The sequence below is a fragment of the Solanum verrucosum genome, unplaced genomic scaffold (genome assembly GCF_900185275.1).
Source record: "Solanum verrucosum unplaced genomic scaffold, falcon-dt-bn FXZP01000196.1, whole genome shotgun sequence".
NCBI lineage: Eukaryota > Viridiplantae > Streptophyta > Magnoliopsida > Solanales > Solanaceae > Solanum > Solanum verrucosum.
In genome coordinates, this window is record NW_026020420.1 from 187,833 (window position 1) to 247,607 (window position 59,775).

General features: G+C 34.2%; 10 protein-coding genes across 11 annotated transcripts; 4 read left to right on the top strand and 6 right to left on the bottom strand.

Annotated features, from left to right (window-relative positions):
- Positions 1–5,438: 5,438 nt before the first annotated feature.
- On the top strand, positions 5,439–7,666 carry LOC125807011 (BTB/POZ domain and ankyrin repeat-containing protein COCH-like). Its single transcript, XM_049486763.1, has 2 exons — positions 5,439–5,924; positions 6,647–7,666. Exons 1-2 carry the CDS (start codon positions 5,439–5,441, stop codon positions 7,640–7,642), a joined length of 1,482 nt encoding a protein of 493 aa, XP_049342720.1. The 3' UTR covers positions 7,643–7,666.
- A 3,807-nt stretch (positions 7,667–11,473) lies between these two features.
- LOC125841043 (L-galactono-1,4-lactone dehydrogenase, mitochondrial) lies at positions 11,474–19,380 on the bottom strand. The gene is made up of 6 exons (XM_049520039.1): positions 18,206–19,380; positions 16,419–16,669; positions 14,574–14,759; positions 13,514–13,928; positions 12,681–12,821; positions 11,474–11,876 (listed from the first exon to the last, which is right to left on the bottom strand). The coding sequence occupies exons 1-6, from the start codon at positions 18,830–18,832 to the stop codon at positions 11,718–11,720; spliced, it is 1,779 nt and encodes a 592-aa protein (XP_049375996.1). The 5' UTR covers positions 18,833–19,380; the 3' UTR covers positions 11,474–11,717.
- Positions 19,381–19,552: 172 nt separating this feature from the next.
- On the top strand, positions 19,553–21,276 carry LOC125806802 (lycopene beta cyclase, chloroplastic). Its single transcript, XM_049486553.1, has one exon. The coding sequence runs from the start codon at positions 19,740–19,742 to the stop codon at positions 21,240–21,242; it is 1,503 nt and encodes a 500-aa protein (XP_049342510.1). The 5' UTR covers positions 19,553–19,739; the 3' UTR covers positions 21,243–21,276.
- Positions 21,277–22,242: 966 nt separating this feature from the next.
- On the bottom strand, positions 22,243–25,395 carry LOC125806872 (beta-glucuronosyltransferase GlcAT14A). The gene is made up of 4 exons (XM_049486630.1): positions 24,820–25,395; positions 24,394–24,469; positions 23,971–24,086; positions 22,243–22,881 (listed from the first exon to the last, which is right to left on the bottom strand). Exons 1-4 carry the CDS (start codon positions 25,310–25,312, stop codon positions 22,367–22,369), a joined length of 1,200 nt encoding a protein of 399 aa, XP_049342587.1. The 5' UTR covers positions 25,313–25,395; the 3' UTR covers positions 22,243–22,366.
- Positions 25,396–27,705: 2,310 nt separating this feature from the next.
- On the top strand, positions 27,706–30,724 carry LOC125841091 (inosine-5'-monophosphate dehydrogenase 2-like). Its single transcript, XM_049520100.1, has 4 exons — positions 27,706–28,808; positions 29,067–29,246; positions 30,024–30,281; positions 30,397–30,724. The coding sequence occupies exons 1-4, from the start codon at positions 27,825–27,827 to the stop codon at positions 30,466–30,468; spliced, it is 1,494 nt and encodes a 497-aa protein (XP_049376057.1). The 5' UTR covers positions 27,706–27,824; the 3' UTR covers positions 30,469–30,724.
- Positions 30,725–31,187: 463 nt separating this feature from the next.
- LOC125806878 (uncharacterized) lies at positions 31,188–46,329 on the bottom strand. The gene is made up of 28 exons (XM_049486636.1): positions 45,939–46,329; positions 45,608–45,686; positions 44,921–44,996; positions 44,094–44,158; positions 43,969–44,013; positions 43,785–43,885; positions 43,563–43,704; positions 42,946–43,007; positions 42,754–42,827; positions 42,605–42,675; positions 41,590–41,677; positions 41,209–41,281; positions 41,024–41,119; positions 40,235–40,343; positions 39,792–39,885; positions 39,619–39,702; positions 39,379–39,535; positions 38,087–38,280; positions 37,538–37,582; positions 37,299–37,327; positions 37,098–37,219; positions 35,945–35,992; positions 33,870–33,994; positions 33,397–33,725; positions 32,353–33,298; positions 32,179–32,232; positions 31,437–31,550; positions 31,188–31,266 (listed from the first exon to the last, which is right to left on the bottom strand). Exons 1-28 carry the CDS (start codon positions 46,318–46,320, stop codon positions 31,222–31,224), a joined length of 3,849 nt encoding a protein of 1,282 aa, XP_049342593.1. The 5' UTR covers positions 46,321–46,329; the 3' UTR covers positions 31,188–31,221.
- A 328-nt stretch (positions 46,330–46,657) lies between these two features.
- Positions 46,658–47,674, bottom strand: LOC125806889 (serine/threonine-protein kinase WNK8-like). The gene has a single exon (XM_049486646.1). It carries the CDS (start codon positions 47,672–47,674, stop codon positions 46,658–46,660), a length of 1,017 nt encoding a protein of 338 aa, XP_049342603.1.
- A 1,884-nt stretch (positions 47,675–49,558) lies between these two features.
- On the top strand, positions 49,559–51,174 carry LOC125806789 (putative UPF0481 protein At3g02645). Its single transcript, XM_049486539.1, has one exon. It carries the CDS (start codon positions 49,568–49,570, stop codon positions 51,143–51,145), a length of 1,578 nt encoding a protein of 525 aa, XP_049342496.1. The 5' UTR covers positions 49,559–49,567; the 3' UTR covers positions 51,146–51,174.
- Positions 51,175–52,203: 1,029 nt separating this feature from the next.
- On the bottom strand, positions 52,204–54,746 carry LOC125806844 (probable O-methyltransferase 3). The gene is made up of 2 exons (XM_049486594.1): positions 53,968–54,746; positions 52,204–52,497 (listed from the first exon to the last, which is right to left on the bottom strand). The coding sequence occupies exons 1-2, from the start codon at positions 54,739–54,741 to the stop codon at positions 52,204–52,206; spliced, it is 1,068 nt and encodes a 355-aa protein (XP_049342551.1). The 5' UTR covers positions 54,742–54,746.
- Positions 54,747–55,239: 493 nt separating this feature from the next.
- On the bottom strand, positions 55,240–58,253 carry LOC125841088 (mitochondrial fission 1 protein A-like). 2 transcript variants are annotated; one of them, XM_049520096.1, is made up of 5 exons: positions 58,056–58,253; positions 56,635–56,773; positions 55,854–55,975; positions 55,627–55,690; positions 55,240–55,540 (listed from the first exon to the last, which is right to left on the bottom strand). In XM_049520096.1, exons 1-5 carry the CDS (start codon positions 58,146–58,148, stop codon positions 55,455–55,457), a joined length of 504 nt encoding a protein of 167 aa, XP_049376053.1. In that variant the 5' UTR covers positions 58,149–58,253; the 3' UTR covers positions 55,240–55,454. The 2 variants fall into 2 exon arrangements, with proteins under 2 accessions (XP_049376053.1, XP_049376054.1); XM_049520097.1 differs by lacking the exon at positions 58,056–58,253 and adding an exon at positions 57,488–57,515 and having other exon boundaries at positions 55,401–55,540.
- Positions 58,254–59,775: the final 1,522 nt, after the last annotated feature.

A 59,775-nucleotide genomic window follows, 5' to 3' on the forward strand; every position in this document is an offset into this window, starting at 1 on the left:
GGTGATAATATTATAAGGAGGTCCCAAAAAAAATAATTGACAATGTGATGATAAAAAGCTTAACACCTCTTTTTTAATCTCCTCAACAATTAAGTTGTGTGTAGTTGTTAATGATTATTATGATTTTCACGCACTTTACTTTATATTAATTTGGAATATATTCTCATCCTTTTTCCAATAACTTGGCCAACATCAAATCAATGGAGTTTTTTTCTTTTTTAAAAAAAAGACCTCCAACTAAATTATGTGGAATTCAATGGCTTATAACATAACAATCTCAAATTTAATTTGACTATTTTTTTTAGTGTGGGGGGCCCTTTTGATTGAGTTGCATTAAACAGCTTTAAAAGGAAAAATAGATAATTTCCCTTTATGTATATTAAATTATAAATGACTTTTCAAGATTGGTAATTAACTTGTTAGGTATGCAATCTCTTGAAAAATGATAATAATGGGGACTTATCTGAAGCAGACAATTTCAGTCTATATTAAGAGAACTTTTAGGTTGGTTGACTCTAATAATTGTTATCATAGTTAATAATGATTCAACGAGATGAATATGAAAATAACAAAATGACGTGAAGTTTGGTCAATAACTACCTCTAGCATGCCAAAGATAATTTGTAGACATACAACACAAGTAGTAGCTAATTTAGGCTTTAGTGACCATAAACGTTAATTATGTAAGTGATATCTAATGAATGTCAATATATATATATATATATATATATATATTTCACTTTGAATTAGTTATCTTTTACCCATTTCACCTCTGAGTATCTTTTTGGAAAGAGAGAAACAAGAGATAAAGGAAAAAGTAAATGAAAGCCTAAATTCCGGGGAAAAAAGTATGTAATATGAGACCATAAATCAAATGGATAGAGAAAGGAAGTTCTAACAACAATAACAACTTATTATTCGACGAGTCGAGTCTGAAGAAAATATTATATATGCAATTATATTCATATATTATACACGTAAAAGATTATTTTCGATGAACTTTCACGTGATAAGGGTAAGAAACTTCATGCACATTAATTTTGTACATACAAATTACAAATATACGTGATGTTAATACAAGAAGAAGTAATTTTGTTGTGTATTATGAAAAGACAAGTCAAACGTCAAATCGAAGGATTTCAAATCATAAGACAGTCAATGATGTGTTGTCAATCACTGCACCTTAATTTCTTTCTATTTTCTTTAAAAGTGATCAACCTAACCCCTCATTCACATGATTTCAATTTTCAAATTTATTGCATATTACAATATTAAATTTCATTAATATTTATGTGACGATTCAAAATTTAATCTTGATAGGTTCGTGTAGTATTTTAAGATGTCTCATAATCAAAGTGAATAGTGGTTAATATCAAACGTATTATCGTCGTCAAATGTTAGTTATTACCATCAACTTCTCCGGTCATCATAGTTATTATTGATAACCATCATTGATGTCAACTATGCATATTGTTAGTTGTTACCGCACCTATCATGATCTCCACCTCAACCATTATAATTATATATTCATTATCGATGTCAACTCCACCATCCGTATCAATTATTATCATCATTGCAGTTAATCCATACTACTAACTGCCTCCAGCATCACAATTAGGATTTATCATCAATTTCCATCAACACTTCGTCAATCACCACATATTCTTCGATCACCACCACCGACACATTGTCAACCATCACCATCAACACCGTCAACTACTAACATCAATCAACTTCTCAATTACTACCAACCGCCACAACACCAACTAGACCTTCACTATTACAACTATCACCACCATCACTATTACAAACCATCTCTATCACGTCTAATTAACACAACATTTCCGTTTTGTTTTCATCAAATAACGATTTCATTTTATTATTTCAATGTCTATAAACAAAAGAATCTTAATCATTCACTAATCAGATCTATAAACAACATCTTACTTATTTGAATATATACTTAAATTCAAACATCTTAATTTTAACAAAAACAAACTATATATTTAAGATTGGACAATAAATTGATGGTGATGATATAAACAGTATACAAGTTAACAACTAGTAACAGCTTTTTAGTGTATTTATTGAAGAGTAGTAGTCACATGTCAGGGTAAAGGAGGTCACGCACGCTAAGCTGCAAGACAGAGAGGTCAGTCAAAAAAAAAAAAAAAAAACCCTAAATAAACTCTAAGTTATAAGCCGTTTAATTATGAATCCCATTTAACCGGCCGACACACTTCCCTATGTCTCTGCCCACCTCATTTTGCCCCTAACACTCTATCTCTCTCCCTACTTCTCATATCACTGATACTCGTATTGAAATTCTGATTAATTTAATTTAATTTGAATTAAGCCATTAATGTATATATAAAGATAGAATTTAAAATTTAAATTTTGTGAATTTAACTTTTAAAATTTTTAATATTGAATTTAGGTTTCAAATACTGAATAAGATGAATTTAACGTACATCCGCTTGTCAAGGCACATATTATTATGATCAAAATAATTTGGTGTCATGCAAAAGTTAGCAAAGCAAATCTCGATAGATCATGAGTAAGAAGACAAACAAAAAATATATACCAAAAGATACAAAGATTTAACGTGGTTTTGTCAATCGATCGATCTACATCTACAAGTGGAGATGAGTAATTCACTACATAAATATAAGAGTACTAAATATAGAGAGGAATAACCGAAAATAATTCACTCGGAATACAAAGATGTTCACATGTACAAGTGTTAACGTAACACTTGTGTGTAACTGTTTTTCCTCCTACACAAAACTCTCTAGCCCTTAGGATTACATTGTGAATGCTTCTAAGAGGCACGAGTCTCTATTTATAGAGTTTTAAACATTTTCCTACAAAAAAAGACTAGTCAAATATGAAGACCTTATATTTTCCTTTAAAAACAAAACTCATTTATGGTAAGAAACTCATGGCAAATATCCAACACACATATTCTTTTCGAATGACAAATAGCCAATGATTTTGTGACATGTTAAGGGCCAGGTGAATCAGATGCGGCTTAAAAAAATCGGTGGCCTAAAGCTCTTCTTAGTAGTAGGCGAGGCAAAAAAGACCGCTAATGCCCCTTGCATTTTCAAGCCAACTTTAACATGAGACCTTATTTTTTCTACTCAATTTTTATAATTTTTTTACAGATAAAAATTGGGTGTTCATCCCTCCTTAACTAAAGGTCTTGAATTTGAGTTTTAGAATGAAAGTATTTCTACTAGAGAATACATTCATTCCTCTTTAATAGATTTTGTGTGTCTCAAAATCGAATTAAGCAAATAATTCAATATAAATATCAGATAACGAATGAAAAGGATTTGAAGTCTTAAAAGGCTTGGCTTTAGTGGCTAATGTGGAGTTAGGTATTAATCTTAATCTTGATAAGAATAAAGCCTCTAATTTACAACATTGGTGTTTTATGCTGCTTACTTTACCTCAAAAATAATCTTTATCAGTAATTAATTACGATAATAGTTTGATAGTCGCTAGGTGTATATTAGTGGTAATTACTAATGATAATTTCATTTCAGCACTCTTGTGAATTTGCGGATTTATTATCACTTAAAGCTGTTTTGTTGTAGTTTTAATGTTATTTGACCATTGACATGTCATTGGGTTAAAAATCTTGTACTTTACGATCCAAAAAATCTTTAATTATGAAATTATTATTGATTGTCAGAAAATCACACCTCAAAGATAAAACGCCAACCTCATTTAAATTCAGACATACTACATTTTAGTTATTCGGAGAACCCAAACACTCTCTTTCAAATTTAGAAAACAACTTTCAAATTAGATATTTGAAAGTTATTATTCTCCTCTATAATTTGGTAAACATTAATTTATTCAAAAAATACTCTAATATATGCCAAGCCAATAATAGTTTCATATACCCAATACAACCTCTAATTACACTACACTTTCCAATGGCCATTAACTTAGAGGGGAATACTGAAACATGTATGTACCTAACTTCGAGTAATACTATCTGTCCCATTTTATCCCTATTAAATATGAAATAAATGAATTAAAAACTTAAAATTTTAAAAAAATTTACCTTTTTCAAAATAATTAATTGAGGATATAATAGATAAAAAATTATCCTTTCTTAATTTGTCAAAATGAACAAACAATTAGGAATAACTAAAAATAAAATTATACAAATAATAAGGGACAGAGGAAGTAGTACTTTTTCTGTTTCTCTAATCTTTTACTTGCACACTATCTCCAAGAAATTTCAACATGCTTTATTAGGCAGCTAATAAATCATGAATGACACTGACCATACCAGAAAATCCAGCTAACCATACAATGAATGTAAGTTTCATATACTCTAATCTCGTACTTTGAACTTTATACGCCTCTTAAAAAACGATAATTGATAATTTGAGTATTTTACACTGTTGATATATAAAATAAAATAAAATAACTTATATATTAGGGGGTTGTATGATTGATGAGTTACACTACATGAGAATTAATTGGTAACACAAAGGTTTTGTATTTCATATCAAATGTTGTATAAATATACGAATTCTTGTGCAAGAATTGTTTTTGTTTATACTTGTAATTATGTGATTGAGCGTTTGGAGATAAAAATTATGAAATTTGGAAAAAGTTGAAAATGGTATTTGGAAAATAGAGCTGTGTTTTTGGATATAAATACAAATTAGAACTATTTTATTTTATTTTATTTTGTGAGTAATCTGAAGTGAAAACAATTTTTTAGAATTTTTCAAAAATCTTGAAAAATTATAAGTAAACAATATTATGTCAAAACAATTTTCCAGGATAAAATATTAGGGAAAAAGTGGACATGACCATCAATGCATATAACTTAAACCCTATATACCTTATTTGGTTAGAGAACATGTCATTAAAAATTAATTATTCCGAAGTAGAATTAATTATCCACGATTGTTATTCCACTTCTAATGCTGGATAAACATAACACTACAATACAATCCTGAGATAAATTATCTCTCGATTTTATCACAAACAAACATGAAATAAGTCATCTTGAGATTAACTCCATAATTAATTAATTATCCCTTATCTCTCCTACCAAACGAGCTATGTTAGTATTATCTCTTCATTTCCTTTCTTTTTTATTTATATATAAATTTAAATACCCCAATGGCCCAAGAATAGCCAACCATATTGCACCCCCACCCCCACCCACCCACCCACCCCCACTCTCACTAAAATATCTAATTACACAACACAACAGAAGAAACACCATAGGTAGAGAATCTCACAACAAATAACATGTACTGTTGATCAGTACTACTCCTACTTAGCTAGAAAGAAAGAAGAAAAAAAAAAACAATACAAATATATCCATCAAATGAAGTAACTTAAAGCCACTAACCTTTCTCCTATTACACCTTCAAACTATCTTTTTTTTTCCTCTCAATATGACTCCTGAAGATTCCTTAAGAACTCTCTCTTTAGATTATCTAAATCTCCTCATCAATGGTCAAGCTTTTAGTGATGTTACTTTTAGTGTTGAAGGTCGTTTAGTACATGCTCATAGATGCATCTTAGCTGCTAGAAGTCTCTTCTTTCGCAAATTCTTCTGCGGGCCGGAGTCATCTTCTGTCTCCGGCCCGCGGTTGGGCCCGTTCGGCGCTGGCGCTGGACTAGCGTCGTCGCCGAGGGGCACAACAAGTTGTTCACAAGTAATACCTGTGAACACTGTAGGGTATGAGGTGTTTTTGTTGATGTTGCAATTTTTGTATAGTGGACAAGTTTCAATTGTGCCACAAAAACATGAACCAAGGCCTAATTGTGGTGAAAGAAGCTGTTGGCATACACATTGCACTGCAGCCGTTGATCTTGCACTTGATACACTTACAGCCGCTAGATCTTTTGGAGTTGAACAACTTGCTTTGCTTACTCAGGTTTAATTTATTTTTATTTTTTTACTAGCAATTTATGTTATTGTTTGGTTTTTAATCAAGTGGATCAAGGATCTTATGTTTACAAAAAAAAAATTGGTATTTTTTCATTGAAGTTTGTAAATTTGATCTAAGAGAAATTTAGTACTAGTAATAGTACTTGCTTCACTTTTTTTTTTCTAGGTTTGTTTAACAAAATAATTGGATCCATTTTTTTTTCCTTTTTCATCTTAATTGGAGTACTATATTTTTATGTATAGTGGAATCTTGATCATAGATGTCTTGTCTAATAAGAGTTTTTTTTTTCTTGATTTTATGTAAGATTTTTAAACTTGTTTGGATTTGTACTATTGTATGTGTTTGTGCTAGCTAGGTACTAACTCAAAGGTTTCTAAATTTGGTTATTGATTTCATTGGTCTTGTCTTTCCACAATGGTGATATCAAATCTTTTCCCAAATAGTTGTGTTTACTTTTCCTCTTTTGGTTCCAATACAACAACAAAAGTTTGGAATTAATAACTATATTATATATAAATGCTGAATCAAATACCTACCCTACCTAATCACAAAAGAAATTCACACATTCAAATCCTTCCTTTCTATTTATTTTTTCGACTTTGATATGAATTGAGATTAAATGAAGAAGTGGAGATTCGTGTATCTGATCTTAACTTGTTTGAGACTGATGTGTAAGTAACGTAACTTGTTATTGACATTATTTGTAGAAGCATTTGATAAGCATGGTGGAGAAAGCTTCAATTGAGGATGTGATGAAAGTTTTAATAGCTTCAAGAAAACAAGACATGCATCAACTTTGGACTACTTGTTCTCATTTGGTTGCAAAATCAGGCCTCCCACCTGAAATCCTAACCAAACACCTCCCTATTGATGTTGTTGCTAAAATCGAAGATCTCCGTCTCAAATCCTCTATATCGCGAAGATCTTTAATCCCTCATCATCATCACCATCATCACCAGCAACATCAAATGTCCTCGAACATTGAGCTGGAGGACCAGAAGATCCGACGAATGAGACGAGCGCTCGATTCGTCAGACGTTGAACTAGTCAAACTTATGGTAATGGGAGAAGGGTTAAATCTTGACGAGTCACTCGCCTTACATTACGCGGTTGAAAATTGTAGCCGCGAAGTTGTAAAGGCTTTACTAGAGCTCGGCGCAGCCGATGTTAATTATCAGGCCGGGCCGAGCTGTAAAAGCTCGTTACACTTAGCGGCCGAAATGGTCTCACCAGATATGGTTGCGGTTCTTCTAGATCATCATGCTGACCCGAATATCCAAACGGTGGATGGGATCACTCCACTCGATATTCTACGAACCCTAACATCCGATTTTTTATTCAAAGGTGCGATCCCGGGTCTAACTCATATCGAACCAAATAAACTACGTCTATGTCTTGAGTTAGTTCAATCCGCGGCTATGGTAATTTCGCGAGAGGAGGGTGAAGCGAATAATAATCAATCTTCGGAGAACATGTATACACATGTTCGCGAAGATCATAGTTCGAGTACGAGCAGTGGAAACAACAACTTGAATTTAGATTCAAGAATGGTGTATTTGAATCTTGGTGCAAATGTAGCAACGACTCATCATCAAATGGCATGCAAAATGAATAATAATGAAGGTGATCATGATTGCAGCAGAAGCCACAATAATCAGAATCCATCAACAATGTACCATCATCATCATTCTCATGAGTATTAGTTTGTTTAATTTATTAAATTAATTAGACATTTTTATGTTTCAGAACAAAAAATAATAATACTTAGCTTGTTTTTTTTTCTTTTTTTGCCTCTACCCCTTTTTGATGATCTCTTCTTCTTTAGAAAGAGATAAGTTGTCTATAATTTCATGGATTTGGGAAACACAAAAACAAAAAGGTTGATTATCAGGAAATTTAATCAATATTACTCTTTGTTTCTTCCTTTTTTATATATACTCGTACTTGTTGACGTGTGTGATTAGTATTTTATTTGAAAGTTTAAGTTATGTTGTCATCACATGTTGCTTGGTTTTTCGTTAATGAGTCAATATGTGGAAATTTTCTTTGATAATGGAGTGATGAGACTTGAATTCAGGACCTCGACTAGATAAAATATTTTTTTATTTACTTATTGTGTATGTATTGTATTGTTTTCATGTGTTGTTTCTAGGGCATTTCAGGATGATAATGCAATGTACATTTAACGGTGGATTTGGAATTTATTCAATCAATATGATGGGACAAGAAAATTGAGATATTCTAAGTTTTTTTTTTTTTTGATGGAGAGAAGGGACACAGGTCAATCTTTTCAATCTCTGGCCTGTCAACTCCTATAGCTACCTTCTTCTATTTTTTCTTTTTATGAAAGCTTGGTTATATGATATGTTTTCGAGTTTAAGTTATATATATAGTTAATATATGAAATGTTTATACTATTTAGATTACATTTATCTATTGAAGTATGTCATTTAAAGTTGAAGGTCTTTCGGAAACAACCTCTTTATTTTAGAGAAATAGTAATAAGGTATACATACAATGTATCCTCCTCGAATCTCGTTTTAATATAACATTTGACACTTTAAGGATGCTTATACGTAGATATCATTTTTTATGTCATGGACAATAGGAAACCAATAATTTTCCCATATATATATATATATATATATATATATTGAGTACTACGTACCCTTTATTTTAATCACACATTAATTATATATTTTTTTAGAGTGGGATGTTTTTAGTTTCTTGTGATGGTGGGATTACTTATGTTTCTTACCATTTTTAGCTCTTTTTATTATAATTATAATGAGGGGAATGAGCTGTCTCTCAAACTTTATCAATTTTTATTTATTTTTTTGCTTATGTATATGAAATTTGATAGGCTATATAAGGTTATCTTCTTTTTAGAATTTTTTTTTTGTAGTATTTTATGTGAAGGATATGATTTAGCTTTAGAAAATGTGGTTGGTTGTCTTGCATGAATGCAAAAAAAGTGAGTGTGACTATATATTATATTTTTCTAGTTATATTATTAAAGTTCTTCACTTATCAATATATATATATATATATATATATATATATATATATATATATATATATCTTTGATCTCTTTTTTGTCTTTTGCTCCCCTTTAGTAGGCACACAAAAAAATAAGTTGGAATTCTGACACTTTTAGAGTGGTATCTCACTAATGGCTCGGATAAGATTGAATAATTAAATGGAAAATGAAAACGAAAACTTTTGAGATGAAACCCTAGCTAGTTAAGAGAATTACATAGGTTTTATTATCGAAGGGATCAATTTTTAAGTAATTGTAAAGTTATTTTCGTGTAATCTATAGATTACAAATATTAGACGTGAAATCACTCACAAACTGCCTACATGATACCTCCTTTTCCAAACCTTGCATGGACGTGAAATGCTTCGAGCATCAAATGTAGATACGCGTGGATTCTTGGACTCTATATATATATGTTTATATATACGTGTTCTTTTAGATTAATCATTAAACTGGCTAAGTTTACTCAAATTAGTACGTACTTGTGTAGTCTCTATTTATTTAGCGATGTTTGACTGAATAAAGTTTAAGAAAAATCATATTTTCACAAGATTTCTGTAATTAATATATAAGATTCTCCAACTATCTAAATAGTAGCCAAGACAAACGTGATTATATTTTTATTGAAGCTAAAATTGAAATGGTTGGAACCCATTTTTTTTTTTAAAAAAATACTTCTTGTTCTTCTACTGCTGCTAGTGCCATCAACATCTCTACACTTTTTGTCTAAAGTTAAAGAATAGAATAGAAGATAAAAAAAAGTGAAAGCTTAGCCTGCAAATTGGAGTCATTTCTTTTTATAGAAAACAAATTGTGGGGTCGACGTTTAGTAAAAAAAGATTATTTTAGATATGATTTATATACTTGTAGTTACGTGACATATTATAGTTTAAATTAACATGCAATTTAAGAAAGAAATGAATTTTCTTGAAACATATGTTTTTATCTATTCATAACAATTGTGTGACTATATAAACACTTATTTATTATAAATAAAATAAAAAGACTAAAATGAAGTGTGTAAAGTTAATTTTTATTTTATTTTTTAAATAGATTAATAAGAAAGTGAGTATTTTTTATTATTATTTTTGAATTTTCGTTTGTGGTTTTTCCTTTACTTTCTCTTTTAGGATCTGTCCTAATAAATCATGACATAACTAGTGGACGGACATGTCTGAAATGACCGGACAATGAAAATTAAAGTTTCTCTATTATTAATTGGTTCTCTTTTTAAAAAATATAAAAAAGTAAAAATCCCAAATTATCCGCTACTACAATCTATGTCACAACCTCTACTCTTTGGGTGAATATTCTGTGGTGAGCATCGAGTAAACTCATCAGCCTGCAAACCACATCGAAAATGTAAACCGTACTAGGCAAGCCTTACTCCCTCCGTCCCTTTTTAGTTGTCCACTTTAGAAATGGCACACAGATTAAGGCAACAATGATTAGCACAGTGAAGTTACAATTTTACCCTTATGACAACTTTTCACTTCAAAATTACAACCACTTATTTGAATTCAAGTGAAATAAATTAGAGGGAAACAACATACACTTTTACAATTTTCAAGAAGTGTAAATAAGGGTATAATAGGAAAAAATTTGTTGTCCTTTCTTGATTTGTCAAAATGGACAACTAAATAGGGACAACTAAAAAAGGAAATATGGACAAGTAAATAGGGACGGAGGGAGTATATGATAGGCTCGACTCAAAAGACATTGAGAGGGTCATGAATCTCAGATCATCCATGTGAATGATCATCCTTCAAACCAGCTGCGAAAAAATGACTGTTTATGTAAGAATATATACACTGAATTTTCTTTATTCCAAGTGATAGTAACAAGATGCTATAAATTATCAAGAATAGGGCTTACCAAGTGCGTTTATTATCTTTGTAACGAAGCCTATCGAATAAATTATAAACTATATAAAGTATTTACATTGTGATGAAATGATTAAAACAGCTTTTATCAGCTTCTTGAATTTTGTCAGTCAAACGTGTTAAACTTTTCATGAATAATCCAATCCTAAGAGCTGGTAGCTCTGTCAAGTGTTTATAGGAATTATTTCCATAGAACTAATGATCCAGCCATTTTCTTTTTCAGTATTTTAATAAAATACAAAGAATCTGTTGCATTGTCATTCATATTACCAGCTTTCTTACACACACAAGTTTCAGTTTCTTCAGAAACCAAAACAACTTTGAAGTGAATTGTCAATAATGAGTAGGTGAGAAATAGAGAACTCCAAATTATACAAATTATAACTCACTTGTACCAAGAAGAAGCAAAAGTGATAAAAAAAAACAAAAAAACATAGATATATGTTCACCTAAGCATACACTTATGTTTTTTTTCTTCTAAGCATAAGGTTTGGTGAATTATTAATTCAGTCCCATCTTATTCAACATAAATATCAGATTCGAAGGAAGAGTTGTTGTTTCTGATAGACCCTCAACTCAAGTATGAAAAGGAAATACAGTAGTGAAAAGTTTAAATGTATAACAAGTGGTTTATCGCGTAACGATTCTTTTATCAGTACTTAAACACTGGCCTCAAGCATATACAGTGCATGGTAAGCATTATTATAAGTTTATAACAATTCCTTCAACTTAACATTCTGAACAACAATTTACAAGACAAAAATTTCCTTGCAAAATATCTGCTTTGAAACAGGCATGAAGATGATCACTATCGTAAAAATAAATTGATAAGGAGTTGACGTAAACCAACCAAGATTACACAGCCTCAGAGGAAGGGAAGAGCTTCTCAAGCATGTTATTAGATAGGATGCGGTTTGGGTCCAGCTCCTTTCGCGCTTGATTGTATGCATCCACAGGGAATTTCTTCTTTAGCCTTGCCTGCAGAGCTGCAAGCTCTTCCTTGTCCTTGGGAACCTGGAAGCAACATAACCCTCCATGCTGAGTACCCACTTGTCAACTTTACTTAGAGATTCGGCTATCTAGTACTTTTTTATATTTTAAAAGTGAGTGTCTATGAACAAAGTTATATGACCGATATTTTTCATGACATGTAGACCTCATGTCGGAAGATGCATTGCGCTCGGAAATAATTAACTATAAAGAAGCTCACTGCGGTGCTTTGGGAAAATGATTTAAGAGAACAGGTGTAAACACCAATTGGGTGTCTTCCTATTTGCCCCACTATCTACATTGTTACCAGAACAAAGAACTAACTATGTTTGGTAACATATCAGTTGCTAGATAGTGTCAAAATCCAGAAAGTAAATTTAAAAAGGCTCCAAAGGCCAGAATGTAGACTTTGGCAATTTAGAATGAAAATGAAGTAACGATCCCCTAGGATGAGCTTATGCTAGATAATAGGCACTACAATTTTAGAAGCTTGCTTCTCGAAGACACCTCTTCTAACAATCAGTTTGATGAATTGAATCAGCTCTAGATTATAAAAAAGTTAAAGAAACTAAAGAGTAAAGGCAAAGTGCATTGAACAGGTGCAAGAGGATAGTTCGATCTTCCCGTCAATTTCCTAGTTCTTTAGAATTGCAAAATAACAATTAAAGGAGCTATAGCTGCAAAGTAGTGGAAGAAGTAGGAGAAATCTGATCTCTGTTATCTTGCAGAGAGTTTCCTCAACAAAAATGAAGAACCAATATTCTGATAACTTATCTTTTAGATATTCTCTTTTCACCACATATTTCAATAGTGAGAAATAACTCATACCTCAATCTTTGCCCAATGTTCAAAAGCAGAATAATGATCCCACAACTGTGCTTGCGTCATATGCCTGTAGTGGAAGAACTCCTCCGTGATTTGCCTTCTCTGCCGAGCATCCATGGTTGGAAGATACATGATAATTCCAACCTAGCAACATATTGGAAGAGATATAAGTAAATAAGTAATAAAGCTATGCATCAAAATTATCAGGTCTAAAAAATAATCACAGATTTGGGTGTAAACAGAAAGAGGACTTCACTTTCTGAATAGAAGGTTATCTAGTATTTAACCAAAACTAAATACAAAGTAAACAAATTAAATTGTGTTTAGATAAACTTTATGAAACCCATCCACCCTGTTTAAGATCTATTCTCCACCTGATACTGTCAGCATTGATTAGCTCATCTAATTATCACAACCCATGGACTCAAAATCTCTTCTTTTTTACTTTCTAAAGAAGATGCAGTTGGACCATGGACTTAAATTAGTTAACAGCTCACTATGAACAAATATTTGCATGCATTATGTGCTGAGCTCCTTTTGTCAACCTTAAAAAGAAGACCTCAACCCCAATGACAGAGTACATGACAGCCCAATCAAAAGCAAATTCAAAGAATACACTGGTGAGAATATCCAACTCTTAACAAAAGATCGGTCATGGTTTTTAATTTATCTAAAAGCAGATAAAGATATAGATCTATCATGGTTTTATATTTCATTCATGATTTAGTAGTTACTTGAATTTGTGCAACAACATTTATGGTGATTAATTCGGCTCCAGAATGAAGGACACTTTTCATAAAAGCAAATCATAGATTCACATGCTAAAAAAAGATTACCCATGAGAATATATCATCATCCGCTGAGCTATAAGCTGGACTCATTCGACTTTTACTGCAAGCAGTCCATCTCTGCTCTATAGGTGCAGGGGCAGGTACACTTTCTTTCTCAATGAGCTGCATCAACTCCTCTATGTACTCCAGGTCTTTCATGCTAGGCTTTGACAGTGTTCCTGCAGGGAAACATGTCTCTGATACCCACTGGTGGCCACCACAGTCAAACCCTAAAATTTCATCACTCCAGCCAACTCGATACCCTTCTGATTTCCTCCAGTATTCTGCCTCAGCTTTGTTGACTTTAATTACATGCTCCTTGTTGAGAGGATCCATCGCAAGTAGTTTATCTCTCAGTTCAGTGAATGATAGTTCAACTATTTCAGGTTCATCTGGAGAACCAGAATCAGTAACTTGACCTCTGTAAAAAGTGGTAAGAAATTTATTTACCAAGTAATTAAACATTATTCGAAAAATTGAAACATCGAATTTTCGGCATTTCTCCGATAGTTTATAGCCAACATCTCTTTTTATGTGGAAAAATTAGACTACGCGTTTAGTTTAAAATATTTATTTATTTTGTCAATTATACAAGTCATACTGAATTATTTGTAATCTTTTGCTTACCAAACAAATTTTAAAACTAATTTAGAGTCGTTTTCCTCTGTTACTTGTATTCATCTGCTAATGATGAATAAGTATGATACAAGATCACAATTTTAAGGCAGGGATTGAAATGTTAGTCCGTTAAGCACAACCTTACAAGTGAGGCTAAAAAAGAATAGCTAAATAAATTCAAATTCTTGAAAATTTATGAATATTTTTCAGAACATATCATCACTGCAAGTGTCTTAATCTTTACAATTGCCTTAAATTAGTCCATCAAAGTATATTATTTCGCTAATCCCACTTCAGGAAAAGGTCAACCGCATAAAGGGGCTTCTCAGTATATGAAAATAGCTCATACTACATGAGCAAGTTCGTCCAACAACTGAACATCATGCAGAAATGCCAGGAAAAAGATGTTCTGAAATATGTTTTACAGGCTAGTTCAATGCCACCATACCTGTATTTAGTCAACGACTCCAAATAGAGATCTCGGACATGCTGCAAGGCTTCTTCTGTAGTATATTTAGGTTTATTCTTTGGTGGACCTTTCCTCTTAGACATAGGATTGCATGTCACGACCACAACTGCATCAGTATATGGAATATACAAGTATTTGACATGCTTGTTCTCAGATAGGAATTTCCTGAAGTAATGACATGTTAGTGGCATTATTTCACAAGCAAAGGACATTAAGTGAATGTATGTGCTTCACCATGCTATGCATGTGAAGCATGCATCATCATTAACAACAAACTGCTATAATAACATATTTATATAGGTGCAACAAATCATCAGCATTCACATTTAGAAAGTGCAAAAACTTCAACTACATTCCAGGGTAGGCTAAAAAGTACACTTAAAGTTGCTAAAACCAAGAAGGCAAGATAAACTCCATTGGAGCAACTACTGGTTAGCTTCCATTCAAGTCCAGGAAACACTAGACGAGATTAAACTGAGATACCTAGATTTTCTCAATACAGCAGTTTGAACGGGTACATGGGTTATCGACAATTACTAGCAAGTTGTTTTACTTTTACAAGTCATTTCTAGAAGTTGTTTTGTACGGGATTTTGTCTACAACAAAGATGCACCAGTCAGTGCGCAATATGAGATAAATAATTGTTCACCTATAAGGGACTACAACTCTCACACTATAGTCTCATCATTACTTTCAGCAACTACCCTACCACTTATATTTATCTCTCTTTCATCTCTTCTCTTCTCCAACATTTTATTTCTTTCTCATTATTTATCTTCTGTCCTCTCTCAAATGTTCTAGCCCACAAATACAGAAGATACTAATGAGATAGAGTAGCAACAACATACCCGGTGTAATCCCACAACTGAGATAGAGTAGCATTATTATTATTATTTCGAATAATTGCCGTGTCGTGGCCAGCCTTCCCGCACCTCACCTAATTTTATAAGGTATCTGCTACCTCCCGCCAACACGGTTCTAGGTAACTCTGTCTACCGAGTTCAAGACTGATGAGAAGAAATCCCCTAGTATTTTGCTTCTGTAGGGATTTGAACCTAAGATCTCATTGTTTTTTTTTTTTGAAATTAAGAACCTAAGATCTCATTGTTCTCAACCCACTTCATTGACCACTAGGTCACACCCTTGGATGCAACAGAGATGTATATTATATTTATTGTGCATCTTCTGAGTGCATATCTATATAATTTACTTCATCATCAAAGAAAAAAATTAGAGCTTATAGCTCTAGTTATAAGTGTGGACTGAGCAGCAAGACAATCAAAAGAATAGAGAAATGGATGTTGATGGGTGATGGCTGATGTCATTAGCCCTAACTTCTTTATCAACTTGAAAAGTTGATGGGTGGTCAAGCTATTATACGTATCAATTAAAAAAAAAAAATGGAAGTTGAAATTCACATCTGACGAGGAGTTTGAGAAGAATCTATTGAAAGGAGTTGAAGGAATAGGAGTTTATCATGGTCAGTGAGATTTGTGGATCTAAGATCGAGCAAGCTCGAATTGACGTAGAATATGGGAAGTTTAAAGTCAAATATTTCAAAATATGAGCAATCCTTGTTTCACTAATCACAAATACACAAGCATATGTCTCTCACAATAATACCAACAAAGCTTAAATTCTTTTCCATGAGATCCCTTGTGCTGGGTTTTGGGATGCTTGCAAGTCGCTAGCTTGGATACATTAATATTAACAGGTAACAAGCTCTTTATCAAAGAAACCCTCCAAGAAGGTCCAATGTAACAACTATGAGAGCTTCCCAAAAGGGAAAAGAATTCACTAAAAAAAAAAAAAGCAAATATTTACTTGTGATTTTTCTTGATATCTTTCATGTTAGACAGGAATGTATGTTCTACAAGCTCCTGCCTCTCAACACACTGAAGAGTGACTTCTGCAACCACACCAAGTCCCCCAAGTCCACATCGAGCTAGATAAAAGAGTTCTGGATCTTTCTCTTTTGAAATTTCTATTGTGCCCTTGGCAGGGGTAACCAATTTCATGCTTATGACTTGTTCATCAATTGGAGGCAACCTGGCACCAGTGCCATGGGCACCAACCTAACAATTTGAATTCAAAGGAACAAAAGCTTTAGAATTTCCCCAATCAATCCTCAAAAGAAAAACATCCATCTGACTAATCAATATATCAAGTAACTGCAAGTTGGAATAATGTAGAAACTTCAAACAAGTAGCAAAGAGCAGATGCTGTCCTTTTTTTTTTTTGGATGACAAGTGAAACCCGCAGCCGCTACCCTTTGGGTGAGCACAGGGTAAAACACCCGCTCCTATGCAATAGCTCGCAAACCACATAGGATGAAGTCCTTGAAACACAACATGGAATGAATCGGAACCAGCCTGAACATTTTTCCTTTGATTGATCATGCAAAAGTAAGGTTTTTATTTACATAGGTAGATGTACATCAAGAAAGTACAAGTGTACAGAGTACATGCATAAGCTTACCAAAACACTCATCATGTCACCAAAACTAGAGACAACTTTCTGGCCACCACAAAACAGTTAGTATACAGCAAAGTTATAATCTATACACAGGGAGAACTTCTCCCTCAAAAGCATCCAGTATTTCTTTTTTGGTAAAGTCAAAAGCATCCAGTATTTCTCCAAGCCAAAGTATTGCCAGTATGCAAATGTAGTATACTGTATACCAGGCCTCAAACGGTCTTTGGAACTCTACTTGAATTGTAAACCTAGAGAAGGCATAATTATACATATATAGGCCATAACTAAAGCTTCAGCACTAGCACAAATAAGGCAAAACATAATAAAACATATACCCCAGCCTCAAAAATTCTCACTCCCTCAGTCAATTATCCTAGTTTAATTGGGGATGAAAGAATTAAGACAAATGTAGCAGCTTGAAATAATTCAAATTAAGAGTGAATTGAATACCAAGGACGCACCCACTACGTAGTCTTCTCTAAGAACTAAAAAAAATAGTTTAGAAGTATAAAAGAGGCAAAAATAACCAGCCAACCACAAGTCAATCAGGCTATATGAATTCTCATTGTCCATTTCACTCCATTTGAACCCATTTCATAACAATATTCAATCATTCATGTTCCCTAACAATACATTTCTGCTCCATTTCATTTTTAAAAAAGGCTTATACATTCTTTACTGACACAAAAATTTCTAGCAAGATTAAAATGACTCCTACCAATCATTGGACCTAATCACCTCATGTAAGCCTGTCAACATGAACCTTAATCCCAATTAGATAATATCACATATATGGGAGAAATTTTGGAATGGAAACACTATGTATTTTAGTTAGCCCTCTAATTATCTATCACTTCACTTTTATCTATTAAATAAACTATTCCCTCCAGTTCAATTTGTTCATCCGGTTTTGACTTGGACACAGAGGGTAGGAAAGAACAAAACTTTTGAATCTTGTGTTCCTAAACTAAAGATATGTAGAATGTACCATGGTCTTAAACTTATCAGGTGAAAAGTTGAAATTCGAAGAATTAAGATGCATTCTTTAAGACAAACAAATTGAACCGGAGGAGTAATCCACAAGAAATCAACATAATAAGTTGTATAAAACATCCAGGAACAAATCAATCAATCACCTGAACAATGCCACCAATCTGCTGTTCTCTTATGGAAGCAAAGTTTTGAAGAGTAATCCCAAACTCCTTAATCTCATCCACAAGCTGCTGAACCCGAATCCCAGCTTGAACAGTAACCCTTTTCTTCTCCTTATCCACACTCAAAACCTTATCCATTAACGCCAAATTCACCATCCCAGCTCGTGTTAACCCAATCCCATTCGGCGACAAACCCGATCCAACCGGCCGGATCTTATGCTTCCTCACATTCGCTTCTTTCACTATCCCTTCAAGCTCTTCAATTGACTCGGGTTGCAAAAAAGTCCGAGTTCGAACCTCATGGGTCCCACTCCAATTAGACACAGTATGAAGATCATCCGGCAACGGAGCATACCGAAATAGCTGAGCTTTTTTGTCTCTCGCGTTTTCCGAGAATGGAAAGGAATAATATGTGGCGGCAGCAGAACCTAAGACGAGAAGTGTGTATCCGATGTATTTCCGGAGCTCGGCGTCGGAAGACGGAGGTCCCGGAGTAGATGAAAAGAGACGGGGATTGAAGATTGGGAATTGGGGATTCTGACGGCAGCGGCGGTGGTGGTGGTGGAGAAGGGATTGGAGAGAGCGTTTGGAAGTGAAGGAACGGAGCATTTGAACGGTGTCGTTTTGATGGGGTTTAGAGGGGGTTTAGTGGTAACTGTGGACTGAGAAATGAAGAAGAAGATGAAAGGTGGAAGTATTAATTCTTCAAGATTTTTTATGGCTTAGGGAAAAAATGGGACCATAGTCCTTGATGGTTAGTTGACTAGGAAAGCCTCATGAAACGAGCTCGATCAAGAAAGTACACGTAGAGATTCGATTCTCGTGATCAATCAATTCAACCATTTATATGATTAAGGTGACTCTGTGCGTTAATCAACTTGATTACTCTCATGAGTAAGATGACTCTCACGTTTAACCAATTCGATCATCCTTATGATTAAGATAGATATTGACTCTCTTAAAACCTTTTTTTTATGATCAAATTTATTGTATTTATGGGATTGTACATATGCCAATATGTACCCTTTTTCCCAATGATGGAAGGTCAATCAATTTTCACACTCAAATACAATTTTAATTTTAACTTATACTTCAAAATATTACTCCTTATTTTACAAATATAATTCATATCCAAAAATTCAATTAAAAAAAAAGGTCCTCCCCTCCCCCCCCCCCCCCCACACACACACAACACCAAAATAATTGAAAAAGATAACAATTTTATTGTATTTTTCAAAAGGCCATACTCATGTTCACCACAAGCATATCCTTCACCAGCACCAGATTTTTGCTGTAAATTTTTACTCTTCATGGTGAGCACTTACTCCAGTATTAGCTTCTGTCAATTGTAATTCTTTTTTATATGGCAAATCTTGAGAAATTTCTAAAGACCTTTTTCATTTTACAGATTATTAGATAAACTATTGGTTCTAGTTTGATGTTTAGAATTGAAAAGTAGGGAATTCTTGAAATCCTGTTTGTAAGTTCAAGAACCTTTGAACCCTTGTTTGAAAATATGGATATATTGTTGAAAACCCCAAATAAGCTTGAGTTTCTGCAACCCTTTCATGGATTTTCAGTTAAAGGTAGCTCCTTTAGCTCTGTAAAGCCTCTGAAGCTTGGTTTTAGGAAATTTTGTGAGAATTGGAGAAGAGGGGTTTGTGTTAAAGCTAGGAGTAGTACTCTTTTGGAGCTTGTACCTGAGATAAAGAAGGAAAATCTTGATTTTGAGCTTCCTATGTATGACCCTTCAAAGGGGCTTGTTGTAGATCTAGCTGTGGTTGGTGGTGGACCTGCTGGGCTTGCTGTTGCACAGCAGGTTTCGGAGGCTGGATTATCGGTTTGCTCAATTGACCCGTCCCCTAAATTGATATGGCCTAATAATTATGGTGTTTGGGTGGATGAATTCGAGGCCATGGATTTGTTGGATTGCCTTGATGAGACCTGGTCAGGTGCTGTTGTGTATGTTGATGATGATAGAACTAAGAATCTTGATAGACCTTATGGAAGGGTTAATAGGAAACAGCTGAAGTCGAAAATGATGCAGAAATGCATACTAAATGGTGTTAAATTCCACCAAGCAAAAGTTATAAAAGTAATTCATGAGGAAGCTAAATCTATGCTGATTTGCAGTGATGGTGTGACTATTCAGGCAACAGTGGTTCTTGATGCAACGGGATTCTCTAGATGTCTTGTTCAGTATGATAAGCCATATAATCCTGGGTATCAAGTAGCTTATGGAATATTGGCGGAAGTAGAGGAACATCCCTTCGATACAAGTAAGATGCTTTTCATGGATTGGCGAGATTCCCATCTTAATAATAATATGGAGCTGAAGGAGAGGAACAGAAAAGTTCCAACTTTTCTCTATGCCATGCCATTTTCATCGAACAGAATATTTCTTGAAGAAACCTCCCTTGTAGCTCGTCCTGGATTACGTATGGATGATATTCAAGAACGAATGGTGGCTCGTTTGAGTCACTTGGGTATAAAAGTCAAGAGCATTGAAGAAGATGAGCATTGTGTGATTCCAATGGGAGGCCCCCTTCCAGTAATACCTCAGAGGGTAGTTGGAATCGGTGGTACTGCTGGTATGGTTCATCCTTCAACGGGCTATATGGTAGCAAGGACCTTAGCTGCAGCTCCTGTCGTTGCTAATGCAATAATTCAGTACCTTGGTTCTGATAAGGACCATCTAGGTAATGAGTTATCGGCATCTGTTTGGAAAGATTTGTGGCCCATAGAAAGGAGACGTCAAAGAGAATTCTTTTGCTTTGGTATGGATATTCTTCTGAAGCTTGATTTATCCGCTACAAGAAGGTTTTTCGATGCCTTTTTTGATCTAGAACCTCGTTATTGGCATGGTTTCTTGTCATCTCGGCTGTTACTTCCTGAACTTATGTTTTTCGGGCTGTCCCTTTTCTCTCATGCTTCAAATACTTCTAGATTAGAGATAATGACCAAGGGAACTGTTCCTTTGGTAACTATGATTAACAACTTGTTAAAGGATACAGAATGACTTATCAAGGATCTTGTTCAATGGTACATCACATGTGTTAATATATTGCTCATTTTTGTTTCAAATAATTGTCATAGTAACATTGTGTTTGCCATTTTACTTTTTATTCTTTTTACTTCCCTTTTCGCCGAGCTTGTAGCGACTAACCAAGGGGGACACGAACACTGGTTTAGTTGGAGCAACAATGATCGCAATGTAAGAGTTCCTGCAGGCAGAATGTTTAGTGGTCTCTAAAATTACAAGAGAAATGGAATGATGTGATGAGAAACTTCTCCCTTTCGTTATGTCGTTGTATGAAGACAAACTTGTATGTTCATGTTTATATATACACAAGTAAAACTGCAAGTTTGTGAAAGTATAATTGCAGTTCTAGCATGAGTTGAATGTACTGAAATCCAGGACTTAAACTTGATGGTTTCGACTTTTAAAGGTCTTAGAAGTGAACTCACATTACTTTTGAAATTATGGATTCAGACTCTAATATTGTGTACATTTTGTGATTCTTCACATATATCTACCCCCATGTGAAAAACATTGAGTTAAGTTAAACCTCTAGCTCTAACGATATACAGGTTGAGTTGTGATAATAAACCAAAACTCTTGCTCAAAATCTTTAGTGCTTAAGTGATGGTAAGTATAATTGAAATATATGATACATAAAATTGGAAACCCCCCACCCAAACATTACAATCCAAGAATCAACATGCAATATGTTGTGTTGAGGGACAATTATTGCCATGTAGTCACTCTCATCATAATTCTTTCCCCTTAAGCAATGAGCAGAAAACAACAGATCACAGAAATAATACCAGCAATGATCATACAGCACCTCTAATCTTCAATCATATAGCATGAATTATGATTCATACTGTGTGAAGAAAGAAGACCAATAAAACTGGACTTCAGACCTACACACAACAACATACACAGTATAATCCCACAAGTGGGGTCTAGGGAACGTAGGATGGATGTACACACACCTAAAATAATATTCCTGAGTTATATTTTTCTTTCTCATACAAACTAATGAACTGTGACAATTATCAAGAATTGACTTAGGATGATTACATCCTCTTCCACAATTTATTTTATATATTTCCAACAAAAGTATTTTCATTTCCAACTTATCTACACTGCCTCTTAGCAAAATGTGGTGCAGATACCAATTTCTTCAATAAAGTTCTCAACCTTCTTGCACCCGTTCCAGGCTTTAAAACGCCATATTTCTCAACTTGTAGGTTCAAACAACCTCGAGCATCGTCATTGGAGCACCATCCTCCAGCTGAGAAGTACTGTCCATTTCGTCTTTTAAGAAGATCGCGATCAATTTTATTAAGGACAGGGTTGTTGTTCTTGAACTTCCGAGCAAATGGCCTGTTGCTTAAGACCATTCTCCTGTAATCCTTTGGACCGAGGGATCTTGGATGTTGTTTCGGGGGAATGTCCCATGTAATGTAGTGAAGATCATGGTTCACTGTGGTGTTCTTGTATTCCTCAGAGTTACATATGACTGTTTGGAAATAACCCTCTGGAGATGACACAAAATTTGTGTAGTAAAGAAGTAGAGTTCTTGGAAGATTTTCCCAGCCTATTATGCAGTATTCAGCAAAGGATCTAGACAATATTGTCCAAGCTGAACCTGCAAATAGATTTTGTGTTCGTAGTTGTTAACAAATTTCAACATGACCCTCGACTCAAGTAAAACAAATCAAAAATACAGTCATAAAGAAGTCATATTGAAAACAACGGAAGACACAAGAAGCCATATTGAAAGCAAATCTTGAGTCTTACACACAAATTCAAAAATTAGCAGAATCAAGATGCCATCAAAATAATGTAGAAATTCTCACTTGAACTAAATGTCCCTTAAACCAAGTGCAAAGCATGTGTTAACGGCATTAACATGTGCATTTTCTTGATAATGTAGCTCAAACTATTTTTTTTAATTATTTTTTAATACTATCACTCATCCTGTAAAGAACCGATGTAAGACTCTTGATCCCCTTCCACCCTAGGCTGGATATATGGAGCATGACCAATTTGATAGGGGGGCTCAACATCGGAAATGATAATTAGGATGAGTCTTACACTGATACCATGCCAAGATATAGACACTGAGCCTAATTCAACTCTAAAAACTACTGTAGTTGTCAAGGGGAGGATTTGCCAAATCTATATAAGCAAACCAGTAACCACTAGTCCATTCTCCAACTACTTACCCTTTTGTGTTAATTAGCTTTTCCCTAATGAGGTGCGTGTCGGATCCTTCAAAAACTATGCATTTTTGGAGGATCTGATACAAGTTTGTGTTGCAACAATTTCGAGGGTCCGAGCAACATAACTTATTTTATGATTATCTTGGGTGTGACCCTTCATTTTTGGAGGATTCGACACAGGTGGATGCAACAATATTTTTGGAGGGAACCAAATGTATGCATTTTTTAAAGATTCAACGCGTGGGAGTGCAACAATATTTTTGAAGGATCCGAGCAACGTAATAGATAGTCTTAGGAGAAAAAGTTGCTCCTCATCTAGGTGATATAGGTAGTTAAATCAAAGTAAAAGTACTTTAGTCCCTCTTTTTGTGGTCTTTTGCTCTCTTCAAGAGTTCACATCTCACATGTACTGTCTTTCACTTTTTGTACTTTATATTATAAAGATCTCTTAGAATTTTTAAAGCCACAAATAATGAATAAAAAATTAAAAGAAGATAAAGATAAATAATAACCTGTATAAAGCTTGAAAGCAGTTGGAAGACTTCTTTGCTTGATAACCCACCAAATCTCTGATTTGTTTAGAGTATGAAGACCAGGATCTATAATAATTGGCTTTCCTCTCTTATTCCTAAATAAATTAAGAATTTTTTTTAATTGATATGTACTATGGAATTTCATAAATAAACAATTTAAAATAAGTTAATGATTAAAAACACAACTTCTTAACGAATCATTTCACACCCTAACTATCAGTTGTTCCATGCTTCTACCTGAACTATCACCATCTATGTATTAAAACACACCTCGAAGCTGATAAAGTGTTCTCTTTTCCTACACTATCACTATAAAACAACCGACAGTTGATGCGTGAAACTCGTGAAAAAATGATAGTTATTTGTGTCATTTAAAATTTAGAAAAAAAAAAAAGGACTTACAGTTTCCACCCCATGTGGCTAGTGTGTTGTACAAAATTAAGATCCCTTGGTAAGTCAGAGAAGGCATGGATCAGATCTGAGATCATGAAACAAAAAAAGTTAAAAAATACATTATGACAAAAAAAAAAATGTTTGAAAGAATTCATAGATTTTATTGTAGTATATAATAAACAAAACTTAACTATTTTTCTTCACCACATTTTCAGAAACATTCTTTTAACCATTTTAATTTTAAAAAAAATGTGAAAAAAAAAAGATTAATCACTTGAATCTATCTCTCAAACACAAATCAAGAATCATAAAAAACAGTTTTTTTCTCAGAAATTTCAAAACCCCACATGAAAAAAATGTTTTTTTTTTACAAATATATTGATAAAAATGCAATCTTTAAGTCAAAAATCACAAAAAAAAAGTCACTCACCATACCATCTTGAGTAACTAAAGGATAATCAGAGGCACTTAGATTAATAAACCAATCCCATTTAGCAATCTTCAAAAGCATAGCCATTGCATGAAGTGTTGTAGCTAACATAGTTGGTCCTCTATATGTCACTAAATTTGGCTTTCCAACAACCCAAACATTATTAATTTCTCCAAAAACAGAGTTGTCATTCACAAATCTTGAAATTTCTTGGTGTTCATTTTCTGGTGCATCTAAATCTAAGTGAATCAAGTAAAAATTACCAGGATGGTAAAGTGAAAAAAGAAGTCTTTTTAGCTTTGGTACATCTCCTTTAGAAGCAGAGATCAAGTAAGCAAATTTTACAGGGTAAGGGTTAGTTGTGGTATTTGAGATTATGAAGGGTTTTTTTGGCTTGAAAATGGTGATGGGTGAGTGGGAAAATTGGGTAGGTATGTAGATAAGAATGAGGAAAAGTGAGGTTAGAATGAATGAAAACATGAAAAATTTGATATCCATTTCAAGATTTGAGGTGAAAGATCAAAGAAAGTTGGGAACTTTGTGTGTAGTGAAGGTAGGTTCTTGTTCTTTGTGCTAGAAATGGAGGACAAAGAAATGAGTGCCTCTAATATTGGGTAATTTGGAGGTGGGATGGGGGTGGGAGTGGGGTAGTTAATGGCTGTTGGTGTCAAGGGCAGAGGTGGGCTTTTAAGTACCGGTTGGACAGAATCTAATAACTTTAGCTCAAGTTAATAATCAAGAATACATCTGAATTATTACCTTTTTGCGAGTTCTATGTTCCCTTTTCCTAGTTGAATTATCTTTATTTATGTATTAAAACATATCTCGACATTGATTAAGTCTAATATCAGCTGTTCTATTTTTTAATACGAACTATCACTATCTACTCAATTATGTGTCTTTTAATACATAGATGGTCATAATTCATATGAAAGGAAAAAAGGAACAAAATAGCAATGATTGACCTGTAAAACTCGCAAAAAATGATAATTTAAATATGTTTTGATTGTTAACTCATTTAATCATACGTAAAACATTGTACATAACTAATGGTGGTTGGTGCCAGTAATATGCCATATGAATTCAGTGAAATTTGATAGCTTTAATTCGAACTATGTATATATATATATATATATATATATATTAAGAAATTTATTAGGTGTATTAAAATATTAAATACCTTACTCAATTATTAGTATCTGAGATTGTTATCGCGAATTTCAAAACTCATAAAGTTAAAAGATTTTAAATTTGCTTCTGATAAGAGAATAATAGCAAAAGGCAAAGGAAGAGTGTAGATGAGTTTTTTGGTTTGTTCCTTTCTTAGAAGTAAAGTGTGGAGAAAATGAAGTGAAGAGAACATTTGTCAAAAATATTCAAAGTGAGTTGGGTATTAAGTCACTTTTTTGTTGATGTTTATTTAAGGGTCAATTGACCAAATTTCCCACCTAATGTTGATTTAAAATCAATCACTTTCTCCTCCTTCTACTTCATCCTATATATTTTATTGTTAAGATGTTGCATTGCAAGATTATGATTATGTCATTCTAGATGTTTCATTTATTTATTTTCATACAATTTATCTATCTAGTTTATTTTAAACATAAAATATATTTGGAAATATTAATTTTATTCTTTATTGTCTTTAATTACATATTTGATGCTTGTTATAACATATTTAAAAATATTTAACATATGTCAACAATGAAAGTTACAGGCCCAAAATCATCGACCCTTCTTTTTAAATGGGGTACTTGAGGCACCTCTTCTTCTCATTTCATCGTTACTCATATTGTTTTCAGTGGGGCGGACCTTATTCCTATCTTGGAGACAAAGATGTTGTTTCTGATAGACTCTCAATTCAAGAAAAAAAAACACAAAACAATATGAAAAAGAAAATAACAACAATGAATAAGTTATGATAAAATACTATAGAAAATATGACAAATCATTCTGATAATTACAACAAAATATTACACAATTAAAGTACAAGAAACAACAAAACTTTACATTAATCAAAGCACAAAAAACTACGAGAGTAATTTGATAACTACCAATATGGAAGGAAAAAATGAGACATCGATATACTATCTACTAACTTTCTATCTGATATGTATCATCCACAACCTCATATGTCCTCATTAAGTTAAAACTGTATCATATCATAGGTACTCACCTCTTCTCACTACTTCATCGGCCTAGTTTTACCCCTTGTGAAATCATTCAAACAAACATCTCATACCTTTACATTAACACATTCATACATCTCCTTTTTACATATCTTAACCATCTCAATCTCATTTTCATTTCTTTGTCCTTCACCAGAATCATTTCCACCTTATCACAAATTTCTTTCATCTTCATTACTATAAATGACCTAGTTATAAATTACAAAACTTCAAAAAGTTTGTTCTTTATCTTCATTAAGTCAAACACTATCATACATAAATTGAAAGGAACATATTATTTTCTTCTTTTTTTATAATACATCCAATGTACTATTATAAGATCATAAAATAGATTTATATTTTTGTTAATAGTGGATTATAAATGAGTCATGAGTCCATTTCCTTCTGTGAATAAGACCACCACATATGACAAATCCCACTAATTAATGAGTAGGAATTTTTTATATATATAAAATGGACTTTCTTTTAAAGTGTAAAATTAGTACTATTTTTCTTCACTCAATTATTGAATTTTTTGTTTGGAGTATATTTATTTTTCAACTAATTAAAATTTAAATAATTTACTAGAATTATTAATTGTTATATTATTAACTGGCTATATATTATGCTAAACTTGTATTATGACTAAATAAGTAAATATACCTAATAATTCATGATTTTTTTTTAAAAAAATTCTAAAAAAATAGAATTAAATATTTCACTCTTCCAATAATAATACCTCCCTTCTATCACTTACTATTTGATTTCACCTTGAAATTCTATTGACCAGCAAAACCCTAAAAAGCCTTTACCGCCGCCATTGCCGCCGCATCGCCGCCGGCATGAACGACGACGGATTTTCAGCAGATAAGTTGTTCAACCAAGGCTACTCCTACACCTACGATGATGTCATCTTCCTCCCTGGCTTCATCGACTTCCCTACCGATGCCGTCAACCTCTCTACTAAGCTCAGCCGCAACATTTCCCTTTCCATCCCTTGCGTAGCTTCTCCGATGGACACCGTCACTGAGACCTCCATGGCCATTGGAATGGCGGCGCTTGGCGGTATAGGTATCGTTCACTACAACAACACCATTTCGCAACAAGCTTCTATAGTCCGTGCTGCTAAGTCTCATCAAATCCCTTTCTCATCGGATTTGATCTTTGCTTCGCCTTCCGATTCCATCCATTCTGCTGATGAATTTGGTAACTCTCCTTGTATCTTCGTTACCGAGTCAGGAACTAAGGAATCCAAAGTTTTAGGTGTTGTGTGTAAGTCTACTTGGAAGGGTTTGAGTGATAAGGAAGCTAGAATTTCTGATTACATGAACGTTTCTCCGGTTACTCTGCCTTCAAGCTATACTTTTGAGGATGTAGCAGGCTACATTGCATCTAAAAAGCTGGACTTTGTACCATTAGTGAATGACAAGGACGGGGAAGTGGTCAATTTGGTGACAGCTACTGACTTGGAGAGAATGAATTCGCTTCCCAAATTGGGTTTGCCGTCTTTAGGGACAGACGGGAAGTTCTTGGTGGGGGCAGCAATAGGGACGAGGGATTCAGATAAAGAGAGGCTGGAGCATTTGGTGAAAGCTGGGATTAACGCTCTCGTGATAGATAGCTCGCAAGGGAACTCGGAATATCAGATTAATATGATCAAGTATGTGAAACATACTTACCCTCACTTGGATGTGATTGGTGGAAATATAGTCACCAAGTACCAAGCAGAGAACTTGATTAAGCAGGATGTAGATGGATTGAGAGTCGGGATGGGATCCGGGTCCATCTGTACCACTCAAGAAGTTTGTGCTGTGGGCCGTGGACAGGTGAGTTATTGGATGGAGCTGGTTTTTGTTTTGTTGATTGTTTTTCTTATAAGTTCATTGTAGTTGATTTATTTTGTTAATTTTCCCTCTGTATAACTGAATACGAAGATAGTCACTATGAATATAGACATGAGCATAAGTAAAACGATTGGGAAGGAACGAAGTCTGAAAGCATACAGGGAACTCGCTGGCTGACAACTGAATTTAAACTTGCTTTCTCTCTTTCTGCGGAACTTATTTCTCTGTCAATTTCTGTAGGCGACTGCTGTTTACAAGGTGTCATCAATTGCTGAGCAGCATGGTGTCCCTGTTATCGCTGATGGTGGGATTTCTAATTCTGGCCATATCGTGAAGGCATTGTCGCTTGGAGCATCAACTGTCATGATGGGGAGCTTCTTGGCTGGAAGCAATGAAGCTCCTGGCACTTATGAAAATAAGGTACTACAGGATTCTCAATCCTTTTATACTCTGTCTGCAAAAGTTCCTTCCAGGATACACCTAAAGAGTGCTTTAGCTGTATCTGGAGAACCTGCAGGCTTAGCATATTGTTGCCTATCCAACTTCCCTTGATTGAAAATTCTCCGTTGGAGGTATGAGAACTCGGGGCATTATCACTTAAATTATGTATTGAAAAGTTAAATCAAGAATGCATAGCAAGACTGAAAAACAAAAAACTAGAAGACTAAGAATTATTCTTTGTTGTTTACCATCACATTTCTCCAAAAAAGAATCATTGTTTGTACTCAAAATTGAAACCAGTCTTTGGAAAACAGTTGGATGTTGAAGATAGAATGAGAAGCTAAGAAATGGTTTTTGATGGTTCTTAAGATCGTACTTTCTCCATCTTAAGAAATCATTGTTTGTACTCATTCCTTTTTTCTCTTCCCAAAAATAATTAACTATGAATGTCAGATGATGTGTGGTGTTTCACTTGATTGTGTTTAAGGCCAAACACATAGCCCCTCAAAGTTGGCACGAAATGTCAGTTGGTCAGAAGCAAGAATTTAATGCCTAACTTGAGGGGCAATCGTTGTATATCTGGCTTTCTGTGTCAAGAGTTTTGATTATCTCATCAACAAAGCAGTTTGATTGTAAGTTTTGTATTGCGAGGCTAAATGTACCTTGGTCATTCTGTGTTCATATTTGCAAGTGTATTCTACTCAAATGTTCCCTTAGTGCTATTATTAACTTTGGTCAACTTTTTGGCAAGGATAGAATGGTCTCCGTGTGAAAAAGTATCGAGGTATGGGATCCTTGGAAGCAATGACAAAAGGGAGCGATGCAAGATACTTGGGTGATACTGCTAAACTAAAGATTGCTCAGGGTGTCGTTGGTTCAGTTGCCGATAAGGGCTCTGCTCTGAAGTTCGTTCCTTATACAATGCAAGCTGTAAAACAAGGATTCCAGGATCTAGGTGCTTCCTCACTGCAGTCTGCTCATCATCTCTTAAGATCAGGCGCATTGAGGCTAGAGGTTTGTATCTTCGTCCTCGGTCATTATTATATTGTAACGAATTGAAAGAGCATAATCATCTTAGCTCCCATAGTTCATTGGGATCCAACTTTTAACTCTCTTTCTGGTTCTTCAGGTCCGAACAGGAGCAGCACAAGTTGAAGGAGGGGTTCATGGTCTCGTCGGTTATGAGAAAAAATACTTCTGATTTAGCTGTTGTTGTAGAATAATGTAAACGGTTATTACTTGATCCAAGTATCTTCTTGTTAAACATTAAACCATAAATTTCAGCAATGGATGGCCTAACTCATTAGATGAATTTAAACCATAAATGTCAGCAATGGATGACCGACTCATAAGATGAATTTGAAAAAGCTTCTTCCTTTTGATTGTTCTAATATTTAAATCACAAGGTCAAATAATCTCTAATGTTTAATCAATATATCTTTTATAATGTGTTTTTTCACATAGTCAAGTTTACATTACATTTTCAAGTGGGATATCAATATTGATACAAGAGTCAAGGTCTTGACAAACCAATTGAAAGGAACATATACAAGGAATATCATCTATTACAAAATCCAATCTTTACTTCAATGAACAAGTCACAATAAGACGATCAATATTGATCATCCACAAAAACTTGTTTTAGTTGGTGATTCGCCTTCAACATGATATCTCATCTTTGCACAACTTGAATAAATTATATAGGACACAATTTTCTGTATCTGATCAATATGTACACTCTATTTCCTGTCAAAATAAATGGAGAAAAACTGGAATCTAATTATTTGCCTAACACAAAAGTGATCACTGACTGTTAATAGCATCTTGTATCGAACTGCATAAACAGTTCATATTGTAGGCAACTTGTGATCTGTCCTAGAAATTGAGTCTTTATAATGTGGAAGCATTTTCAGTAAGAATCATCTATTTGGTGAACTCCAAAAATCGTTCTGCATCACCTATGTGCACTAGATGAGATGCTCCTCTTTGGTAATCGCATCTGCATGATTAGTTTATTTAATGAATATAGATATTAGGCTAACAATAACATATCAAATGTAGTCTCACAAAGTGGGGTCTGTACGTAGACTTTACCCCTACCTCAAAGTAGAGAGGTTGTTTCCAATAGACCATTAGGTTAACAATGTTAAACTATATACATGTCCTAACCTTGGATTTTGTAGTTCTCCATCCTCCAAGGTTCTGCTGTTCAGGAGTAAATGTGAAACTCTCAATGGAATTAAGACCTCTGTCAGAGCTTGAATTGTTGGATGGAGATAATTCCTAAATTGAGCCCATAAAGGCAACATCAGTAAGAGAGAAGGAAAAAAAGGCACAAATTTAACAGGATAAATAATCTAGTGATCCACTGAAACTTTTGCTGTTTGTTTCATTTGTTAGAAAGCACCAAAAAGTAGCATATCAACACATCAGCCTAGTTCCAAAGTAACTAGATGGAGATTAGTATCTCTGGTGCAGGGATTTTAGGCAGCAAATAATCAAGCATTCTTCTACCTAGAGTTTATATCCAGCCTCAAACAGTAGGTTTACTGGCAGTTGAGGAATTAAGTTTCATGCGTATGCAGAAACAGGATGAATCCAGTAAAGACTGGGTCAAATAATGTATATGCTACGCAATATCTTCATGGACGTCAAAGAAATAGATCCATAACAGAATTGAGATAAACGGAAACTTGGATGGTCTATTTACAGGTTTAGAGGTGAATGATTCAGAACTACATTAGTTCACAGGCAACATCATGTATTAGCCCTTGATCTGCATGATCACTATCTAAGTCATGATGCATTGACCTATCAATAGACAGATTATATGATACTCAACTCTGCTTAATTATTTCCCACACACATTCTAGGTCACTTGTTCCAAGGAATGAGCAAAGGACTCACTGACCTTTCTTGATGCTTCAGGCTCCTTTATCACCAAGCAATCACAATAAAGCAGCACCTTCACAGAAAACAAATGGTGAAAACAGAAAATATCAAAAGAAAATGTTCAAGTTTTAGGATAGAAACTGAACCAGTTAAAACCCTGCAACCAGTACTGTAGTGGTGGAAAGATAAATACCTTATTTAGTAACTGGACATTAGACGCATCAGAAGCCATGACCTGTACACCAAGACAATGTCTGGAATTTACACAGAAGGGACAGAAAATAGTTTTGAAAACACAGCCATCTTCTTTGCACCAAATCCCCTGAACAGATAAATTGTCACTGGTTGTTTCATAGATGTGTTGATCAACAGACGAAAAGTTAGCTATGAGAATAGGTATACTATGTCTGCTCGGATCAGGGGTTTCTGGTTGACCTTTCCAAAGAGATTTTAAGTGAGTTTTTGTGGACAAAGTTCGTGAGCACATAACAAATAAATTATTCTGAGGAAGCCCTAGTGGATTGTTGCAAAGTGAGCAAAATATCTGTAGTCTTTCGTACATAGCAAGATTAGACTGCACGACTGATGTCTCACAGTTATTCAGGACTGATGACCAAGGAGATTTGGACTTCTCCAGTTCCCTGTCTAACTGACTAATTCTGGAACTAGAATCAATCATCTGGTTTGCATCTTTAATCTTCCTTGATCTACATGTAGAACTATCATGCATAGGAATCTTGGTCATCTGAGTATCAAATTCTTCTGCATCAAGATGAACTATGGATGACAAATCCAGACGTTTTATCCTTTTCCCGACATGAGAATTGACGCTCGAGCTAATTGGCGATTCAACATCAAATGATATCATGTTTGCTTTTGTATAGACATCTTTTTGAGGAGTAATCGTCAAACAGGGAGAATTACAACCCAACTCAGTTTTTTGTTGAGTTGTAGGATGATTTGCCAAGTGGTCTGAAAGGTCACTAGATGCTTGAATGATGGTGGAGGAAGAATATTCATCCTTGGAGAAGGATTGAGGACTAGAAATGTGAATAATGTCATCAGTAGCAGGAGTTTCTTTTACAATAGTTAATTGAGGGTCAGCAGCGTGTGAAACTATCAATGGATCTCCGGAGAACCTGCAAATAGGAATTCAGTAGTGAGCTCGCAGAATTTTTTGAACTGAATGAAAGGAATGAAATTAGCAGACACAACGCACTAAAGATTCATGTTTCACCTAGATGAAAATGCTGAATCACATTCCAAATCAATGTAACCTCTGCGACCATCAGAATCATCATCATCACTTAACATCAAATGAGGGGCATCAATTCTCATTTTAGTGGAGGATGTATTATACATGGTATCAATACATGAAGATTGACATAGGAGCGGAGCTTTTTGACAAATCAATGCACCATTTTCTTCCTCCTTAAGCCCTTTCACATCAGAAGTGCTGAACTCCTGGTATTTCTGCCTGATTCTTATACTCTTGGTAACAAAAGCATTTTCTTCAACATCAACAACAGAACTTTGTATGGAACTGGCTGCCTTGCCAACACGCTCCTGTTTAAAGATTTTAGAAAAGGTTTGAATTAATAACTAAAAAGAATCAAAAAGAGAAAAAATATTGGGAAAACTTCAACAAATACAATGCACTGATGCAGAGAACAATAGCTGTCATGATTTTTAAAGGTTGTCAATGAGTACTTTGACATCTCTGAAAAAGGATTTCAGCTCTTCCATTGACTTGTCAAAGCTGCTGTGGTGTCTTATTGAATTCCGCAACCACTTTGAAATATAAGCTCTATTCCTTGCCTCACAGAAACGTTCATCTACATGCAAGAAGAAGAAATATATTGGATATAGAGATAACACAACTAATAAGCAAGGAAAGAGAAAATCATCAAATTATTCAAAACTATCAAAGACAGTAATGTATTCTTTCTCAAAACATTGCAACAAATTGTAACCAATTAGAAGTACTCAAAAAAGTGGAAAAGGAGGGTGGAGAGAGAGAGAGTTCTAGTCGAGATTACTGAAAAAAAGATCGTGTGATGAATGATTGAAATGCTCAGTCTGAGGAAAAAACAAGCCATAAAATAGTCTATCACTCTATCTCAAGAAAATGTAATATTTCTTGTTTCATATATGGCATGCCATGAAAACTTTGTTGAGTCATTCAGATATACTTGAAAAGTTGAAGTTTGGAAAAGTCATATAAAGATTTGCAATAGTCAAAATTGTGACACACATCACTTCTAACTCAATGTTCTATGAGAAGGTCAAGAATATCAAAATTATTGTCACTAGGTTAGAAAGTAGACTGCTAATTAGTCTCCACTAAATCTTGTTACTTCAAAAGGTTAGTTGGTGAATATGTGCACTAAAGCACTCAAGGACCAAATTCCAATTATTATTATTTTTGACAAATTTGGGTCACATGATCTATATGCTCCAAGAAGAGACTTACAATTGGGTGCTTAGAGACGTAGAGATTTTGGGTATTGTAGATGCATAAAGGTTGCAAAGGTTAAGGGGGTTATTTGTAAGATAAGAAGTGGAAGAGAGACTCGGCCAGAGGAGAACCCCGTGGATTTTTGAAAGAAAGCAGGCGAGGCAGGTATGGAGTGGCTGACTGGGTTGTTCAATGTCATATTTAGGACAGATAAAATGCCAGAGGAAAGGATGTGGAGTAGAATGGTTATGCTGTACAAGAACAAGGGTGAGATCCAAAACTAGAATAACTATAGCAGTATCAAGCTACTATAGCACACTATGAAAGTCTGAAAGGGGGTGGTCGAGATGAAGATGAGGAAGAGTATGTCTATCTCTGCGAACCAATTTGGATTCATACCGCGGTAATCAACTACATAAACAATCCATTTTGTAAGGAGATTGTTGGAGCAGTATACGGGCAAGAAGAGAGAATTGAGCTTGGTTAGACCAATATTGTTGTACAGGGTAGAGTGTTGGTCAATCAAGATCACTCACGCTCAGAAATATAAAGGTAGCGGAGATGAGGATGTTTAGATGAATGTGCATACTCAGAGAGATGATTAGGAACGAAGTTATACAGAGTAAAGTGGAAGTGGCATCAGTGACAAGATGAGGGAAGAGAGACTGAGATGGTTCATGCATGTGAAAAGGAGGTGTGAAGCGTCGGTAAAGAGAGGTTAGTTGCAGCAAGAAATTAGAGAGGTAAATATAGGCTGAAGAAGAATTAAAGCATGGTGATTAAATAGGACAAGTCGCAACTTCAGCTAATTGAGGACATGACCTGAGGTAGGAAGTTATTGAGGTCGAGGATTAGGATAGAAAGTTAGCAGGTAACCGAATGTTGCATAGTTTTTTTTTTTGATAAATATACAAACCGATGTTGCATAGTTATCACATAGTTTCTTATTCATCAATGTGTATTATCATTCATTGCTGCATTTGTTTGGTGTCTTGCTACTTTGTTGTCTCCTTTCTTACAAGGACGTGTAGGATACTTCCCTTTTGAGCCAAGAATCCATCTGGAACAACCTCTCTACCTTTGTGAGGTACGATAAAGTCTACATTGTACCCTCCCCAAATCCCACATGTGGGATTTCAGCAGTATGTTGTTGATCTATATGCTCCAAGTTGAATATGAGTGTTAGAATGTGTCCTCTAAGTACAAAATATGAGCACTTAGAAGTTTTTATACAGCAATAAGAAATACATTTCACTCACCAACTTGGCAAAGAAAAAATCTCTCTTCTTTTTCTTTTACGCAATCAAATAAGGAATAATATAAGTACCTAAAAAGATCACAGCTCCATAGTCAAATCTGTGGCGAATGCAACGACCTACAAAGCATAAAAACAATTATATCATAACCAATATGTTAACATCATTAAGAGAATTTGGTGGATTACAAACTAATCATACAACAAAGATAAACTTTATTGGGAAGTCTTTGATAACTAAGACATATATGGCTATTGGAGGCTTGGAAATGGATGGAAGGAAAATAGGCATGATTGAACACAAAATTTCTCTCAATTTCAGTTAGTGATAATTAAGTGAAATCTTTTTGTAAAAACTTTGGAATGTGATACTCCGAACTTTTTAATGTCCATTCACTTTATTTTGATCCATACTTACATATCCCATATGTAGTGTTATAACATTTTTGAAATAAATTGCACACATTAGTTGCCTCTTGAAGCTATATGCATGATCTTATATGACATCACTCTTCACTTAAACTACTATTTCAAGTTATCTGTTTGTTACAAAAATATATCATTAAAGAGACTTTTGTAGCTTTTCATTGTACTTGAATCCAAAGAAGTGAGGCAGGCATCCCTATATGGAGCAATTCATTGCAAAATATTTTACTTGTATAGATAGCATCCTAAACATATAACATTCAACAGGAAAATACAAACTCGTAGAGATAGACACGTGACCAAGCCACAAGAGTACATGTACAGAAAGGGCAAACTCTCACACAAAGAAATAAGTCCCGGATCAAGAGGATTTTTCAGGGAAAATGAGTGCAGAACAAGGAATGATCAAACTGAGTTTGTGTAAAAATTAACAATCAGATTATGGTAACTCTTTTCCTTTTAAATAACTATGTGAATCTGAGTTGTTTTGTGATAGCAAAAATGACTCAAAATTAGCCTAGCAGATACTCAAGTGGGGTCTGGATTTTGCTGAATCTGATGAGAGACATTATATTCACCAAGCCGTATGATGATGGAAATGAAAGCAAAAAGAAACAGATTGTATGAGTATCCATGATATGATGGTCCATGACAAACACCAAGTTGATGAATCTGTGATATATGTGATAACAATGTTGTTTAAGTCAAAGAATATTCTCTTGCTAATTGCAATATATGTGATTAAAAAAAGAACTCTCAACACGGAAATGTTTAGAAAGTTAACAGAGGCATTGTCTACCTGTAGCCTGGTTAAGAGCTCTGAAGGCTTGATTACAATACCACTCACTCCCACTCAGAAGATTTTTGGATGACTTATAAGTATTGTTGAACTTCTTCTTAAGATCGACTTTCATATCATTTCTGATGGACAATGAGCTCCATATTAGTCACCGAAACATAAATGAATCAATAGAAATTCATATGAAGAGAGTTTCCTTACATGTTTGGAAAGGGAATCCCAACAATTATCTAATTTAGTTAAGAAAATAATAACAACAACCGAACACTATGGAGCTAAAATCCCATGCAAATATACTTGCAATATAAAAAAGAATTGCCACCAATAAGATTTCGCATAGAAATATAAGGATTTGCTTCCAGAATTTCAGCCGTCCTCTATCAGATTCCAGGAGTGAGGAGACAAATAGTAACATAATTCAAAGACAGAAAAAAGGATACAACTACACGAGCCTTCTCGTCAGAAAAGTCTATGCCTTCAGAAACCTGCAGAACCCACTTGCATATTCAGATGTGCAATCTTTTCAAGCTTCAATAGTCTTACAAAAAAAGTGAGTGGCCAAATTTCATTTTCTTTGCTTCCAGTGTGGAGAAAGAGATACACAAAGTGCCTAAAAGCTTATTCATAGATAAAAATCCTTTCTTGTTAGTCCTAGCTCTTTTCTTAGTCTCTTGCGAAGTGTTATTTAACTTTTTAAAACAGTTGTATTCAAGTCATACTGGAATTTTGCAAGTCATGTCAAATGCAAGAGACTAATCTCCCTTAATATTGTAAGTTGATCATTGTAAATAAGGCAATTACATATTGCAACGACTTGGAGCATAGAAGAGCAGGATGGGTTGTGATCAGATCAATGTTGCCAACTGGCCATGTGGGCAGTTGGACAAAGACAGTGTAATGGGACTGAACTTCCACAAGATAGCCATTTGTGATGATTCAAATAGTAGAAAAATCTTACAACTTGACAGGTGGAAGTAACCCTGATGTACCTTTCCTCGACAAACAGCAAGAAAAGCAGCTCCCTCTTTCTTGTTTTCATTTGAAACTTCAAGTGGAGTACCGTCACTAAGAGCTGACCCTTTTGCCTTTTTCTTTCTTCCCATCACTAGTTTCTCCCTTTGGTTAATAGAACTGTAGTAACCCTTCAAAACTGATTCAAATTCTTCTTGACCTCCTCTTGGCTCTAAACAAAAACAAAGCCATTAAAAAAAAATTAATTGCACCAGCAAAGATCAACAATTGACAAACATGATCAATTTCTAATGCATCAATGAAAAAGCATGCAATCAATAGTCTGGATAATCTTTACACTCTTGCTGCCTGTTTATAGGCAAATATCCTACTGATGTCCAAAGAATGGACTTAGGGGTCGTTTGGTAGGCCGCATTAAAATAAATAATCCATGTATTATGTATGGTATTATTTAGTATTATGTTTGGTAGGAATTTGGGCATATGTATAACTAATCCATGGATAAGTTATACCTCCTACATGGTATTATAGGGTGTATTACTAATACCTTCCATTTGGAGGTATTAGTAATACATTGAATATAATACCATGGATAAGTCTATGTAAAGACAAAAATATCCCTCAAATCATTTTATTTATTTTCTTGATTTCATGTTTTATATTTGTACAAGTAAATTTATTTAATAAAATTAGCTTACAAATTATTTAGAGAAAGTTGTTTGTTACTACATAAATCCAATACAAATTAATACAATATTTGAAATGTGGTTGCTTAACATTAACTAATTAAAAGGGCAATATTTGTGTGGTTTCTAATTATTTGTATTTGAACAATTTATAAAATTGCATACATATTAAAACTACAACTTGCAATTTTTATGTGTAAATGTAGATGATTTATTCAGTTTTACTGTTGTTTACATCTTTTCAATTTTAAAAGTTGATAGTTTATCTTTTTTTTAAATTGAAAATTGACATTTTGTAAGAAATCAATTTACTAATTAAGATGACAATTATTTATCCTCAAATAATTTAAGTGAAAAAAAAGGCAAACATGACAACAAAATTGTTCTTCTCATAGCTAGTTAGAAGGCCATAAAAAAATAATATTGTCCAGCAATTATTTACCTTAACCTAATTACATAATAATTCAAGGATATAATTGGCAAAGAATTTTTTTATAAAGTTTTAACCCAATTCCAAAATGGGGTTGGAACCAATGAACCAAACACTTGATAAAAATATACCCTGCACTATTAATCCCTGCATTATTCATTTTTGTACCAAACAACCCTTTAATGTTTCTTACCAGTGAAAATGGGCTTTCGAGCATTAAGTCGGGCCCATTGACCTGTTTCTTTCCAGCGACTGCTTAGTTTGTCCATCAGCTTATAGCTAGGAAAAAATGCTAGACAACCACCTGGAACAATCTTGCATATTTCCTCCAAAGATGTGCCAAGTGCATCCTTCACGGTGAATGCTGCAATGTCAGACAAGGAGGGAAGTACATATTGACAAACAAAAACTTAGCATGAATATCACATAATACCTGAAAAGCATATGAATCAGCTGTTTTGAAACTTGCATTCAACGGATAATTTCTTGGTCCTCTCGAGATTACAGCAGCCCATAACTGTAATTCATAGACTGGCATTGAGTTTTATCTTTAAACTAAAATCCGAACTCCAGCAGATCCCAAAACAATGTCAAATGTTAAAATACCTGTGATTCAACGTCTATAACATGTGGAGCTTCCAAAGAAGTACCAAAAGTAACACCAAGTTCAGAGGAAAATGAATCCATTGGTGATAGAGTCCTGTAATAAAAGAAGTAATGATGCACAACAGCATAGAAAAAACTGAAACTTCAACAGCAGCAGTTCTTCAAAATTGTCATTCAGAGGTACCACAAGTACAAGGGCAGGAGAAGGCAAAAATAAGGATGTGCAAGGATAGATAATAAACAAGCAAAATAAACAGAGACAAGAAACATTTGGCATATGTTAAATATTCATGAAACTAAACCATACACCACTGACTTTAAAGTTTTGCTTGAGAGGTTATTAAGTTTGCTTCAAATTGGAGGAATAGTCTAAATCGTCCAAAACACCACCAATAATTAGTGCTTGAATGACGTTGCCATAGGCAGTATGATATTGAACATACCCTGATGTTAGGATCACTGATAGACAAGAATCAGCAATTTCTCTGAACACAACGGCTGGATTTAGGCACCACAAACTAAAAGTCTGTGTCCAGCTACCAACAGCAGTTCCTGCACATTCATAGAGTTATAGTAGCATAAGCAAATCAAATATCAAGAAATGAATTAGATTCTCTAGCCTAACAAATCAAAGATCAAGAAATGAATTAGATTCTCTAGCCTAAGGATGAGAGCATTATGACTATATTCGTAGAATTTCCATCAGTGTTGGTCATCATGTCACAAGCAAACAGAAACATCTGTTTCTCTTCCTATTATTTTTGCATGGTGGATGAAGCTTGAGGCGCTTCACATTATATAGGCATGTCTGAAGCATAGAGATTTCCTTCTCGTCTGTTCCCATGATGGAGTGAAAGGGCTTTCACCTCCTTTAACTGAACAGAACCAGAACAAAACAGAACGAATCACCAAGTATCTCTACTTGTTTTAGTGATCACGAAAATTTTCAATAAACCCTCAGATCCTTTATGCCCTGCAAAAGCATTTAGAATACCAAGTTCTTTTGAAGAAAGAACACTTCAAAAACATGTTTATTACAAAAACCTATCATTGCAGGCAAAGCATTTCTTGTTACAATTCATTACGAATACCTGTAATCGACGTTGAGTAAATTTATTTCAAAATAGGTTAAATGATCTATGCAATTTAGTCTAACAAGATCAACTGGAGACCTTGTATTCCTGAAGACAGGAACAATAACCAGCATCTTCCTCACAGATATCAGTACTTACCAGGACTTTTCTTGACATAGCGTTGTAAAGCTAGCTGATAATCACACACATGAAGCCCATCTCCCGAGAAGAAGTAACTAAGTGAGGAGACTAGTCCTGAATGATTCTCATAGTCAATATATATACATATATATAAAGTTCCTTTAAAAGATAAGCAATTTAGACTTTAAAATAAGGTGCAGTGCCTTCTAATACAGATGCTGCCATGCCACTCAAATGATCTGTCCCTGGCTCAGCTTCAGAGGCAGCTCTGATGGCCTTCAGGGAAAGAAAGAAAAATGGTAAGAGATTAGGGTGAGAGCAAGAGCAATGATTAGGATAATTATACATGTCCTCATATACCACTCCACTGTGAAGAAATGGACTTTGGGCCTAACTCAATCTTAAAAGCAAGTCGTGGAATGATGATGATTACTCAACCTCAAAAGCTAGCTCATGGGGAAGGGTTGTTCAAGACCAAATAAGGAGGTCACAACCCATTTCCTCAACCAACATGGGACTTTTAAAACCAGCCATCTACATTCAATATTTTAAATCTAAACAGACCAGCATCAGCAAGAATTTACCTTCGAGGCACAATCCTGTAAAATTGGAAAGCATTGCTTTGTCACATTGGCTTCTTGTAGCTCTTTCAAGGCCTTGTCACCAGTCCAACTACAAATTAAGTTGGAGCAGATGAGATACATAAATGTATATATGCTGCTCAAAGTAACTATACACACACAACATGCACAGGTAGATTGGGAGAACTAGTTACAACCAGAAGCATAGTTGCCTGGACATATGTTTGATCATGAAACACCTTGAGTCAGAAACTTCAAGTTAAATAAGTATTTGCAATAGCTTTCATCTTGTTTGAAAATATGATTAGTCTAATTTGTAATCGAACTGTAGAATTTTGAGTACTTTTCTTTCGCATATATAATTGTGGTTGAAGGTCAACTTTGAAGGCTTTACACCATATACAATTGTGATTTATAATTCAACTTCAGCAGCTATAAATGTTCAAGTAAGCCAAAAACCTAAGATCTTTCATAGCCACTGAACAATTAGAAATCAATGTCCTATAACATGACATAACCAAAGTCAGGCAAGAATTGAAAATCTAAACACTGATAAAGTCATGCTTTTCAAAATTAAAGGGAATAACTGATTCCAAGTCCCCTTTTCCTAAGATGTACACTAAAGAAAGTCATGCAAAATTTAGTTTCTACAAATCAAGGCACAGTATCACTTTAAATGAAAAAAAATATTTCCCTATCTAAGATGATAAATGGAGTTATTGATAAAGTCCTTCCACATCCTAAAGCATAGCATACCATCGTATGTGTCAAGTTTACATCAAGTATTTACCAGCCAAATACAAGGGAAATGCAAGAATTTAATTCTTGTAGACTCACTTTACCTCTTGCAATTATCCAAAAGAGACTAATTAAAAGAAGTAATGGATACTCCTTTTGCTATCTAATGCTCCAACATATGATAATGATGACAACAAACTTGATCTGTTCACATTACATGTTTATTTTTGCCTGTCTGCTTAACGTCTGAAGCAGGAACAGTAACCAAACCATAACTCACCATGAGGCATAGTGTTGGAAGCCGTGCTTTTCTAAAGTATTTTTCTTCCTAGAAATCCAACTCCTTATGTCCTGCAAAAACCATGGATACACAAACTGATGGAAAAGCTCTATAAGCTGTCAACAGAGCTTCAAATTTGCAGTAATCACCTGTGTCATTTCTACCAAAGGTTGGTAAATCATTGTATCAGATTGTATGAGTTGCTCCAGTTCCATCTGCAACTCTTCCAGAAAACAAGAACTGATAAGAGATGAACTAAAATGGATGATGTACAGTGTTCTTTCAATTTGGCCCAAAGAAAGATTAATAAAGGGCATGACGAAAAGCTAGTCCATGCTTACGAAGCAAAATATCCTCCTCAACATCAACACTACCAGCATCACGACAAATGTCTTCTATATTGCTGCAGATAGCACACCAAACAAAACAAATATACAAAGAATTAGTCAAAATAATGATATGTATAGACTTCATTTCAATTTACGATACATCAATTTTTCAATACTTTTCATGAAGCATTATCACTTTTATCTGATACTTTCAGTGCTTTTAGGCATCCTGTCTTGAAATAATTCTTTTGTTTCACTTCTGGTTGATAAAAAGGCCCCATTTGATTCAATTCATGAATTAGCCCACTAAGAGTCTACTACAAAATGATCAGTAAGTAAAACTTTTAACAGGTGTCTTCATCATGTTGAACTGGAACGAATTATAACTTGAAGCAATTCTTCTAGTGTTCTCAATATCTGAAGTTTATTTTCAAAAGATGAAACAGTGTATGAAACTCTGAAAATTTGATCAAACTGAAAATGATTGATAAGCAAAATAGATCTATCAACTTGGATCAGAAAGAGTATTTTATTGTAGGATATACAAAGTGACCATTCCCAAGACCTAACCATTTCATAGCAGGCAAAATTCAATGACCATTCCACAAGTGGTTTATATCTATACATACTGGGCTTCATCGAGAATAATGATGGCTCCTTTTATAACTACTTCCATTGCTCTTCTAACAACTGGATTGATGATATAGTTGTATGGACAGAACACTAACTCCGCATCATCAGCCATGGAACGTGAGCCAAAGTAAGAACAGCCTGAAAATTGAATAATAATTTGCTGATAAGTTCACTCTCGCATGGAAAATAATGGGAAAACTTTACACAGAGGCTGTCACCTTTGACAATTTGTCCAACTTTAACAAGATCTTCAATATCATGAGCCTCGTGGCACCCTCCTTTCTGAATGGATGGATGACCTTTTACTTTATGAGTATTTCTGTTCAGAAATTAGATGATTAACATCTCAATTTTTAATCTAGAGAAGAATAGATGATATAAACAGTTGAAAGTCAAACTAACTTGAATTCTGAGCATCCAGCCTCCTGATCCTTTAATAACAACTTACTGCAATTTCAGTCATAACATTACAACATTGGACAAAAGAGATAGAAAAGCATATTTTGTATGAATATATGAAAAATCACCATTTTTCATCAATGTTGTCTGCACCTCGTACATTCACATTTGTACAGTAGTGTTTTCGTGAAGCCTGAAAGATGACGAACAGGAAGGAAACAAGTAAAATCTCAAGCTGAAAGAAACATACAACAATAACAACAACAACTACGGGTGGCAAATGAGCGGATTGGATAGGATTTAGGCGGATTGAAAATGGGTTGAGCTAAAATGGATTGAATTGCAACCAACCCATATCAATATGGGTAAAAAATGGATTGGATAAAATGGTCCTAACCCACTTTAATCTCCTAAAGAAAAAAAACTTAATTTCTTCTCTTTTTCACAGGTAAGTTTCATTTTTTTTTTCTTTCTTCTTTGTTTGACCAGTAACTTTCATTCTTTATTTCTTTCATTTCCTTTTCATGTTTCATATTAATGGGTATTGTGTTGTTGTTATTCTGATAGAACAAAATCACTAATTACACACTAGACAGTTTTAATATTTTATTTTATTTTTGCAGTTTTCACATTGTTGATTTTGAAGCTCTATTAGTTTCATTGCAAATCTAGGCTATTCTGCTGTATGCAAATTCTTTTCATAGTGGAAGGTTCTTCTATCATCTTATATAAGCAAACAACATAAGAACGTTAGAATGCAATTTTTGAGTTGGCTTTCTAGTAAAATATGGATACCCATTTTTTACCCATACTTGTCCATATTTTTATGGGTTAAAAATAGACCGAAGCTCCTACTTACCAACTGAAATATATGTGATCCAACTCTTTAAAATGTGGGTAAGACTAAGATTGGAAAAGAATATAATAACTTATTGAAAGAAAACAGGTAACCTACCAGTATAGCCATTGGCACCCGATAACTTGTCTTTCTGTATTCCCGAATCACTTGAGAAATTTGTGAATGTGTCCTCCTAAGAATATTTTTCAATTGCAGAAAGAGTCACAATGGTCCAAGTACACAAAATTATGATAGGCCACATGATTAAACATATGAAATTATAATGTGGGTAATGCCAAGAACATTAAAAGATATAGCTAGTAGCATGGAGAGGATGCAGCGTGGAAAGAGTGAAGAAACATTGGGGAATTGTACCTATGTGCATAACATGACCAGTGAAAGTCAAAGATACTTTATAGATAAATGCATTGCAGTACACAAATTGAAGAATGGTTATTTAGACCTAACTCTTTTTGGTGCAAGCTAAACATACGAGTATATTGTTTGAGCGTTGTATCCTCCTTGGAGATGCAATTCTCTGTGAAGTTTTGTGACACACCTACTTGGTGCTACTGTGTGTGTGTGTGATGGAGAATTTACATTTGAAAAAGAAAAAGAAGATGGCCTGATTTTCAATACACAAATTCCACCAATTCGCTTGCCTATAGTTTGCTGCTTCTTAAAAAGGGTATAAATTCATACACTAATGTCTTGGTTCACATGTAAGGATCTCTTGAACGATTCAATTTTATAAAGGGACCAGTAATATTGACACATAAACTTTTTCAAAAATATGAATCTTACGAGGCATAAAAGATGGTTGGTGCCGCTTTTTTCTTTTTCGTCCCATTACTTGCAGCAGGTGGCGCTGTGTCCTGGTTGCCTGAAAATACAGAAACTGAAATGTCTAGTAATTGATACTCTACAACAGCTTAAAGTCAGATGTGGTTCACGGCATTTAATGTATACACCTTCAAAGAGGCAATTGCTTTAGCTCAAACTTCATATTATTTAAAAAAAATTCATGTAATGTATACAAATTATTTATTCAGAAGCATAGCTAAAAAATTTGGCTCCTACATTTCAATTGATGATCATTATACAAATCAGTAACAAAATAACGGAGATGAAGTACCTGAGGGCTGCGTTTCAGGAATAAATCCGCCGCCGTGACCAATAGGATCAGCTAGGGCTTGCGGATCGGGTTTAGAGTGAGTAAAATTAGAATAACGATTCTTCGACTTGCAGTTCTGCTGCCAAGCAAGAGTCGAGCAAAGAAGGGAAAGCGACTTTCCAGTACCGGTAGGAGACTCAAGCAGCGCATGAGAATGTCCATCCCTATGTGCTCGATCAAGTGTCACAATGACTCGATTCATGAAAGCTAACTGTGTCCCGTATGGTTGGTAAGGAAACTCCACCGGAATACCACCTATATGCACCACATGCTTTGACGGTTTAGGACCTAGCGTCGCCGCCGACGGCGGCGGCGGCGGTGGTGCTCGTTTAAAATTCTTCATTACTGACACTGCAATGGATGGCTTCTGCGGTGGCGCAATAATTGTGAATTTTGTGAGTTTTTACCTTTGGCGGGACTTATTTTTCATTTTTCATTATTGGCGGGACTTCCTTAGTACGCTTCTAGGAAAAGTGAGTAAAATAGCCTCTTTTACAAATGTTATCAATATTAGCCACATTTTAAATGTTAGCCAGTCTCTTAAAACCTACTCTCTCTACTTTGATTTGATTGTCTAGTTTTTACTAAGCACAGAGTTTAATATAGAAAAAAGACTTGAAATATGAAATAGAATAGGACTAAATATCGATCATTACATCAAATACAAATTCCTAATATCCCTAGCTTAAGTTGTGCAGACTCTTCACTTTCGAATCAGGTGCATGAAATACACAGCTTTTGGAGAATTTGACACGGATACGTTGACATTTTCTAAGAGTCCAAGCAACGACTCTAGCACAACAATGTAATCCCTTGAAAGGATGACTAGTAACACGATTGACAGTAGGAGCATGAGCCTCCGATGTTGATGATCCACCGTTACATACAAAGAATGGATCTTTCAACAACTCTTCTGCAGATGGCCTAACAGATGCAGGAAGTATACACTTCTCGATTATCTCATTCAATCTTGAGTCCTTCACCTTCTCTAGAGACGCAGGCTTTACACCAGCATACACTTTCTTAAATATATGAACCTGAGTGCTGCATTCCATATACGGATACTCACCAGTAACCATCTCGAGTAAACACATCCCAAACGAATATACATCCACTAACTCGTTGTATTCTCCATCGTAGCACTCTGGAGCCATGAATTCAGGGGTACCTTTCGCCTCTTTCACGAATAAACTACCATCTGTAATACGAACAGCCAACCCAAAATCACCAAGCTTAACTTTCTTTCCATCATCATCAACAAACACATTATCACACTTAATGTCTCTATGAATGATTTTCGGGCTCTGACTATGTAAATACCTCAACCCTTCAAGAATCTGTCTGCCCCAATTCTTGATACTCTCCAAATCACCACAAACACCAACGACATTATTCAGGTACTTTTTCAAACTCCCCGAGGGGAATAACTCTGTGATCATGTTCATAGTTTTGGACTCAGAATCAAACCAATAAGAGAAACACTTCATAACCCTTTCATGATTTAATGACTTCAACATACTAGCTTCTTCATTGAACAAATTTCCATTTTCAATTTTGTTCCACGCTAACTCAAGTTTTTGAACGCGATCCCAACCATTGTAGACTTGTTTTGAAGCTCCTACACCCAACTTATGATTGTATCTAATGTATCTACCACAAGGAGACTTCTCTACAACTCTATACGACTCGTAATTCATCGCAATACAGTAGGATGAAATTCAAGGTTGAAGAAAACAGAGATTGAAACAGAGTTACCTAGCAATTTATTGTGTTGATTGAAAAACTTTGGTAATTAAAAAAATTATATGATGGAAGTGATGGTTGAAGGGTTAGTAATATACTATATATATATACACAGATATACGTTGTAATCTTAATTAGAATAGGTTACGGAAAAACTATTTTTGGAAACTTATTATATGGGATATTTAGAAGAAAAAAAACGGGTAGTAATTAATCCTACTTTGAATAGGTTTGGGAAACAAAAGTTTTTGATAACTAAGAAAAAGAAGTGATTTTCGACTATTTTTGTGTAGTAATTAAGAATATTTTAGTAAATGTATAGTTATTATACATTACGATTTAATTAAGCCAAACACCTAATAAAGATATTATTAATCTAAATACCAACTAAATTCATCAGGTTTGGATCTATAGAAAATATTAACTAAATAGGTAACTTGACTAAACTAGTGTTATATATTATTGGGATAACGCATAACGGCATAAGTATCCCTTCAACTATTATCCTTAATATAACTAGAGTCATATTATCCTCCCTAAACTATTTAAAAATGGAATAAATACATCATTAAAATTGACGTGACATAGAGAGTTTGCACATTCTCTTGAAGGCAAGTGATGAGTGAAAAAATTGGATACTTGTCCTTTTTTAATTGGCAACTTTATAATTAGTTAATACACAAAATTATTGATATTAATACTTATATATATTTAATTATTTTTATTTCTTTCTAAGTAAAATATTTATTTTAATTTCTTCCTCACTTTCACTTTTTATTTTTTTCTTTCATTAATTTCTTATCTTTTCACTTTTAATTATGTTTAGAAAACTAATTGTATTCTTTTAAAAAAATGATAAATGTCCTTTAATTTTAACGTTTTTTTTTTTATGTTCTATTTGATTTTCTTCACCTATTTTGATATTCATTCGAAATTAACTTATTTTAAATACAAAACATTTGGAATAAAATTTGAAATCAATTCAAAAGGAAATACAGTTTTTTTTTAAAAATAAATAAAATCAATAGAAAAATAAAAGAGAAAAAACAATGAATGAAAGTAAAAAAAAATTAAAAAGTTTAAATACAAGATGGCAGACGCGTGTGTAATAACACAACCAACTTACCTAGTTGAAGGTGCCACGTCAACATAAAAGGTGCGCAAAAAAAAATGAAAAAATGAGTTTGGGGGGGGGAGGGGGTAATAGGAATGTAGTTAAGTTAAGTTTGTCGCTGAAATTTTGGTCATAGTTCAAGAGTACTTATGCATTATCCCTTTATTATTTGATCTCCATTTAAAAATATTTCTATCTAGGAAAACAAGTTTGTTAAAAATGACTTTGCTAGTGGAAGTCGGAAAAATAAGTTCTACAAGTGACATTCTAATGACGACATTTTACTATCAAGGATGCGATGAAATGTTAAATATTTCTTCATCTTAACTAGATGTTGTTTGAGTAAACTATCACATCCAAGAAGTACTTAAGCAGTTATAGATGGGGCATCTTTAGTTATTTATTGGTTATCCTTGTTCTTTTTCCCTTTTAATCATGGATTATGTTTCTTAGCAGGCAGGTAAAGAATTAAACTAAATGCTTTTTCTCTTTATCTAATCCTATTCTGTTTTATTTTTTCTGTTTTAAGAAGAACGCTGAAAAATGTATCTGGTTAGGAATAAGAATGTGGAAAATACCTGACTTGACAATGAAGAAAAATCACCTGGCCCAATAAAGTAAAACTATATCATAAAATATTAGACCATTTTTTCAGTTTAAGTGTGTATAAAATTAAAGTTCAAGCAATTTCAATCATATACTATCAAGATTGTGGTTCATAATTTCACAAAAAATGGACAAACTATCTTCTAAAGGAACAATGTTTAGTAAAGAAGAAGGTAGGAGTATCCGCGGCGATGAAATATTTCCTGATGAATATCTCATCACAATTCGTCAAGGTTCAAACTCGAACTCTCATGAAATCAGTGAAAATGAGAGAGAATGGCTAAATTCATTAGAGAAGAGTAGAGATTACCTTGGCTCATTGCAGAATCCAAAAATACAAAAGGTCCCAAAAATGCATCGCGATATTGAATCAAACTTAAGGTGTTATGAGCCTCTTGTGGTTTCTATCGGTCCATTTCACCATGGAAAACCAGAACTTCAACCTATGGAGAAGTACAAGAAGCTACTTGCTATTCAGTTAACTGATGAAAAAAGATTTGACGGGGACTTATCATGGCTTTCGACAAATTCAGTGTCTCTTGATGAGCTTTACAGAAAGGTCAAGGACATTATGCCTGTTGTCAAGGAGTGTTATGCTGAGGAATCGATCAAAGATTACAACGATGAGGTGTTTGCACAGATGATGTTCCTGGATGGATGTTTCATCTTTCAATACCTTCACTGCATTGTGACCAGTAATTATAAAGAGCTGAAAATGAAGAGCCATGATATAGCTTTCATTCGTCGTGATCTGTTCTTACTTGAAAATCAGTTACCATTTGAAGTCCTGGATGTGTTAATGAGATGTAAGCTCAAGGACAATGTAGGAATGAAGATGATAACAACGTTCATCTCGAGTGCACATACAAACCCTTCTCAACGTAAAGGATTCATTCAAAGTATCAAGGATTTCTTTGTTGAATTCTTTAGTGATCTACATCCTGAAAGCTGTACTGAAAAAGCTATGAACTTTCTTAGCAAGATTTGTGGAGGAGAATGTCCTGCCCTTAGCAAAGAAGAAAGCACGAAAAAAACATGGCTTCCGGCTCATCTCCTTGAGCTATTAAAAACAAATCTCATAAACACAAAGGCTTTCTCAGAAGGTGGATGCTATCTAAGGGGTGAGTGGTGCTCGTATCGTTCAGCTATGGAACTACGTAGAGCAGGAATCCGTTTCAGGCCTGGAAAGAGTCGTCGTCTTTCAGAGGTTAAGTTCACTTCATTTCATTGCTCAGCTCTTTTAACACTTCCACCTATAACCATAGATGATTCAACCAAGTCACAGTTTTTAAACTTAGTCGCGTATGAAGCATGTCCTGATACACCAGATGACTTTGGAATTACGTCTTATGTTAGTTTCATGGATTCACTTATCGATCATGCTGAAGACGTGAAGGAGCTGAGATCAAAAGGTATACTACTTAACTTTCTTGGAAGTGATCAAGAAGTAGCAGATCTGTTCAATGAGTTAGCAAGAGATTTGGTGCCGAATCCACATGCCTTTGTTGATGTGAAAGACAAAATTGAGAAACATTACAATAGCAAAGGGAAAATATGGATTGCTGAATGGAATAACACTCATTTTAACACTCCATGGACTGTTTTTGCATTCATTGCAGCACTTTTTGTCATTGGTTTGCAAGTTACTGATACATTTCTAGCAGGCATCCAAACCTTTTATGCAGTCCGTCCAAAAAACAACTAGTAATGATAGGATGCAAAACCAACCACTTCAAGAATGTCATGTTTGTTGAATTTTATCATTTATTTTTCACCTTGTTGCTCTATGGCATTGATTGATCTTTGTACTCTTGTTTATGCATACAAACTAGTACTAATTTTGTTTTTTTTTTGTTTTTTGTTTTACTTGTGTAAACTTGCTACTTTGAAGCACATGAATAGTATTGTTTTTTTTAACGCTTTGATTTTGGAGGTGTTTAGATGATTATATTGTAAGTTGGAGTGTTCAACTGACAAAGTGAAGACGAGTTAAGATGTTTAGATGTGCATACTCAGTTGGAGCGTTTACTTGTCAGCTTAGGCTAAGTTTGAGTGTTTGTTTATGTATTATGCTTCTTTTATGAAAATGTTTTACTGAGACCTTTAAATTACTGTTCAGATAAATAATATACTGATCAAGAACTACAATGATCATTAGACCAGTTGACAATATTCTTCTAACTAATCGAAAGATCAATCTCATTTCCGAGTAGTATTCTAAGTGAACTGGTTTGGTATGGGGGATGGGATAAACGAATCCCGAGACTAACTAATACCTCTAACCAAACACATGATAAAATAATCCTGCATTTTATCGCTGAAACGACTTCTTGATTGATACCTCTGATTAAAGACCTCTGCATCATGATTTTCTTCAAGTATAGAACAGGAATTTTTTTTGTTGCAGATAACAGAATATACAAGACTCGATAACAGAGAAAACTTTATATAAAAGTATAATATAAAAGCTCTAGGATACCTACTACTATTTTCACTCTAACTATCCGAAAAGCCACCTAGAAAAAAATTAGAACTATACACTAATAAATGACTAGTATTTTATTGATAAAACTTCGTTTTAGAATATCTAATTCATCTGAACTCCGTACTTTCGATGCAAAACATAAATTTATATGAGGTCAGAACCCATAACTTTAAAACTACACCGAGTTCAATGATAAGAATCTTAAAGATTGAACTCGTAGAATTTAAATCCTGAATCCGCCTCTGACAGACCGCTTATACAACACAATCATGAGAGATCTAAGGGTAGAGCTCAATGACAGATCTCAAACCAAGAGTCAACGTAATTTTGTAACTAGTAAAACTAGAATCTAAGAAAAGTTTCTCCCATTCTTTCTTGTTCCTCTCTTTGCTACCCACAAAAACCATCATCAACATGTCTATGAAGAGCTGTGCTTGGACAGATTCATCATCCAATTCTGGATTTTCCATCACCATGTCTATAATTATAACTTTTCCACTTCCTCTTATTGCCTCCTTGCAGTTCTTCAAAATTTTCACACATTCTTCATCATTCCAATCATGCAAAATTGACTACAAAATTAACATGTCCAAAAGTTAATTAGAGAAGTGACAAGACTAGTATTCTCGTAGTTTCTTGTTCGTCAATTGATGCTATTATCTATGTTTGTTGAAGTTTGTTTTTAGTTACTGCAATAACTTTTAGCAAAATAAGTTATTTAGTTTGAATAAATTTGAATTTTGAATTTTAGTTAGTTTGTTTATGTTGTTGAGATATTTTAGGTTGTTTAAATTTTATATCATGCAGATTATGTGTTTTATGTTGGTTATTTAAAGCCCCTCAATGCTTAATAAAATTATTGAAAGCTATTGAAAGTCATTTCAATCTATTGAGAGAAATTTTCAATCATTTTGTGTTGCCCCATTTTTTTAAAAAACACCAACAGTGGTATCAAGAGCTTCATTGATCTTAAGGGATCTGTGAAATCTTCCAAAGAACTATCATACATTTTTAACCCGTAAGGGCTACCTTTTTAACCCATCAGGGCTACCCATTTTATCCCATCAAGGTTACCTTTTCAACTGGTGCTTTTTTCAACGCACAGGCTTTTCTAAATCATTTTTAACCAAAATAATGGCAAGCATCAGTCTCTCTTTGAATGCCCCACAAATTTTCGCAGACGAAAACTATCAAATTTGGCCTGTGAGAATAAAACCATATTTTGAAACATATGTGATATGTGAGGTTGCGATGGAAGAAAAACCCTTACAACCTCTACACAAGACAATGTCATTGCATGTGTTTTTGAAGAACAAAATCAAAAGAAGAAAAAGAAAAAAGAAGAAATTTTGCAAGTTCAAAACAATGTATAAAATTCAGCATCAACTACCAAAGCAAAAATTGAGGAGGTGCATTTTTTTCAATTGCAGTAACTAAAGCAAAGGAGGAGTGTTGAAGTTTGCTTTTAGTTACTGCAGTAACTTTTAGCAAAATAAGTTATTTAGTTTGAATAAATTTGAATTTTGAATTTTAGTTAGTTTGTTTATATTGTTGAGATATTTTAGGTTGTTTAAATTATAAATTATGTAGATTATGTGTTTTATGTTGGCTATTTAAAGCCCCTCAATGCTTCATAAAATTATTGAAAGCTATTGAAAGTCATTTCAATCCATTGAGAGAAATTTTCAATCATTTTGTGCTGCCCCATTTTTTAAAAAACACCAACAATGTTTCATGAGCTTCGGTTATTTCACTAGTTCGTTGTTACTGCTCTTTCTATGTATGCTATGTACTATTGCTTTTCACAACGCTATATTTTGTTGTTGTTACTGCTTTCATTTTTGTATTCTCTTTTTCAAACTGTTTTGAGATGTTTTACTTGATCCGAGGGTCTATCGGAAACAACCTCTATCTTTACGAGGTAGGGGTAAGGTTTTTCTACACTATACCCTCCTCAGACTTGTGGGCTTACACTGGATATGTTGTTATAAGAGAAACTAGTAATACAGGGGAATTATTAGCGAAAAGTGTAGTTTATTTACCTTGAGTAAGACAGCATTAGCAGGAGGAATTTTCTGAAACATATCCCCTGCTACAAACTCCAAATTTTCACTTCCCTGCAAGTTAGCCACAACAGGAGGAAGATCAAGAACAATACATTTCATGTCAGGGAAATTTTTGGCTATGGACATTGCGACGGTTCCAGTCCCTCCTCCAACATCCACTAAAGATGTCAATCCTTCGAACACATCCTTAAACTCGTTGCCAATTAACACGTTCATGAATGATCGCGAATCTCTAGACATGTTTTCGTTAAACCAATTACCAGTACTTGAATCACTCGAAAGTTTACTCCAGAATAAGTCTCCATATGCTGTATAAAATGCACTGGGATCATCATTCTTGAACCAATCACCTAAACAATTCCATGCTTTAAAGAAGAATGAATCTTGATCTTCCATCGAGTTCCATGGTCCGTCCTTCACTACATAACGATCAGCTGGTGCAAGCGAATAACACCCTTTATCATCATCAACGTCGTTATCATCATGTTTTTGTAGAATCAAGAAGCCATAATGAACTAATATTCGTGTAAGGCGGTGAAAATAGGGAAATTTTGAAGGCCTAATAGGGAGGGAAGACATGAGCTTTGATATTGTCATTGGTTTGCCATGTTTGGTGATGACATTAGGTATGTCCAATTGAAGTGCACATTTCAATGTTACATGTTCTATGAAGAAATAGAGTTGGTTCCATGACTGTGTTTCAGCTTGAAGAAGCTCACTAGGAGTAAGGTTCTCATTATGATTAGCCATGTAAATGTTTCAACAATCTGTGGAAAAAGTTGTGAATTATTTTAGTGGACAAATATGCCTTAGTTTGGGGCAGAAGATGCTATTGTGCCTCCCTTTTGTTTATTTGTATTTGGAACTATTATTATCCAAGCAGTCAATGCCACTTGAGAGAAATGATACATATTTAAACTGTGATTGGCATTCATGAGAAGAATATTTGTTTTACCCTTATGGCTTTTGCATTTGGTTCTTCAAATTTTTTATAAAATATACTAGCCGTCCCACCAGCAGCAGGAATCTTATTTCGAAGCAATCTCTCAGAGTTTTTCCTTAATCCGAATATACCTAAGGATACATAGTTTGACCCCTTCATGAATTTGTTGTTAATGTAAATTTGGAATAAAAACTATTCCTAATATGAATAGTTTATAGATGGCAAGTGATTGTATGTTTTTCACACACAGTTATTAAACAAATATCGAAGCCAAATTTACATGACATTTCATATAACTAGTAATTCAAAGTGAGTCTTTAACCAAACGAACAGTAAATCACTAGAATTTCAGCCATATGGCCTGGCATTATTCTATAGAACATTTACTGACTCCCTTTAAACGAGTCGAAGAGAAGAAGAAGGCAAGGAAATGGAAAAGAAACGAACTAATATAGTTCGTTCATCTAATAGAAACTCGGGTTTTTGTGTCAATAACCTCAGATAGTTGTTTTGGTGAAGATCATTTTCTTCGGACCAACGATGCTATAATCCCACCAGCAATGAGTCCTATAGTGGTCACAGTGATTCCTATACCAATGACACCATCTGCATTGCATAGACACAAATGAATCCAATTTAATATGCTGTTATCCAAAATCGAGCAAGCAAGGGAAAAAGTCTCGGGTCATTACCTTTAGTTATTCTATCTTCGATAGCCTTCTTAAGCGATAAAGCTTGTCTCCAATCAGGTGCAATCTAAAGGGAAGAAAAAAACTTTAAGCAAAACTAAACAGGGTGGTTGAATTCTGATTGTCTCAAATGATCGATAAATAACAAGTTGATTTCGGGAGTTAGATATCTGAGTGAGTAGAGAGTTCACAGCAAACGACTAAGAACAGTAAAAGGATTAGGACCAAACCTCTAGACATTGAACGGTAAGCTCTCTGCTCCTTGAATATTCCCCACTTCTGTAATATCCAACAGCTAAAAGATAAAGCTTTTCTCGCTGCTGTAGTGGACTACTTGCGTTGGCAAGTGAAGCTGGAGAAGAAAAAGAAGAAGCAAAGAGATGATGGTTTCTATAGATCGAATCCTCAAGTACGTTATTCATTAGACACATAAACATCCAATCAAACACAAAAATAAAAAGATTTTAAGCAACAAAAGCCCAAAAGAGTTGAAAGTAACAGTACCAGGAACCAATGAACCAAATCCATTGGTAGCACCACCCCCGAATGGGCCCTGCAGTGCGCGATCCGGATTTAGTCGGAGCTCCAATGTGGGCTCCGAACACCGGATGGGAAACCAAAAAAAAAAAGAGAACAAAATCCAGAGTAATTTTGCGATGATTCAACAGTAGCATGATTGTAGTAGTCCATTACATGTTCTTGACTCGATGAACTTTACTTCCTAAGACCATTTATAAGGAGCTACTAACACTACAAGAGAAACAATAGAAATTGTCTCAACAATGTCCATCAAGTGTGGGAACTTCATGAATGTGTGTTGCTTTAGAATTTCAAAGACAAAGAAGAGCATCAGGCGTATATGTCCATGAATATGGAAACTAGGAGTTAAATGATGAAAATAGATAGACGTCGGTGGTAGTATCACAATTCACAAACATTACTAGATATGTAGAAGCAAGTCAAGCAACAATGTGTAACATAAAATAGGAAATAGATCTGACTAATTTTCACCCTCAAGCATAGCGATCCCTCGTTGCACATCTTCAGGTTGTTTAGAATGAACAAGAGCCCATGACAATCTCATAATACTCTCATTCTTCCCTTCATCAGAGGCACCTTTGTTAGCATCTGCAACTTCTCTCTCGCAGCCCTATCAATATGCATAGGCACATAAGACTAAGCACCAAAAGCAACATAGTACAATTATCGCTTCATTTTTTGCTTCTCAATACAAGCCAATTCATTCAACTTCTCTCTTGTATTTTATCTTGTGAGACAAAAATTAGACCAAATAAGTTTTATATGTTCAGGGATTCATAAGAACTAACAAGTAAGGCCACTACTGCATGCTGATATAACGAAAAGCACCACTTCATCTTTATTAGTAACAACATTAAAATGGCTAACACACAGTGTCTCCAATGCAAAACTTCAAATTCACTAACAAGAACGATATCAACCAATGGACTCTTCCTTATTAATAACACAAGTTTCTACTGTTAATTAGAGAAACAGATCTTTCTCCAAAGTTACTACAGCCTAAAGCAACATATTTCTCATCAACTCTTTATTCTCAATAACAAATTCTTTTGATGTTAGTAAAAATCAAAACTTTCTTCATAGTTTCTGCAACCCAAAGCAACAGTTTTCTTATATAAATAGTCAAATCATGCAAAAGACTAAATAAGGCATGTTCAACTACCAACTAGCATGTTTATGACAAAGAAAAGCCAAGATACCGGTTTGGTCGAAACAGTTAGCTTTTGCTCAAACAGTATATCCGTATTAAAAAATTCATTAAATATGTACACGTATTAAGAATCCAATCACTAGCCCTTGAAATCGGCATTCTAAATGTCCATACCATAAAATTAAAATCTTAGCTCCAACCAGAGGCGAATCTAGGATTTTTTGAACATGAGTGCACCAAGTAAAATGTATTGAAGTGAGAATTGATCCTTAATCCTCAAGGTCAAAAGCTCAACATTTAACCATGTGGATCATTTAGACTTCTTGTAGTACGGGTACCAGAATATAATATTATACAAAATCTTAAAAAATATACATATAAAATATCTAATTTTACGAAGAGACCATGGGTGCCGGTGCCCTATTTTTTGGCTCTAAATTCGCCTCTGGCTCCAACCACAATCACCCACTTATCAACGAAAATCATACTCTCTGCCTTTATCTTGGCACGGAGTTCAAAAAAGTTTTTTTTTTTTTTTTTTGAATATTATCATCTTAAACTATAGATACAAGCCTTGTGTTCTTAAGCATGTCACGTAGAGAGGAGAAAGTGCTAGTAAATATACCTGATACCACAAATTACTGGAACCCCAAAATCCCAAATCATCAAAAACATGAAATATGAATGTAAAGATCAATGCTTTAATGAAATTTATAAGAATGGTTTATTCAAGAAAGCTTACAACAATAATGTCAGGTGAGGTCCAAGGAAGCTGGTCCCCTCCATTGACGAATGTAACAATTGGCCCAAACAATCGGTTGATTTTTACCTCCATTTTCGATTCTGGGGTTTGTAAATTGTAATCCACCAATTTCAAAGCCCTAATTAGCGTTAATGGTGGAGCTCAAAATGGAAAAACTGATATTTGGGGAAGAAACTGATTTTTGCAAATTTTTCGGAAATTACAGTTCACTTTATTGGTTCTAATTTTAAGCATCATGTAGGTAAAATTGTTAATACTTGTTCAACTAATTATTTCAAATAATAAAATTATAATTTTATAGATTTGTTGCTTATTATTGTAAAATATCAACCAAGTTGTTTTGGTTTCTTGAGATTTCGATTAGTTTTGGCATAAGACATAGATAAACATTTTGGTTACAACTTAGCGCTCAAATTTTGAGAATGCATATTAAGACATCTCAACTCGTTTCTACTATATATTTCGTGAATATTCGATGTTTGCGTGACACATAAATTTTGGAGGTGTTTAGATGATCATCTTGTAAGTTGGAATGTTCAATTGACACAAGAGTTGAAATGTCCAACTGTTAGTTAAGATCAAATTAAAATGTTCATCTATGTATTATGTCTAAAAAAATCCGACTTTTAATTAACATGTATTTCATTAGTTATATCATACAATAACAAATTCTAAACATAACATCAAGACATGCTCTAAAACTAATAAATAGTAAGTGATACTAGTGTATTTCCATTCATTATTAATTAATTATTTTCATTTATCTCACCTTGTTAAAGAATCAACATATAGAGAGGGAATTTTAAATGTTTAAATTAAAGTAGAAGCTTTTAGAAATAAATCAACCAAATGCTAAAAAAAGTTAACTTTGGGGCTTGGTAAACTTGAATGCCTTTTTATAGACAGGTTGGAATAAAAGGTTCAATTCTAATAAAATGTCTTTTTTAAATTTTAATTTTTTTATAAAGTGCCTTTTTTTTTTTCTTCTTTTATAAAGTGCTCTTTTGTTAGAGAAGTACAATTGCTCTTCATTGAAATTGTTTATGTCTCAAAGTTTTCAAATTAAGTTTATGTTGTCTTAGGTCATTCCATCAACTACTTACAAAATTTTGGATTGAACGCTAATATTCTTTCATACGTCTCAAAGCTAAATTTCAATAAGCTTGTTTGCATATATATGTTTCTCGTTATGTTCTCTAAACATGCTCAGATTCTTTCATATGTATCAAAGATAATCAGTTAACAACCCCACGTGTAATCCATAAAGATGTTGGAGAAATACATTTATCCTTGATCGTACAAGATTTTCATAAAGGGGTTTATAATATCGCGGGCCACTTCACTCATGGCTTAAATTTTTGGATTGAATACTCATTATTTTCTCTTTTTTGACAAACCTTACCCTCAATTAGAATGGAACATTAAGTACATATTTTGGCCTACAAGTTAGGTGCTCAAATCTTGTCCAAAGTTATGCTAGCCAAACAATTAATTTCTGGTACAATAATGAGGTTTTGGTCTTGTGGACCAGACATAATGATAGATTTCTAATGTATTGCCACCATCCCTAGGATGTCTTTATGCACCTCTCATTTTCATCTTTTTCTTCCTTGTCCAGAGTGATGGTTACTGTTCAGCATCTTCTCAGTTGTCAATTTGAAAATTTATAATTTGAGTTTTAAGACTAAACAAATACGCA

What these genes read in the sequence shown, in the direction of transcription:
- LOC125841091 (XM_049520100.1), top strand. Translation starts at nt 27,825, where the DNA reads ATGAACGACGACGGATTTTCAGCAGATAAGTTGTTCAACCAAGGCTAC. An exon ending in GTGCTGTGGGCCGTGGACAG is followed by an intron (nt 28,809 to 29,066) that starts GTGAGTTATTGG and finishes CAATTTCTGTAG; the next exon opens with GCGACTGCTGTTTACAAGGT. An exon ending in CAGGCGCATTGAGGCTAGAG is followed by an intron (nt 30,282 to 30,396) that starts GTTTGTATCTTC and finishes CTGGTTCTTCAG; the next exon opens with GTCCGAACAGGAGCAGCACA.
- LOC125841088 (XM_049520096.1), bottom strand. Translation starts at nt 58,148, where the DNA reads ATGGAGGTAAAAATCAACCGATTGTTTGGGCCAATTGTTACATTCGTC. An exon ending in AGGGATCGCTATGCTTGAGG is followed by an intron (nt 55,976 to 56,634) that starts GTGAAAATTAGT and finishes TTTCTTCTCCAG; the next exon opens with CTTCACTTGCCAACGCAAGT. An exon ending in TTACCGTTCAATGTCTAGAG is followed by an intron (nt 55,691 to 55,853) that starts GTTTGGTCCTAA and finishes TCTTCCCTTTAG; the next exon opens with ATTGCACCTGATTGGAGACA.
- LOC125806872 (XM_049486630.1), bottom strand. Translation starts at nt 25,312, where the DNA reads ATGGATATCAAATTTTTCATGTTTTCATTCATTCTAACCTCACTTTTC. An exon ending in AGCCACATGGGGTGGAAACT is followed by an intron (nt 24,087 to 24,393) that starts GTAAGTCCTTTT and finishes TAATTTATTTAG; the next exon opens with GAATAAGAGAGGAAAGCCAA. An exon ending in TGCTTTCAAGCTTTATACAG is followed by an intron (nt 22,882 to 23,970) that starts GTTATTATTTAT and finishes ATCTATTTGCAG; the next exon opens with GTTCAGCTTGGACAATATTG.
- LOC125806802 (XM_049486553.1), top strand. Translation starts at nt 19,740, where the DNA reads ATGGATATATTGTTGAAAACCCCAAATAAGCTTGAGTTTCTGCAACCC.
- LOC125806878 (XM_049486636.1), bottom strand. Translation starts at nt 46,320, where the DNA reads ATGAAGAATTTTAAACGAGCACCACCGCCGCCGCCGCCGTCGGCGGCG. An exon ending in TTGCTGTTTGTCGAGGAAAG is followed by an intron (nt 37,583 to 38,086) that starts GTACATCAGGGT and finishes TGGGTTCTGCAG; the next exon opens with GTTTCTGAAGGCATAGACTT. An exon ending in ATGTCCAGTTACTAAATAAG is followed by an intron (nt 32,233 to 32,352) that starts GTATTTATCTTT and finishes TTTTCTGTGAAG; the next exon opens with GTGCTGCTTTATTGTGATTG.
- LOC125806789 (XM_049486539.1), top strand. Translation starts at nt 49,568, where the DNA reads ATGGACAAACTATCTTCTAAAGGAACAATGTTTAGTAAAGAAGAAGGT.
- LOC125806844 (XM_049486594.1), bottom strand. Translation starts at nt 54,741, where the DNA reads ATGGCTAATCATAATGAGAACCTTACTCCTAGTGAGCTTCTTCAAGCT. An exon ending in CTAATGCTGTCTTACTCAAG is followed by an intron (nt 52,498 to 53,967) that starts GTAAATAAACTA and finishes TTAATTTTGTAG; the next exon opens with TCAATTTTGCATGATTGGAA.
- LOC125841043 (XM_049520039.1), bottom strand. Translation starts at nt 18,832, where the DNA reads ATGCTCCGTTCCTTCACTTCCAAACGCTCTCTCCAATCCCTTCTCCAC. An exon ending in GAGTCGTTGACTAAATACAG is followed by an intron (nt 13,929 to 14,573) that starts GTATGGTGGCAT and finishes CACTTTTTACAG; the next exon opens with AGGTCAAGTTACTGATTCTG. An exon ending in ATGATGATATATTCTCATGG is followed by an intron (nt 12,822 to 13,513) that starts GTAATCTTTTTT and finishes ATATGTTGCTAG; the next exon opens with GTTGGAATTATCATGTATCT.
- LOC125806889 (XM_049486646.1), bottom strand. Translation starts at nt 47,674, where the DNA reads ATGAATTACGAGTCGTATAGAGTTGTAGAGAAGTCTCCTTGTGGTAGA.
- LOC125807011 (XM_049486763.1), top strand. Translation starts at nt 5,439, where the DNA reads ATGACTCCTGAAGATTCCTTAAGAACTCTCTCTTTAGATTATCTAAAT. An exon ending in AACTTGCTTTGCTTACTCAG is followed by an intron (nt 5,925 to 6,646) that starts GTTTAATTTATT and finishes CATTATTTGTAG; the next exon opens with AAGCATTTGATAAGCATGGT.